The 72,089-nt window shown below is 34.8% G+C and overlaps 1 protein-coding gene across 1 annotated transcript; it reads right to left on the reverse strand.

Moving 5' to 3' along the window:
• Window positions 1-603: 603 nt before the first annotated feature.
• Window positions 604-20,399, reverse strand: LOC138697114 (protein IWS1 homolog). The gene is made up of 5 exons (XM_069822702.1): window positions 20,257-20,399; window positions 16,040-16,252; window positions 8,975-9,137; window positions 8,508-8,640; window positions 604-1,356 (listed from the first exon to the last, which is right to left on the reverse strand). The coding sequence occupies exons 1-5, from the start codon at window positions 20,392-20,394 to the stop codon at window positions 1,230-1,232; spliced, it is 774 nt and encodes a 257-aa protein (XP_069678803.1). The 5' UTR covers window positions 20,395-20,399; the 3' UTR covers window positions 604-1,229.
• Between the last annotated feature and the right edge of the window lie 51,690 nt (window positions 20,400-72,089).

Genomic DNA, 72,089 nt, shown 5'->3' on the forward strand with positions numbered 1-72,089 from the left:
CATTCATAGACAGCCAAATCAGTACCCGTACTGAAACTGAGTTACTGAAACAAAAGCTGATATGCTGTTGCAGTTCTGTATAGCCTGTCGCGTTCCCCTCCAAGGCGATTCACTCCCTCCAGGTAGGGGAATAGAAAGTGCATATCGCACAGAGACTACTGCACAATGTGCAGGGTTTTGACATGCCTGGTATAAGTGAAACAATGGAAGTTACAATTTAAATTATTATTGTGAAGAAAATTGTGGTGTTCGGGTAAAGGGGGATATAGTAATATGCGTTACAAGAGCGATATGTTGAAGTTTTCATGTTCGAGGAAAAGTTTGAAAAAGCGAAACGTAGTTGAGCTTTTTTAATTTCCGAGAATTGAAAGAAAACATACCACTCGCGTATCGTACATTATTTTGTGCGAAGATCGTTTATTACATAGCTGAAAGAGGAATTTCTAATTAGTTGCAATGAAATCTCCATCTTGGTTTCTTTCAATGACGGTAATTTTGGAAAACAAAAATATCTATCTTCAACATTGTTGCTTTAAAATGTTTTCTGTGTTTACTATACTCCAGCAGGCCGTGATATACGTCTGTCTCCCTCCCCCCCCCCAGTCTATAAATGCGAACTTAAAACAAACGTCTTCCTTAATGTTACATGCATCACGAAATGCAGTAACTTTAGTGGAGCTGTAGAGTTTACTTAATTTTTGCAAATATTTAAAAACAATAATTAACAGTGCAATTTAGGTGAAATTGCAGTGGTAAGTTTCCAATTTATAATTATTACTATATTGAACGTCTCTAAAAATAATATGTTAAAAGCCTAAAGCAGTAAAATGAATATGTCACTTAATCGATAGGAAGAGGGAAATTGTTATGTGTGTTCGGTTGTGAATACTGAATGTGGAATTTTAGACTTACCGCGGGTTGGTTTTGTGCGGAAACCAAGCAAATACTCGCGATCTCGCACAAAGCTATTTTCTTGTGCAGATGGAATTTTGTTCCCCAGATGAACACACAAGTTAAATTATAATGAGTGTGCAAAAATCAAAAGAATACTAGGAGTTGATGTGTTTTGTTTGTGTAGAAAATTATTTGCAATAAGGGTTCTAAGTTTAATTTTAATTTATCTCCAAACTCATTTTTATGACTTCATCTCCCTTTACCCAAACACCACAGAATTATTCCCGAATTTCTTACAAGAACCATCCTATTTAACACAACAGAGTTGCTGTCAATCATGACACACTTACTGTGCTAATGTCTATCTCATTTTCCCACTTGGGACGCACTAAGTAGTCCATATTAGCAGGTTCTGGTACACGTGCCCTAGCCACCCAACCTTTCTCTCCAGGACGGAGTGGTCTGAAACATGACAAACGACCTGTGTAGTCATTGAAACTAACTTTATAAAAGCTAAAATAGATGTCGCGAAAATTATGAATAGGGTCATTTTGGGAGATCTTGTCACTTTCAAGAAAAGTAGCCATTGCGAGCATTGTTCCTAGTGAAAAAAGTTGGAACTGCGTCGGCTGTGTTTGTAATCTCTGTGTAAGTGAATCTCGTGGCTTCAACTTGTGTTTTACATATATAATATATACCATCTTTAGTTTATTATACTTTGACTGGATGTGCGTGATATTATTAGTAGGTGACAAATTATTGTGTGTATATATATATTGCAGGTTAGTAAAGGCGCCAAAGTGATTACCCTCAAACAATTATCTTTATTTCTGGTGTACTGTGATCTTTTGAATGAAGGTGTATCTCGGGGAGATTTCGATACTGTGTTTTGGGAAAGTCTCGACATGTGTCGAGTTCTCGATGATTTCGCTTTTGGTCCTTCTTAGATGGCCTGGGGGACTGTCTATCAATTTTTCTTTCTTCTTAGGGGAGTTTGTAATACTTCATAGAGCTTTTAGTGCCACTTTGTCCGTCTATCAGCTTTTCTCTCTGTGTGTCTGCCTACATATATGAAACTACTCATCTTACATTCAACAATCTTAATTAAACTTTATATCTTAATTTTCATTGATATCGGACTAATAGGAACAGTCACAATTCTCTATACCAGACCTGCAGAACTGTAGCTCCTCAGAGCGACTCTATACTCCCCTTTCTTACCCAACCCACCAGTGCGGTCATGACGCCTAGTTACGGTCGGCTGCATCAACGCGGCGGCAGGTATACAATACGCTATCAAGAATTACAAATGAACAGATAATAAAATCCTTAATAACATACCTTTAGAAAGTAAAAGAAAAATGAACGAGGGAAATAAATAAATTAAAAGACAAGTAAAATAAATTTTAAAATGTATGTGTGAATATAATGTAAGAAGGTCTACCTATGTATATATCGTCCTATTACTAGTAAAGCCGATTAAATCCACTTTTTGTGTAAAATAAGTTAAGTACAGTCCCCGTCATGTCTTTCCGTGCTCTGTATTCTATTAAAATGAAATAAGTCCGAAATGCTGCTTGCAGGCAACAAGCCAACTACTTTATTTGAAGAATTTATTACCTATGATTTTTCGTGCATTAATAAAGTTTTAATTCTTGTTCTTACAAAACTTGTATTACTGGTCTCAACTGGTTTTACTAGTAATAGGACGATAAATAAATTGTATGTTGATAAGTGAGTGATACGAGTAGCTATATGATCGGATGTCAATGCTGTCATTCAACATTGTAACGCACTCCAGTCAAATAAATAAAACAGACAGACAGACAGACAGACAGACAGACATATACATACATACATTAGATTACATTACATTAACAGACAGATAGACAGACAGATGGATAGATGGATAGATGGACAGACAGACAGACAGACAGACAGACAGACAGACAGACAGACAGACAGACAGACAGACAGATAGATAAGCGTACTGCAGTTTAAAGAGAACTGGAACATGGCAAAATCTAAACCCGTGAAGAAATACTACTTCCAAAGGAAGTGGGAATATGATTATTTTGTTGTTGAAGACGAAACAATTGCTTGTTTACTGTGTCCCATCCAATTTAGTTCTACTCATTATTTCAATATTGAACATTTCAACAAGCCCCATATTAAGAATTATGGTATGCACAAACTTTCGGGTAAATGTATTATTGCGAAGTGTATATTGATTATTTATTTATATACTATTAAATTAAGGACGTCACTCGTTGTGTTCATTCTGAATTTACGTTAATAGTGACTTTCAAGGTTCATTACTTATATGCTATAAATTTATATTTCCGTAGGTGATGGATGATAGGAGAAAAGTTTTCGAAAATCTAAAGCAGGTTAAGTGCAAAGAAATTTCAAAGAAATTACCTACAGGAAATCTAGCATAATTGTAAGTCTTGAAACGAGATAACGCATTATAAAAACAATGAATTTATTACAACCCTTTTTGAAAATTATATGCCGCCACTGATGGACCTTTGATGGCGAGAGAACTCTACGCGGAAGTCGATCATCCCCAATAGAAGTGGAGTGAGGCTGACGTCATATGTCCCCTACTTATGGGTTTTGCAGGCCTGCTCTATACAAACATGAAAGCTCAGTTAGTTCGGCATATCCTTCGCCTTGATTCTAATGGCTGCATGGTTTAGGCCTAACAATTAATGACGTAAGAGAATTGACGACGTACTGCAGGAAAACATGTTTGAATGCGATCTAGCCTAAAATTGATGTGAAATTCACGTTGAAGAAGACATTACCACTCATCCAAGAACAAAACAGACACCATCTGCGCAAGGAAATTTAGGCTTATCCAATTCCTCATCTACGAGTACTGATACTTCCTTTGAAGAACTGTCCCAGTTCCGATGCTAACACTTTATCTGATGGTAAAAGAGAAAACTGCAAGGCTCAAACGCATTAACGTCTTAAAACAATAGGAAACAGCTGACGGAGACTAAATAGCAAGAAGAAGTTGTTTTCCCAAAAATGGAAGCCATCTAATGCTCGACGTGTATGGCGAGAAAGCTAGTTGATCAAACAATATGGATAATAAAAAAAACGTATTCTGCCGCGTATAGTGGGTATTACTACGATGACAATGTTATAAAACTTTGGTTTCAGCGTGTTGGAGAATACCAGAAAATGTTTCTCGAGGCATGTATGGAAAATAACACCTATCAAAAATTCACGTGACCAATGCGAGTAAGAGTATTATAAAATATTCAGGTGTATTGCAGGAGCTAAATTTGTGTTTTAAGTGTTTCCTATGTTTGTCATACTATGTCGAAATCTCCCTCATTATGGGAGAAGTCTACACTTCGCCATCGATTTGTATCTTTTAAATACAGACATATAAAATGATCACATTGGCACCAGATGCGTAAATGTATGGAAAACATATTCATACATATTAGGGGAAATATTTATAATAAAATTTCCGTAAATTTGTCCCAAAATTAACATTGTACCTTAATGTGTCGAGATGTACCTGAACGACCCTATATTAATATCACCATCCAAGAAAGAAGTGCAAAGAGAGATCCCCTGCCTGTCGTCATTCCTGCATATCATGAATCTCGTTTTACATCAGAAATGCCAGTATGGACTAACTCTATGATGTGCAATTCTGACTTGCCATTATGTAAAACCCTGATTCTGTTCAGCAGGATTTTCATTGCTACTGGACCTATCTTGCAATACACACCTATTTTTCACTAAATACAAATTTACAAAAAGCATAAACAGTCACAATGAACTCTAATGTGCACGGTAAAAAGATCGTAAGTAAAAAATTGTTTTGAGTTACGACCTCCATGTGAATAAAAAATGCATCTTCTTCAGATGGTGTAAAGGGAATATGTCTATTCTATTCCATAAAGCTTCAGATTTCCAGCCCATCACAATGATAGCGGTTTTCATTTAAAACTTTGCTTTTGTTCGACTCAAACGTGTAATGTATGACTTATGCCCTTTTTATTGCGCAGAATTGAACTAAAGTATAATATGAGTCACAGTATGAATAAATTGCAAGTTAAAAAAGATGGCAGCAGATGAATTTGTAGAATCCGTATAATAGAGTGGAATGTTTAATTGGTTGGCGGTTGTGTGATCAAATCATCGTAGGTCACTTAATACACAAACTGTTAATATGCATGCTGATATAAAATCGAGAGTTTACCATACTGCTATTCATATCTTACATCCAAACTACATAGAAGTTGACGATATAGATTTGTATGATAAATTAGTAGTAGGGGAGAGTTGGGTAGTATTGAACATCGGGTAATATCGGACAGTGAGTTTCTTTCATCTACAACCAGATGATAGTAATAATAACCATTTTGCCTAGTTCCTTTTAAAATTTTTAACAAAAATTCAATAAAATATAAATATTTTATCGTGCAATTCGGTATAATCTGAAATATTATATAAATTATTTTCTTTATTTTATTTTATTTTTTATGTTAAAATTAATGACATGGTTACGTTTCTGTGATGTTGCATACAGTTACGTAACCACGTCATTCAGGTACTACCATCTGTGGTAGATGAAAGAAACGCACTATCCGATATTACCCGATGTCCGATACGACCCAACTCTCCCCTATGTGTATGTGTATGTATTTATTCACACTGCAAACGGGTATATACCCGGTGGCAGTGGTAACTATTTACACTCAATAATGGCAATTAATAATAAACACAACTAATAAAAACATTAATAATTAATAATAATAATAATAATAATAATAATAATAATAATAATAATAATAATAATAATAATAATAATAATAATAATAATGAGCATCCTAAATTAAATGAAGCACGATCACTTAAAATAACATTTAAAATAAATCTAATTTGTATCTTAACCCACGAGTGTGATAGGTTCATACCTGCACAAGTACCTTTCGGCACTACACTTATTTCGCTGTCAACTCATTCACTGCACTAGTAGTATTTTATTTCACGATACTTAGAACTGCGGGTGCAGTGTTAGCAGAATAAATACAGCATTTGCTCCCCACAACAGGGCCACGGACCTGCATTCATATCCCCATGACCCCTTAATTACTCTAAATTAATTAATAAATTACATCTATCATAAACTCATATATCAATCGACTTCCTAACTAAAAGCCAAATTGGCTAGTCTCTTATATTGAGACAACTCATCCTGCCTAAGGTATTTCCGTGGTTTTCCTAAGGCGTTAAGATAAATGTCGGGATGAGCCCTAAGAGAAATGGGCCACGGACCTAATGCCCTTCCCCATGAATTCCCCCTTTTTTCTAACAAACGACGTAATGCCCTAGTTCAGAGACTATAAAATTACGAAATACGTGTGCTAGGTCACTCATGTGGTCGCGATGCGAAGGGACGGGGAGCCTTTCAATTTGCGGATTTGGTCTTCACCTGCCTTGTCGTTGGGCGGCGGACGGCGGGTTCTTCGCGACTACTCCTGCACTGCGAGGTGGCACGGTTCATTTCGGTATGCAGATTTACACCAGCCATTTCCTCCTCGTCCCGTCCCGTGATCACTTTGATCACATTTCCGTCCCCTCGCGTATGTGGTACCTAAGAGGTTACGTCCATTTTCGGTTTTCCCCTTCAAAAGTTTCTAGAGCTCCTTCAGTGGAGCAGTGTAACCCGGAGTGAGACTAGTGGCCAATAGGCTTGGAGCTCACATATTTAGTTTCTTGCAGTCCCGAACCCCTTGTAAGGACGCGTTTTGCGTACCTTTTAAATTTGTCATCCCAATTCTCCTCTTTCAATTCCATTCCATTCCACAATGGTAGCCTGGTAGGCACAGTGGAATTTATAATTGACAAAGATGATGATAGGTTTTTGCAGGGTGTCCCTGTTTCCCCTACCCACACTCAATCATTGCTCCATTAATCACTATCTAGTGGTATGTAGACTGTCTCTCATTGTGCACCAACGGCAACTTGCGGGAATATAGAGATCTACAGTTACAGTGCGTCACTCCTATAGAGGGATGCTTGAGTGATTGACGCAAATATCAAATTGAGAAGTGGGGAGGGGGAGAATTCAAATGCAGAGATCAAAATTCAACATATGTGAGAAATGCCTGATCCCTCTATGCAGGATAAGATTCTTATGTGTGTTGCAAATCTATGGGTATGACAAGGACTCAAAGGTTTACTTGCCTTCCAGAAAGACTCATATAGAGGGTTTTACTGTCCTTTCTGAGGCCTTGGACTATGATGTTATAGCGTGGGATATTTCACTGACATGTTTAATTAGAAATCAAATCCTTATTAATTAAAATATAGGCTACATAAAATAACTGTAACAGTATTAAAACACTTTTTAAATTAAAATGTATATATGTTGCTTATTCATGTTTCTGGACCATAGCTGTCTTTGTCAGTTACCGACACACATCGGCTCCAGACGTCAGCGAATACCAGCTGATTCACATTGTGACTACTCATGATAGGACAACTGTGGTCCAGAAACATGTCTAGTCAACATATATAAATTTTAATAAAATAAGTGTTATATATCTTGATTACACAAATTTTAATACTATATCTTATATCATTTCGGAAAACATATTAGTGTCTTTCACGTGTTAAATTTTATGTTACCTTATTAACATGTTTGGGCCTGTTATTGGCCATCTCCTTATGGTTGTTGCACTAACATACGAAAACAAAAACACACACAAGATTGCAACCTCATTCAAGAAATTAAATTACAACATCGTATACAGAACAAATAATACTCTACAAAAACATCTCAATACACAAACAACACAAACAAACAAATACAACCACACAGGCATATACAAACTTATATACAACTTCTACATAGGACAGACAGGCAGATCATTTCAAACACGTTACAAAGAACATATCACAGCCATAACAAAATTACAAAACACTTCCACATATGCAGAACACATCACAAATGCTAACCACACCTACAGAGACATCAACACAGACATGGAAATTCTGCACATCCAACCAAAAAGCCAGAAACTAAACACACTAGAACAATACGAAATATACAGACACATAAAAACATATCCAAATGAAATTCTCAACACACAACTCAATTTCAGAACACACACATTCTTTGACTCCACATTACACTACACAAACACACCCCCAAGGAAACAAAACAAAAGGCGCCAAGACCAGCAACAACCGTTCTGAAGATGAGGCCGAAACATGTTAATAAGGTAACAAAATTTAACACGTGAAAGACACTAATACGTTTTCCGAAGGAAAATAAGTGTATTAATACTGTTACAGTTATTTCATATAGGCTATGTTTTAATTACTTATGAGAAAACACTGTTGTGATTATAATTTAACATGTTTATCAAATCTTTATCTTTGCCTTAATTTATCCGATTACAAATAAGTAGTATTAAGTGTAACCAGTTAATTTATGAATTCAAGCTACTGTTTGTGTGATCTTTACTGTATAAATTGAACTTAATTTAAGCAGTATTTGTTTTAATTTATAGTTCCAATAGAGATAAGATATGACGTTAAAGCGACTTTAAATAAACAAATCAAAAACTTACTTTTCCCCTCTTTCGCCAGATGTCAGCGCTTTGTCAAAGGCTTGCTTATCCTGACGATCTTCTTCGTCCCTGGTGCTTTGCCTCTTAGGCATCTGTTTCGGATCACGCTCCCTCCTCTCCTCTTTATTTGTGGCTAAACAAAATTATAGTCGACTCAATAACAACGTTCTTCAAGATTTCAATCTTTACAAATATATATTCCTACCATATGAAAACTGAGTCATTCCATATCAAATCAACACACTGATTCTGACTGGCTTTCTGAGATTTTCATGAAACTTGCTATATCAAGTGACCTTACATAGTTATGAATGGAAATCGTAAGAAAAAATTTCTCTTTTTTTCTGCGTTCAAAAGGTATTAAGTATTAATTTTGATCATAAATTGCTCCGTCCTAAGTAACAGTAGTTATATATCTACACGTTTTAAATAATGTAATCCTTTCGATTCTAAACAAGTGCGCCTACCTTTGAAGTCAGCCGGTATATTGAATATGGGTCGAGCCCACTCATTCATAAGTTTGCGAGCACGCTCCTTGTTCTCCTTAGTTTCATCGGGGTGCTTATACAGGTACATCACTGCCTTTCCAATACCAGATTGCTTAAGATAATCTTGACTGATACCTGTGAACTAAAGACAGGAGCATAATATTGTTAAGTAGTGCTGTTCCACTGCAATGCGTTGGCTTGGTAATTTCTAAAAAGACCTGTTGCAAATTGCATCCATGGAAAGGAAAACTGACCAGCTGAGAAATGTCTTCACAGCAGCCATGCTGTACAGCTGTAATTTTTCATCATACTATCTCTATGATTCCACTTACTGTTTTCCGTCCCACGACTTTAGAACGAACCTAACCCTATTCTGCCGCTATCTGTGTCTAATTTAGATAATTCTATAACTCACGAAACTTCCATATATACGAATTGAACAACAAATAAGTCTTCAGATGCCCTCGCTCTTCACCAGGTATACATGCAGAAAGCACGTTGGCAAAGTCTTATTCTGGTAAAACGCTGGACTCCTGCTGCAACACAAATTGCTCTGATCTAAGACAACGAGTGCTTGTTAGTTCTAAGAAACAGCATTTACAGTATTTCATCCCCGCTTATTGTTTGATTTTTTTAAATTTGTATTTTCATGTGATAGTTTTATTCTATTATCGCTGTCGTAACATTTTGTTCAAGTATAGAACAATAAAATATATACATTACATGATAATATAATAATAAAAGACTATACATTATTTCGAAGTGACCATGCCACTCTTACTTTAACAGCTTTGACAGAGCTTGCCTGTATTGCATGATTCTGTCTGCACCCAGTGTTGTATTGGTTATTATACGTGTTTGAAACTTAATGAGAATGAAAAATGTTAATGAGCTATACTTTGTCTTTCGTTCAAAAGATCATAAAATTTATTTTAAAAATTCAGTAATTAAATTTACGTTACCCTTTTATACAAATTTCATTATTGTTTCTTTTAATATTACATTGTTAACATGTTTATAATATGAATGCTATACAATAATTCCAGTTGTGAAAAATAAAAAAATAAAAACTGAGTTACTTAGACTCCGTAAATTATTATTGAATTTATGATTATTTTATTTAACTACAACGTTTTAAATATTTTATCCATACTTCCATCCTTCACTCTTTAAAGGGTGGAATACACAGCCCTTTGATAACGTTAGTTGTATATATTATAATTGGCTATTATAAATTATTGTTATGGTCTATATATCCGTTTCAATCTTATAATATGCGAGTATTAACCCTAGAATGCTACAGTCATTGAGTAATACTAGGCGACATAATAGGCGAAAAGAGTTCTTTTGGGCTCTGTATTTCTTTCGGAATATAACTTTTATTTATTTCTTTGTAGTTTTACTTGTTTAGGTCTTTTTTTTTCGTTTCCAATTTTTATTTTCATGAAAATAAACTTACACGATATATATCTTATAATAACTTAGCTAAGCAAGTTGCAACATGCTGTCACGAAAGCAACTGACAGATGGAGGCATAGCTAGAAGAAGGGGCTCGTTTGGCGGGAAAACCAGTGAGGATCAATTGTTTACCCATTATACATAAAATTACGTACGATAGCATTCTAGGGTTAATTAGTGTATCCCTTCCCACTCGAATTTTAAGAAATCTCTGACAACAGAGGTTAATGATGTGTATATTGAATGACAGCCCTTTTCCAGCCACGTAATTTTCCCAAAAAGTATTCAGGAAACATAGAATAATTCTGAGCAGCATACGTTCAAATTGCAAAAATGTGATACTAGACCCTAATAAAAAATACCCACAGCCGGGGTTCGAGCACTTAACATTTTCTTAGTAGGCTGATGTGCTTTCCATTCAGTTATGAAGGAGATACAGACTTGTACATTGAAGATGATTGGTATAAGAGTCATTTTCGAGTTTTGCAGCAATTCCTGCCCATGGCAAAAATCACTACTATGTTTATATCTACTATATAAATTAAAATTTTAAATTATCAGTAGTACACAAAGAACAATAATTGGGACAACATTTCAATTGTGCTTCAAAGATGTAGATGTATATATATATATATATATATATATATATATATATATTAAACCGTGGCACTACAACCCGTGAAGGGCCTGGACCGACCGGCCGGCTGCTGGCCTCGCGTCCACATGCCGAAGCAGAGGTGGACGGTCATCCAACCAGAATGGAAGTATCGTGTGGTTAGCACGATGAGCCCCCCAGCCGTTATAGCTGGTATTCGCAATCGGATTTCGCTACCTATCGTAGCTCCCCAAGTGCATCACGATGCTGGGTGGGCACCGGTCCCATACACTGGTCGAAATTTCATGATAAAATTTCTTCCCCCATGAGGACTCGAACCAGCGCGCATTCCGTTCTAGGCAGGATGCCTTAGACCGCGACGCCACGGCGTCTTAAATCCTTTAAAATTCCCTTTTATGAGGTTCAGAAGATTGTAATGGAAATTCTGAAGGCCTCTCTTAAAATTTTACACTATCATCTATATATTAACTCGTAAATTTTTGTTTTAATGTAAAAATCTAAACCATATTTTGCCCGTTTCATTTCCCATTATCTTTTATGTTTGTTAATTCCAGATCCCAGTGGTCAACCTCACTTGAGGACGGATGATTTTAAATCTTAGTAGTAGTAGTATATATATATATACCTTGTCGTGGTGGAGGTGCTCAGTACCAATGATCCAGATGACCTCCGGGGGGAGTCTAGCTTTTTAACTAGCTCGCCTGCAGGTAAGAGGTGAGGGAAGCGAAGGTAACTCACATCGAGCAGTGACTGACCCATATTGGGCGACTGCCACCGATGGAAACGTCCCCAGCACAGGGTTAAGTGTGAAGACCTCAACGGATACTTGTATGCGGAAGAGGCACCTATTCTTCAGGGAATAAAGTGAAGACCCATCTCCGGGGATACAGGGAGAAAGTCCTCAACGGTCCTATTAGAGAGGAAGAGGCAACCCTCCACTTGGGGGTAATACAATTGGAGGATACGATGATTATCCTAAAGATGGCAGCCCCATCTATCATCTTACCCTGCGGGATGCTAGTAACATACCCAGGGGACATCTTCACTACTAAATGTCTCAGAAAGGATAACACGGCTGCTCATTTGTTGACGACTACGGCTAGGAAAAGGGATAACGCATTAGGAAGATCGGAAGTAATAAAGATTGGAACTTGGAACCCTAGAGGAATCACAAACAAAGAAACAGAACTGGAGAAAGAACTTGAGAATATGAAGGTAGATATTGCTGTTATACCAGAAACAAAAAAGAAACTTAAAGGTTCTTACGAGTTAGAAAGATATTTTATAATTTATCATGGAGTACCACAAGAAAAAAGAGCTTCAGCGGGAATAGCAATGTTGATTAAGAAAAACTGGAGAAATAGAATTGATAACTATGAATTTATAAATGAAAGAATTATAAAACTACGACTAAAAGTAGTACGAGGATACATCACAATAGTAGGGGTATATAGTCCAGAAGAAGGTAGGCCAGAAGAAGCTGCAGAATTCTATGAAGATCTCCAGACAGTAGTTAACAATATAAATCCCAACGATTATTTAGTAATAGCGGGAGACCTAAATGCACGAATTGGAAATAAACCCATACAGAACGTAATGGGTAAACACGGAGAAAGAACATTAAATAACAATGGAAAACTTTTAATCAATTTTGCAAATTTTAATAGCTTAAAAATAACAAATTCATTTTTCCCCCACAAAGATGTACACAAATACACTTGGAGTGCAAGAGGCTACAGGAGTATAATAGATTATACCCTAGTAAATACAAAATGCTCAAAATTAGTTCTAGACACAAGAGTTTTTAGAGGCTGTGACATAAACTCAGACCATTACTTACTAATTTCAAAATTAGCTATTCCATCTAGATGGAAAAGAAATATAAGTAGTACCAAAACATACAAAGAGATTCCGGAAATGTTTAAAATTCATTTATTACAAGAAGAATCAATTAGACAGTTATATAAAAATCGACTAAATTAAATTTAACAAAGTCGCCCATAAACAATAATATAAATCAGGAATGGACAGAAATAAAAGAAATAATAATACGAGCAGCAACAGAAGCGCTAGGAACAAGGAAGAAAAATTACAAACGAAGAGGACTAAAATATGGAATGAGGATATGGCAAACCTGACCAAAATGAAGAAAGATGCGTACATAAAATATCTTAATAAAAAAACCAACGACAATTTAATTGACTATAAACATAAATGTGCAATTGTCCGTAGAGAAGTTAGGAAAATAAAACGAAACTCCTGGGATAAATATATAAATGATATAGAATATGATATTCATGGCAGACAGGATAAAGCTTATAAAATTTTAACACATCTATGTAAGAAAGAAAGAGATAATCTACAACTAAATCTGATACCAGAAGAAACATGGCTACAATATTATCAGGATCTTTGGACAGAAAAGGAAGAAACAGAAGAAGAAATTTTAATACAAATAGATGAAAACGTAGATCCTATTACTTCTGATGAATTATTATTAGCCCTTAACAATTTTAAAAATAAAAAATCCCCAGGAACAGATAATATCAATAGTGAATTAATAAAATATGCTTCATTACCACTGAAATACAGAGTATTAGATTTGATGAACATATGTTGGAAATACGGACACATACCAGAAGAATGGAGAGTAGGGAAAATATGTCCAATATATAAGAAAGGAGATAAGAAAAATTGCTCTAATTATAGAGGAATAAGCATTTTGAATACATGCTATAAAATATATGCGTCAATATTAAAAGCTCGACTTAATATCATAATAGAAAACATGCTTTCAGAAAGTCAAAATGGATTTAGGAAAGGAAGATCTTGTGCCGATTGTATATTCTCCATAAATCAAATAATAGAGAAACATAGAGAACATAATCTACCAACATACATGATTTTTGTGGATTATGAAAAAGCATTTGACAATGTTTGCAGAAACAAACTATGGATCATAATGAAAGAGAAAGGTATTCCACAACATTTAATATCAGCAATTAAAAGTTTATACGTTCAAAATAAAATTGTAATTGGAACATCAATGGAAAGAAAGAATATAGCAGCAACAATAAATAAAGGAGTAAGACAAGGGTGTCCACTTTCACCGTCACTTTTTAATATTTATATTGACAAAATCGTAATGGATTGGCAGATGGATTTAAATGAACATTTAAAAATTTAAAAAAATATATTCGTAGGTACATTGCTCTTTGCGGACGACCAAGTTTTAATATCCAGTTCTGAAAATGGGGCACAGAGGGCTCTATTCCAATTAAATAATGTAAGTAAAAGTTTTAGTTTAAACATTTCAATTAATAAAACAAAAGTTTTAGCATTTAGAGGAGCAGATACATTAAGAGCCAAAATTGTCTTGGAAGGAAAAATTATTGAACAGATAAATTGTTTCAATTATCTTGGGTGCAACATTTCTTATATGAAGAATGAAGATATTCAAAACAAGATTAATAAATTCAGCTATGTATGCGGTATCATTAATAGATCCCTAAAAAGTACTAGGAAAGAAACAAAAATTAAATTTTATAAGGTAATGGCAGTGCCAATGTTGCTTTATGGGTCTGAATTTTGGATCCTGACTAAAAAAGAAGAAAGAAGAATAGAAGCAGCAGAGATGAAATTTCTAAGATCTGTAGCAGGTTACACCTTATTGGATAGGAAAAGAAGTGATGATATAAGGAGGGAACTAAGCATTTTTAAATTAATAGACAGAATAAAACAATATAGAAACGATTGGAAACAACATATACAAAGAATGGAAGTAGACCGCATACCAAAACTGATGATGAACTATAACCCAATAGGTAGAAGAAATGTTGGTAGACCGAAAACAAGATGGGCTCAACAGTGTTAAAAAAATGAGATCGGAACGAGCCTTATAAGGCTTAATCCATGATGCTGATGATGATGATGATGATATATATATATATATATATATATATATATGATTTCTTTAAGCTAGATGAAGTACTTGTAAATATAAATTGCCCACAACCACAAAATTGAAATATTATCGCTTTATAACTTCTCAGATAGTGGGAAGATTCAGATGCTCTTGTTTGAAAACTAACTCCTAATAAATTAGTACCAAACCTAGGCACTTTACATGCTCACTCTATGAAACTTAAACTTAGAAAGTAATTTTAAAATGCGTCATAGAATATTGATGTCCTTTGTGTTACCCAATATGTTTGTGATAATATATATATATATATATATATATATATATATATATATATTTGCTATTTGTTTCTGGACTCTACTGTAGAGTGTGCTGTTATCAGAGCATATTGCTTCCATACATATAGGTGAAAAGAAGAAGAATTGCTTTGCAGTGTGTAATTGTGCTTCAAGTGTTACATATATGAGTCGTTCAGAGCAAAAGTCAAAAATGGGTAATGAGGTTTAAAGTAAAAAGTCTGTATAACGTAACTTCAAGTTGATACAGGCATTTTTAAAATTATAAAAAATCTAAGCATAATCAAATGTCCCCTGAGTTATTGTCTTTTGTGTTACAATAAAATAGGAACCAAAATGACTGGGCAACACTAACCACATTAACATTTCAATTAAAAGCTTTGATTAGTATAAGAAGTGTGTGCAATAAACCAGTCCACTTAAAATGAAGTGTTTCAAGTATTCTGGGGAATTTATAATTTTCCATTTCTGATCCTTTCTATTGCTGCAAACTCAGAGAATGACGCATATACTAATTAATATTCTCTCTAATATATATATTTTTTAGATCAACAAGCATTTATACGTATACATATAGCTTCTGACCATTCTAAATCTTGATTTCTACGCACATCAGAATTAGTTTTAATTGTGTTAATGTAACTTATATTAGGGTTGAATTTATGCGGATAAGTGTACCATTTGGCGGTCAATTAAAAAGCACGGTCGGTATTTTTTCGTTTATTTCTTTGAGAGGTACAGGACTAACTTACCTCACAGAGCAATTTGAGGAGGTTGTCCCTGATCTTGAGGCTGGGCATGCTGCGGTCAGGCATGGGTGCTAACCAGACAGCCAGCACGGACAACACTCCGTGTTCAATAAACGTGTGCTTCAAGTTGTGCTTCCTCAGCTGAGATATCACTTTAGGGAGCATTGCAATCTTGTTTATAGCAGGTATCTGCAGCTCGTTCAGACATCGATCTTGCTGCAATAGAATAGCAACTATAGGCATACTGCTGGCACACAACAAATTTTATTAAATATTACTTGCAGAAATTACCTTCAAGAAGACTGAGTTTGCAAAACAAGATGGTACAGCAAAACAGAATACCACATTTATTTCATAGGAAAATGCTGCTACCTCTCAAATGAGGTATGTACTCCCTTTCTATACGCAAGTTCATCAATGGGCAGCCATTACTTTGTGAGAATTTCCTCGTGTGTGTGTGTGTGTGTTGTGTGAATCAGAATTTAGAAAACGCAGTGTTTCTTAAAATATTTCCTTCATTTTAAAATATTCATAACGAGACATTGAACTTCAACAGCCAATAGGCAAACTGCTTGAAATAATTCTACAGTTATTCGTCTTCAAAAATGAAGTTAAGTTAAATTCGATACCAATAGGCCTATCTTTCTTCGTAACTATCGATGTTTCATATTTTAAATTTAAACGCGTGGTCGGATAAAACGAGATACCACGCGGTTGGCCAATACGGGATAGTGTCTTGTTTTGGCAGAACAATTAATTACAACCGCATGTATCCTATTTGTGTCCAATGCCAAGAGTAGACTCACGAGGAGTATAGTGGTATAGAGCTAGAAGATTGTGATGAATTCATGTGCGATTTTTGTAAATTAACATTTCTTAATTTGAATAATTATAATATTTATAATAATTAATAGCAATATAATGTACAAATTGACAAGGAAATAATTTGTTTTGTTCATACTCATGTTTTGTGTGCAATTTTTGTAACTTATTCATTAATATCACAATAATTTCAATTGATTCTTATAGCTGTCCCGTTTTATCCAACCAATTAATTAATTAATTAATTAATTAATTAATTAATATAAGTCATATTCGAGTTTTGCAGCAATTCCTGCCCATGGCAAAAATCACTACTATGTTTATATCTACTATATAAATTAAAATTTTAAATTATCAGTAGGACACAAAGAACAATAATTGGGACAACATATTTTTTTATCCCAGGTAATCTTATTTGCACAACTTTCAATAAACATTATTTTCCTCTTAAGAATTGTGGCACAGAGCAAATTTCCAAATCACTTATTAAAGTACATTCCTTAAGAGACTCATAAATAATAATTGTTTCTTATTCCTCTCAGTAAACTCGAACAAATTAGCTATTCCGCGCTAAATATCTTCTTTTGGTCAACTCTCTCCTACCTATGTTATTTGACTGGTTGTTTTACAATGGTAAGTACTTAAGAACTAATTCACTCCATCTTTCTGATTAGTTTCAGCTTAATTAATACCCAATTTTTATGTTTTTTTATATCAGCAGCTACCATTATATTACATGCAGAAAGCTGAGGACTGTGTCGAAGTTGAATATCAAGACAGCCCAGTTTAAAGCTTGTCTGTGCATAAAGTAATCTCACGAGCAAGTCCATTATTCTGGTTCTGGCTGTTAGCCTACATCTATTATCAGGCAGTATCAACATCTAGGTTATTTAGCGTCTGAATGAAATGAAGGTGATAATGCCGATGAAATGAGTCCAGGGTCCAGCACCGAAAATTACCCAGCATTTGCTCGTATTGGGTTGAGGGAAAACCCAGGAAAAAACCTCAACCAGGTAACTTGCCTCGACCGGGATTCGAACCCGGGCCACCTGGTTTCGCGGCCAGACGCGCTGACCGTTACTCCACAGGTGTGGACCCTACCTCATTATCTCCTGGCTTAACTGCCTCATGAGTAATGCCTTTATTGGTGTTACTTATGGCTTATGAGGTTCCAACCAGTGTTCAGACTGGACATGATATTGTTTCTAGTTCATATTAAACGTTGAGCCTCAGCCATACATATTTTATCCCAGGTAATCTTATTTGCAGATGATACAAGCCCAGTCTACTATATACAGTCACGAAGCTTGAGTTTTGAGGGTGCTAGAAACAATAGACTGTGCCGGTACTATTTTGCATTGCCTGTAATGAGGCGATATTAGCGATCCTAGTGGTGAGCAACTATCTAATGTTTGCATATTTACTACGTATTGAGCTTCGCGACTGTATATACTAGACTGTGATACAAGTGTGATTATCGAAGTAAATAATATGATCACTTTATATAAACATTTCTAATACAGTGCTGAATGATTGTTGATTGATGTCGTGCAGATAAACTAGCATTTAATGTTGATTTAGTAGGCCTACATATAAATATATAATATCATAGTGCTCAGTTTTCCTACAATATTAGATTAAATGAACTTAAGAGAAAAAAATGAACGTGCAAGGATCCTTGTAGACTATATTAAAACAAAACAATTAAGATGGTTTGGCCATATGAAGAGAATGACAGAAGACAGATTGTCGAAGAAAGTGTCTGAATGGATTCCAACGGGAAAAAGGAAAAGGGAAAGAGCAAAATTGACATGGACGGAAGTAATAATTAGACCGATGAGAGAAAAGAGTTTGGAAGATGGGGCATGGGAGAATAGAGAGGAATGGAGAAAGGCTATAAAATCCTGAAAATGGATATAGAAAGATGACCTAGGACATTGTAAAACCTGATAATAATAATAATAATAATAATAATAATAATAATAATAATAATAATAATAATTGTTCTGAAAAATAAATTATAAGAAAACATCATTTATGGTTATTAAGTCAAAGCCTGATGTTCTCTTGGTTTACAAATTGTCAAAAGTCTGCTAATTTCTAAACATGACCAACTGGTTAAGTTATTTCTTCGCTGTTTTTATACATAGGTTTCTTATATTTAGAAATAAGAATTTCCATTTAATTTGCTGGATTGTTGCGTGTGTTCGGTCTATATGATCTAATAAGCCATGTGACTGGTTACAGAAACTTCTGAATATCCAATACGTTCACAATTTCAATGGTATATTGTATAACATCTCTCTCATTTTAAACCATTTTCTTTTCTGGCATTCAAAATGTGTAAAAGCGGGTTTCAACTGCATACTGTATTTACTTGTATTTCTACCTAACTAAAAACTCGTTTTAAGTAATAAATTCAGACGCCCTGGCAAAAATACCATATAAACCATGTTACTTATTCCTGCTTTTAAGAAAAATTCCAGCTTAAAGGAATACATCTGAATAGATTTGCGAATATGCAATCTATTTAATGAAAGTCCGAATATATTTCAAACGTGTTGATAATTTTTTTTTTCGAAGAAAATACGGGAGATTAAGGAATCGACAAAATTGACAAATTATTCCGTTCAGTTACTAAAAATACAACTTTATTCTACACTTCGCCAGCTAGGCTTAAATTAAGAGTATTTTGAGACACATTTCGTCTCGCGTAATAGCTGAAGTCAATTGCAGTTTGCAGCTCTGATTTGATTATATGTGTCGTGCTCCTGTTTCGAACATCTGTCCAATTATTGTTCATGAGATAAAACATCCTCTTTCTATGAGCATTACTACTTGATACGCTTAGAATAAAACTAGCCAGTTTTTCTAAATTTATAATATTGACATGGTTTGGTTTTAAACGAGTGAGCACCATTTCTGGCAAGCATTACTTTTTAAAAAAGACTGCACATTTCAATGCATTTCTTGAACAGCAAAAGTCATCATATAAATAATCATCATTCACGGCAGAATTAAATGTTTAGAATAACGATTTTTACATTATGAAAAATAAGGGAGAAAAATGCTCGAAGAGAAGAAAAATACGGGAGCCGGGAACTGTTGAAAATTAGAGGCAAGTAAGGGAGATCCCAGGAAATACGGGAGGGTTGGCAACCCTACACGAGTGTGACACTAGTAGCCGTACATTGCAATGAATCTCTGTTGAAAGTAAGCTCATAGAAATGTTATTGCGCATTTACATGTGAAAATTTTAAATTTCATTAGGACACTTAAAAATAAGTTGTTATAATTTTGTGAAAATATAAGTAAGTAAAATTGGAGATTTAAAAAATTTCGAGTGAAAGTCCCTAGCTAATAAAATTGTGTGCGCAAATGATCTCCTCTACAATCACCTGTGCAGCATGTCTCATGTCAGCCAGCAGGTGTACAATAATATCATCATTATCGTTTATTTGGATATATTTCCTCTTCCTTCTCTTTTTATTCAACATCTGCTTTTGTTTCAACAGCATAAGCTCGAAATCAGACATTTCGGCCAACACTCTATTGAAAAGAAAAAAAAAAAGTATAAGTTAAATACTGGAAAATATTTACACAAAGACATAAAATAATATCTTGAAATGTAGGACATGCCATGACTGGATTCACGACAGTAACTCCAATAATACGAGGCAAGACGTAATAAAATTCTACAGCAGAAACTTGAAACTAAGTATCAGCATGCCACTAGCAAGTTACTAGTGTTAAGTACAGAATATGCTAAAAAAGAAATCTGCGACACAACTATCACAAAGTTCTTTACACCAAATACTAATTACAAAGACCTTTAGCTGTACCAGAGTGGATCATGTACAGATCAGGAGTGCTATCTTAACAGCAGAGACAAGAAACATTTCCAACATTTAAGGTACAGCAATTCTATTGTAGTACGACAATTCTACGGTGTGTATCACATTATAGTGAACAACGTAAAAATTTATGATTGCTAAATTACATAGAATATGGCATACAAGATGTAATGTAAAAAAATTCGCTACACTTCAAGTTTGTACAATGTGTTCAATTTAAAAGAGAACCGAGCATTGAATAGTACATAACGTAACTGTGTGTATAGGCCTATATGTAGTAGTAACATTATATATACCTACATGAATACATTATAATTAGCAACCAAGCAACAATCAACTCTTTTCTTTTTAAATACAACGAGGAGCTTGCAGTTTCCTCCGACTGCTTTGAGTATGATTGAACTCTTCATTTTCAGAAAATGATCAAATATTCTACTTTTTAATTAATTTTATTGTCCAATCGAACTCAAGACCTTCAGTTCTACGTACTGAATGCTCTATTATTGAGCTACGCCGAGGCTCCCAAGTGTCGGAGCGAATTTTTCTTCGTTAATAATAAATAATAACTATAACGGAGAATTCTGTAGGCTTAAAAAATTAATATCATCTCAGATTTCCATATGCTCTATTTCAATGCTAGGTAACTCTTCACAGTTATCTTATTTTTCAATTAGCAGAAAAGTTATTATTGCAGAGAAAAATAAATATTGGAACGTTATTTCTTAAAAAATTATAAAAGTTAACCCAAGTGTTGTAGAAAAAATCCTGGCAAGCAATTACTTGACTATATAAGAAGTAAGAGTGAAAAAAAATGTAATTTAGTTATTTTCATTTATGTTTGTAAAAAAGAGTACATGAGTCAAATGAAAATTATTACAAAAATTACTAAAACCCACTCTTGTCCAAAATACTTGTTCAGTTTTAATGAAAATTATATATGCTTCACATGTGCCTCATATCCAAATATCATAATGCAATGGCACAAACTAAGGGATTCATGAAAGGTTTAGCGATGTAATGCAGACATAATAATAATAATAATAATAATAATAATAATAATAATAATAATAATAATAATAATAATAATAATAATTCACAATTCATTATATGCAACTGTTATGGTATAGAAAGAAGCTTGGCAGTTGTAAGCTGTAAATTTTAGGTCAAGTTAAGACGAATAATTCAGCAAAGTACAAGAAGCGATAATGAGAATAAAAATTAAGCTTAAAATACGACTTTCAGCATATTGTTGTTTTCTTCATACTTCGTAAGAAAGTACTGATCAGCACTGCAAAATCTGTCACTTTCCATTACATACAGTAAGTAAACGAAACTCATTTCCATGGTAACAACACACAATGTATTTGTTCCAACAATTATTCCATTCATTAACAATACTATTTGAAACCAATAGAATTGGCCATTCCTTATATTTGAGGCGTTCAGAAGTCAACATGATTAACTCCACTTTTGGTTATTTCAGAGTTTCCAAGTTGACAGTGTATTAAATTGACCATATTTTCAGTGGTCAATGTGATTATCTCCATACGTGAGTAAAAAAACCTACAGAATGCATTATTCTTCTTGACTACTTCACAGAATTAATTATGTGAACCGGTATTTAACTTTAACCCTGAATATTTCAAAATCTTTGGAAAAGGAGTTAACCATGTTGACTTCTGAACGCCTCATTTATGTCTCTCATTTCAAATGCCCGAATTTTCATTTTTATACGATGTATTCTGCCCAGCAGTGATGCATTATTGTCCACCAGGCAGAACGCTACATAAAACACTGTACTAAAGGAATACAGTGTCTTATTCTTTCTTGTAACTTTTGCAGATTTTATGACGGATGATATTATTTTATCCATTGTCTTTTACAAAGCCCTAAATTCAGATATTCATTTGCTTCTGAACTGGAGTTCTGGATAGCCCAGCCCATTATTGTGAGATGAAAAAACTTCTTATAATCCTATGTGGTAGTGGGATAGAACTCCATCTTACTGGAAAATTATATTGTCATCTAGCTGGGGAATAAGGAAGTCTGTCATCGTGATACTCAATATATAATTACAGTAATATTACCATTAATTCTGTTTTATGAACTAAATCCAAAAACTAATAATTTAGCAATAATATTACGCGAAAATACAATAACGTAAGATTCTTAAATGAAAAATGGTATTCAGCTAATAGCGCCACTGATGTTGGTATCCAAATGCGAGTGTTCAAAACCCCTTTATGACTTAGCTTTATTATGATCCACCTATATGGTGTTAACAACAGAATCTTAATACAATACCCTCAACAATGTGAAATGAGAAACATCATCCCGTTTTCTGCTCTCTTGACTTACTGGTTTCTCAGGCTACGTTGGAACACTTCAATATAATCCACATATTCAAAATTAGGCCATCTTCATGCATTTTTCTTCTCGTATAATTAAGCATTTAAGTCTACCAGCAGCAGATTCCAACAACCATATCAGAAGATATTAGGAAAACAATCACAATTTGCACGTAAAATAATATGGACTTAATTGGTCTCAACGTTTGGAGAGAATGGACAACAGAACAAAAGAACGCAGAGATCTAATAGGTCTAGAAAATGGTGGGAGTAGAATCGGAATAGGATAGTCATGCTGATGACGACAAACTATTTGATTTGAAACTGATTTCCTTGTTGGAAGTAGCTTACTGTACATTTTATAAAACTAATGCTGAACACTTGGTGGTGACTTTAATTGAAATTCTCCTTCACCAGTAAATTTAGCTATTTTGGTTAACACAGCACTAGTCCTTATGTGAAACACAAACCGTTCAATTTAAAAGAGGATCCGCCATATTATGTTACGGCATATGTTGGAAATGAAGTCCTTCCGTTTCAGTTTATTTGTCCACACGTTTCACCATGTTCCTAGCAACCTTACGGAGCACTCCGATGTCTGTACTCTGGATGGTATCAGTGATGTTCATCTTCAGCTCTTCCAAGGTGTGTGAATTGTTTTATATACAATTTAAATATCCCCACAAAAAGTAATCTAGACTGGTAAGATCTGGAGACCTTGGAGGTCATAGTCCTATAAATGTCACCAAAAACATCCTCAGCGTATTCATGGCTGCACCTGCTGTATGATAGGTCACACTGCCTTGCTGTATACAGGAGTCACATTCACCCACTTCCAGTAAAGCTATGGGCAGATCAACAATATCTTGGTGGCTTCAGCATTAAGACTGCTTCATAGAACAAGGCCCAATTATTCGTCATCTTGATATGGTAGGTTACACCAGACACCCATTTTCAGAGGACTCAGAAAGGACTCGACCACATTGTTAAGTTTAGGATTGTAAAGAAGAGCAATGTAGCACTATGGATTATAATATTTTTTTCGGGGCACTTCCTGATGGAATTTCCAAAAAAAAAAAAAAAAAAAGTTCGAAGCCTAACTTTCAAACATCAACAAATAACACTCTATTGGCTCATGTGGCCTGAGAGTCGAATCCAATAATAATTATATATTTTTTAAACTAGAAACAGAATGTTCTTTCCATTGCTGACCAATGTGACTCCAAAGCTATAATGTGGCTGCTATTTTCTACATTTTTTAATGTTCTCTTAAGTTCATATTTTGGTCAGTAGATGTCAATATTTATTTTTTACTACCATGTCATGGTCGACCAATGTTACCTGGAAGTCTGAACCATGTCTTGCAAAATAAAAATTAATCAAACAATTAAATTTTAGGCCACTATCAGCTAATACAGAGGCTTGATAACATTTTCTGATTTTAGAAAATAATCTGGGCTATTGAAAAATAAAATAAAAATAAAACAAAAGCAACCGGGGCGTGGTTGTGTCGGGGACACGGCTGTGGGTTTTACGTGATTGCCTTAGCGCACCAACTGAGCTACCAAGGAACTACACCCGACACCGTCTCAATTGTTCCCTTTATATCCACACAACTCAAGTGGACTGACAAGACACGAGAAACAACTTTGAGTACATACAACCCCTGTGTGACTTGAATTGTGGTTTTCTGTTAAGGTACCTTATTATGCAAATCTGGCTTTCAGGTATAGCTCCCTGTGAAGCAGACTTGAATAATTTCGAGGGAAAAACCACAATTCAAATCACACAGAGTTTGCATGTACTCGAAGTTGGGTTTCTGGTGTCTTGTCAGCCCACTTGAGGTGTGTGGATATAAAGGGAACAATTGAGACGGTGTCGGGTGTAGTTCCTGGGTAGCTCAGTTGGTAGAGCGTTGGTGCGCTAAGCGAAAGGTCCCGGGATCGATATCCGGTTGCGAAACAATTTTTCCCTTGAAATTATTGAAGTCTGCTCCAAGGGAGCTATATACCTGAAAGCCAGATTTGCTTAAATCGACAGATCTAGATGAGATGTTTAGTTTGGTACAGAGTACGAATTTAATGTTTTCTCCAGGGGACGAGAGGGACATTTTACTCTCACTGTCCAAGCTTTTCAGCATCTTCCTTATACCAAGCGGGATAGTTTAAATACCCCAGTAAATTTTTGTATAAGCAGATGCATAAACAATTTTCATAAAACAAGTGGTATCATATTACCTCTATCTATCTGTCGGTCGGTCGGTCGGTCGGTCGGTCCGTCCGTCCGTCCGTCCATCCATCCATCTATCTATCTATCTATCTATCTATCTATCTATCTATCTATCTATCTATCTATCTATCTATCTATCTATCTATCTATCTATCTATCTATCTATCTATCTATCTATCTATCTATCTATCTGCCTGTCTGTCTGTCTATCTGTTTACCTGTCCGACTGTCTGTTCGTCTGTCCTTCAGTCCGTCCATCGCTCTGTCAATCCGTCCGTTCGTCCGTGTGTCCGTCCGTCCGCCCCTCTGTTCATCTGCCTGTCTGTCCGTTCGTCAATCTGTCGGTAGGCCTGCAACATAAAAACAACTAAACGAATAATATGACAAATTTCCGAGAAGAGGAAGAAAACATACCATACCTTACCAAGCGGGATAATCTGATTACACCAGGCAGTTCTTAAACAATATTAGGCCTACTAACTGAAATAGAGAACTGTAAGTATACAGTGCATTGTTATAATGTGAGAAGCTTATTTAACAAAACCTCAAAGCCACAATTGCCTGTTGTACGCATATTGATTTTATACACTAATTTTATAGCTGGGGTAGCCAGAATAACCCGCTTGGTGTTGCGAGGGTTAAAATATATAAAAAATCAGTATTCATTATTCGCTCTTCGTTCTTACCTATGCAGTTTTTCCCCACCCGGTAAAACTGTAAAACTAAAGATGTCTGTTGCTGCCTTTAAAATGAAAATTTAAATTACAACTGCTAAACAATAGTTTGCTAGCTCATTGTAGATTAAAAATAACGTTCATAATAATTAGCACTCGTATTGTAGTTGCGCTCTACTTATAAATTCGGTAGGCTTATACATACAAAAAAGAAACGAAAATAGTTGTCATTTATTGCATCAGAAGTACGAAAACTATAAATTAGGCACCAAAAGGGGGTAAAAATGTTGTCTTTGGCAGGGCCAAATTGATACCATTTCAGCAGGGGACACTAAATTCAGCAGGGGGGATGACCCCAAGCAACCCCCCCCCCCCCCAGCAATTCGCACCCTGGACTTTGGTACCAAAATCTAACCACCAGCACATTTGAGTCGCGAGCAATGGAAACGTGAAATTGAGACCAAGGCATGTAATTACTTTAATTTCGCTCAAGAAATTGGGCGTGGCTAGACATTATTTCTTAACTAAATTTCTATTCTTTAACTTGCAAAATGTAATTCAATGGACTTTCTGAGATCTGTGGACAGCAATACACCCCGAGACTTCATAAAGCATTTTCGTTGAACGCTGAATACAGGGCATATAATTTCACGCAGTTTAACTTGGTTAGATTTAAACTAAATACGCAGTATTTAACATTTGTGCGGAAAATAAGACCGAAAAATAAATATCAATGAAATGTAATAATAATAATAATAATAATAATGATAATAATAATAATAATAATAATAATAATAATAATAATAATAATAATAATAATGTGAACTATAGAAAGTGTGTTTTTAAAAATAACAGGGCATGTAATGCATGCGTAATATAATCCATGGCGCTACAGCCCGTGAAGTGCCTAGACCGACCAGGCGGCTGCTGGCCTCACGGCCACATGCCGAAGCAGAGGTGAACGATCATCCAACTAGAATGGATGTATCGTGTGGTTAGCGCGATGATCCCCCCAGCCGTTATAGCTGGCATTCGCAACCGGATTTCGCTACCTATCGTAGCTCCCCAAGTGCATCACGATGCAGGGTGGGCACCGGTCCCATACACTGGCCGAAATTTCATGAGAAAATTTCTTCCCCCATGAGGACTCGAACCAGCGCGCATTCCGTAACGCGAGTCCTAGGCGGAATGCTTTAGACCGCGACGCCACGGCGCGAGACAATGCATGCGTAGCATGCTCTAAATATTTGCCACGGTGGCGAGCTATACTGCCCGGATATTTTTTCCCATTCCCATAATGGCTGCCAGTCGCTGCAGGCTCCCACCTACGCTAGACACGGTGCCAACTCAAGGTCATGCTCGCATCATAGTTGTATACCCAATCGACCGAGAACACATGTCATTAGTCACGAAGTTATAGTGCTGGAATGGATCACCCTGTGAACGTTACATTTCCGTTTCTGTCCTAGTATCTCATGTGTCGGTCCGATTTTAAAGACTATTCACGTCAACAAAATTGATTTTTGACCATTTTCACTGAAATCTCTTAAGTTTTCACTTAACTAAGGCCTACCAATGACAAAATTTGAATTTTTGCTGCAGGATCTTCTAAGATATCATGAATTTATACGACCTATCCAGCAGTGATGAATCACTGACTGGCAGACTGGGTTTGAAACCAGTGAAATACCATGTATAAAATTTTAACCGCTACTATCTTTTTCCAATAAATCTAATTTCTGTATTTGGCCTATATGAAGATCAGGCAATTTTTTTAGTTGTTAATCAATAAATAATACAACCCTGCAGTGTAAAAACTGACATGTCTGCTATATATAGAACATATTCAGAATGAGCAATACTCACTCTTTGCCTCTGTTGATTCCAGTGTCTGAATCACTGTTAGACATTTCAGACACAACAGCACGTCCTTCTGCATCTTCTCGCTAGTTCTCTCCCTCCTGACGCCAGCAATAAAGATTCTGCCTGAAATAGAGGAACTGTCTGCTGGTTTTGAACTATACTACATTGAAATACTAATGTTTAGGTCATCAAAATCCGAGACCTAATCACAATTTATTATTTTCATAAATTTTGCACATCCTAACAAGAGTTCAGACGATAAAGAATCAGCAGTAAAATTTTTCTAGAGGTATCTATAATACTTTCTGAGATAAAGGTACTTAAAATGATTAATTTAACATTTGTTATAGGCACCGTGTATGGGTCTGGAAATCGTACTGGTGGCGCCGCGCAGTGTCTCAATTCGTAATTAACTACAGGCTAGCATTCATTCACTAGTCATGTGTGATATAGAAATTACATGCGGCTTTCTGCTATAAAAAGCTGTAATATTAGTAAAAATAGGTTCGTTCATTCATAGTGTTCTGACCAAGGGCAGGTCTTTCACTGCAAACCCAGAATTCTACAGTCTTTAATTATTTAATAGACGCAGTCGAAAGTTCAGTAGGCCCTACTACTAGAGGAGTGTAAAAATGTAACTACAGAGTTCCTGAAATATCAGTGTAGTCGTTCGGCATTTAAATTAGATTTCAGACCATTGAATGAGGGAGGAATAATCGTATTACGAAAACAATGATATATGTATGATGTCATGACATGTGTAATATTTATATGTGTATAATATCTCTATAAATTACGTATTATAATGTGTTTTCTAAAAGTAGTCATTTTTATGTTATGTTTTATTTAACGACGCTCGAAACTGCCGAGTAGTTTCGACTTCTTAAGCTGTTAATCTGTTATCATGCAGATACGGTGAAGTAACAACAATGATCACTTTATCGGAGAGGTTTGTTTTTATTCCGGGAAAACCTGACTTCATCACCACCTTCTAATAGAGTAAATCAGACGTCTCAATAGGGCCTTCTCAGAGCACTTCCTCCTCTTTCTCTTTTTCAATGTAAGAGTGGAACAAGATGCAGCACCAGTCCGTGTATCTCCGGATGACGTCATTGACCGCGACGTTTGAATAGACATCTGCAACCGCTACAATGTAACAGTCAGTCATTGTGTCCATCTCCGAGGAAAGAATGTTCTTATTACCGCAAATGTATGAAGAAATAAAAACTTTCATAGGGAAAGCGAAATTGTGGGAGACGCAAGTTTCAGTGGGTAACTGTTACCACTTTATTAAACTAAAACTGTTACCTGATTTGAATCAAGACCAGTGTAACAAATATAAAGATGTACTGAAGGACTTGACAAAAGAATTTGAGACCAGATTTAAGATTTGAATAGTTCTAATTTAAAATAATTGCTTGTGAATTTCTAAGATGCTTAGGTTATTTTTAATTATTGAAAACGTTACGAAATATATTATTTAACTATTATTGTAATTAATATATTAATATTAGCGTAATGTAAGAATACTTACTTTAATAACCAACAAGTTTAATTGTAATTTTATTATTATTATTTAATTGAATTTTATTTTATTAAATAGTCCACATCTGTGGAGTAACGGTCAGCGCGTCTGGCCGCGAAACCAGGTGGCCCGGGTTCGAATCCCGGTTGGGGCAAGTTACCTGGTTGAGGTTTTTTCCGGGGTTTTCCCTCAACCCAATACGAGCAAATGCTGGGTAACTTTCGGCGCTGGACCCCGGACTCATTTCACAGGCATTATCACCTTCATATCATTCAGACGCTAAATAACCTAGATGTTGATACAGCGTCGTAAAATAACCCAATAAAAATATTTTATTAAATATAGTATAAACTCAAAAAAAGAACGATACCAAAAACCTTTACTAGAGATGAAATATTGTTATTGTTTGGTCAACTGTCCGAAGACAGGTCTGAACCTCACAAGTGATACCAACAAGGCACCACTTATGAGTCAACTAGGCCAGGAGATAATGGAGTAAGGTGGCCAGTTCCTTGTGCTTAAATAATTACGTAACATATATGGTTCTTCATACTTCAGATGTCTTCTTTTTACTCATTGATAGTATATAATTAGAAAATAAATGTATTATTATTATTATTATTATTATTATTATTATTATTACTTACTGGCTTTTAAGGAACCCGGAGGTTCATTGCCGCCCTCACGTAAGCCCGCCATTGGTCCCTATCCTGAACAAGATTAATCCATTCTCTATCATCATATCCCACCTCCCTCAAATCCATTTTAATATTATCCTCCCACCTACGTCTCGGTCTCCCTAAAGGTCTTTTTCCCTCCGGCCTCCCAACTAACACTCTATATGCATTTCTGGATTCGCCCATACGTGCTACATGCCCTGCCCATCTCAAACGTCTGGATTTAATGTTCCTAATTATGTCTGGTGAAGAATACAATGAGTCCAGTTTTGTGTTGTGTAACTTTCTCCATTCTCCTGTAACTTCATCCCTCTTAGCCCCAATTATTGTTACTGCAAACTACTTAAGAAATTCCTTCCGAAAACAACTGTCTATTGTGACAGTACAACTCAAAAGTGCAGCTTTGTGGCATTTCTCCCACGACAGTTACAACTTAGCTCGCTCATGCGTGTGACATTAATCAGCGATCGGCTATCTTCGGGTACTGCGCTTATCTCTTCAGCTATGTTATCTAGACTTGCTCTCTATAACAACTTTTATGCGTTGGCCTTGAGACGCCTGGAGTAAATAATCCGCAATCAGCTGTTATGAATGTGTCACTCGATCTGCCACCGTAGCATTTAGATTTGAAGGCCACCATTTGTTCCACGTTACGTGGCTGTTCCACTTTAACTTCAGTACAATCAGTTGTCACTCTGCATCTTGGGTAGTCTACTTTCTTTGCAATATTGCGGGTATTGTTTCCTGAATACTTTTTCTGCTAGGCCAAAACACAAAACTACAGTAACAAACAGCATTAAAGTGGTGGTAAAAATACATCATAATTATAGCTGTACGATGACCTCCGAACATCACCGTCATAGCAGAATACGGCAATCCAGTTTTCAATTTAATGTGAAAATATGAGTAGACTATTTTCTTCACTAATCTTACTATATGATTGTGTTTCAATTGGCAGCAATTTTAACAATATATTCAAAACCACAAATGTCACTCCCATTAAGTCTGGTAGATCTGTCTCATCTCTTTTTGAAGAATAATCTTGGAAACCTTGCATTTCATTAAACATATCATCTGTTCCTGAACTCTTGTCATAACATTTTTCTTATGTGACTTCAGTTCGGGATGTAATGGAATAGACACTTGAGTAGAGAATTCTCACAATTCAATTGTGAAAGAAAAACCAAAATCACTAAGAATGGTTTCATTTACTTCCTAAGGCTGACTACTTCATTTTTCGAAATAACACTTGTTGAGCATTCACCTTCCGTAATACTTAAATGTTCATCTTTTCTCCTTCTTTTTGCGTCTCTTTCATATCTTTTCTAAGCTAGTTGAGATGAAGCAACTTTTTCTTGTAATCTTGTGGAAAAATACTGGGAACGATATGCTGGTTTTGGAAGTGTCCTGATCTCGTTCCCAATAAAATGAATACTGCAAATTCTTGTTGTGGGTGTTGGTTCCCAAGGTGAACCATCAGCACTTGAAGTCAAGAATTAAATATCGATATGAATACATTTAAAAATAAATATATATTATTGTTTCTAATAGTATACATAATATATATGTAAAGAACTCGGTAATTATGTACTACGTTTTTTTAATATAATAGCACATACAGCAATGAAATTTAAATTATAAATTCCCGTCATTGTTGACGTAATGGTTATTTATAAACATAATATAACATATAGATTCTATTTTTTACATTAGTATATAATAATACTATGATTATTTACAAGCAGTGTAGCTTACTTACTTTCGTCTGCGTAGACTACTGCTTGGATCCACAATTAACATTGTTCTGCTTCAATTTTCTGTTTTGGGAATGAATATTCCTATAAGCATTACTGCACCAAAAGACACGGCAATTTGTGTTACCTTTCCGCTTTTTAGGATTATCCATATTTCTAATCATTTAACCTGAGACGTTAAAGTACATTCATACGTTTCAAGCATAACTCTATCGCTGCTGTCCTACAGTTAGTAACAACTGTCGCCGCCAGAGGAGCTTGCACGGTGCCTATATACAGAGCAGTGTATATTAGAGAGTACCGCATTCTCGGCGGCGGCAGCCATATTTACTCCTTGCTCGGCACAGAAGCATAAGCAGTAATGCTAGAAGGAAGGCCATTAAAGGCGATATCATACATGTTGTTGTGGTTTATTGAATACAGGAGACTAGGATTAATAAACATTATTGTCATAGTGAAATGACTAATTAGAGATAACACTTTATTATTTATGTTATATCCATTTCAATAGGGATAACATCAGCAATTTTCTATGCAGTTCTTGTACCAACACTTCGACTGCCACCATTTAGCAGATTGTTGTAGTTCATTTGCTATAACAGACAATTTTCTTAACAATAAATACATTCTAGTAATAAAATACAGTGATAAGACTTTTTCAAAAATATTATGACAAGTTGGGAACGTATGAGTTGAAGTGTTAATGGTTAAAGACTTCAAATCCTTTAGCGTGAACTCATTTTCTACCAACGTTATACATTTTTCTACGTTTAGAATTATATCAATCACAGATTTACAAGGGTATACAAGTGACATTTCCTTGGCGACTTGAGAGTTACTAATGTGCTGATAAAATTTATAGATTCATCCCTGTTATCAGTAATTACTATTAGAGATGAAAAACAGTTTTCACAAAAACTATATGCCTAAAACTTATTTTGTTTTATTTTGAACAAAACTGATCCCAACAAGTAGTAAAGAGCTTGCTGTTCACTCAAGTCAATATTTCTGTTTTCAGTTAAATTACATTTTAGCCTATATCAATTTCCTTTTGCTCACATTCATCTTCACTAGACCTTTCTGTTTCGGGATCACTCACATCTGTACCTAGAAACTCAACTAATCGTTCAGAATCGCAAACTGCGTAATTTCCATGCTACGTATATGAGAAGAACTGAGAAATCGTAATGCAGTTTTGAATTCTTTTCCAATCCTGCGTGGATATATCTAGCATAAGATATTTGAAGTTCCCTTTATTATGACAACTTAACCTACTTGAGAATCAAGAACTGTTTTTGTTACCAGTATTATACCAGTTTGGAATGGTTTCCAACGTCCGCTTTTGCCCACCTTGATATTTTCAATTATAAATATTATGTCATTACTTACTTACGGCTGTTAAGGAACTCGGAAGTTCATTGCCGCCCTCACATAAGCTCTACATCAGTCCCTATCCTGTGCAAGATTAATCCAGTCTCTATCGTCATAACCCACCTCCCTAAAATCCATTTTAATATTATACTCCCATCTACGTCTCGGTCTTCCCAAAGATCTTTTCCCCTCCGGCTTCCCACTAACATTCTATATGCATTTCTAGATTCGCCCATACGTGCTATATGCCCTGCCCATCTCAAACGTCTGGATTTAATGTTCCTAATTATGTCAGGTGAAGAATACAATGCGTGAAGTTCTTCGTTGTGTAACTTTCTCCATTCTCCTGCAACTTCGTTCCTCTTAGCCCCAAATATTTTCCTAATTACCTTATTCTCAAACAACCTTATCCTCTGTTCCTCTCTCAAAGTGAGAGTCCAAGTTTCACAACCATACAGAACAGCCGGTAATATAACTGGTTTACAAATTCTAACTTTGATTTTTTGATAGCAGACTAGATGACAAAATCTTCTCAACCGAATAATAACAGACATTTCTCATATTTATTCTGAGTTTAATTTCCTCCCCAATGTCATTTATATTTGTTACTGATGCTCCAAAGTTATTTGAATTTTTCTACCTCTTCGAAGAATAAATTTCTAATTTTTATATTGTATTTCCATTTCGAATAATATTCTGGTCACGAGATATATACCTTGTCTTTTCAGGATTTACTTCCTTGCTTCAAGTAAAATTCCCGTGTTTTCCCTAATAGTTTGTGGATTTTCTCTAACATATTCATGTCATCAGCATATACAAGAAGCAGTAACCCGTTCAATTCCAAATCCTCTCTGCTATCCTGAACTTTCCTAATGACATATTCTAGAGCGAAGTGAAAATGTAAAGGTGATAGTGCATCTTCTTGCTTTAGCTCGCAGTGCAAATACTGTATTATGTCGTTGAGAAATTAATCACTGAAGTATATTCCTCCTCTTGTTTGTGACTTAATGCTAATGTTGTACATCGACAATTGACTACACATTGATTAACTGCACAACAACACGGCATTCTTAAAGATAACAATGAAATATCACACTAGAAACCTCTGTTCCTATGCAAGTCTTGCGTTGTACAGTCTCTTCGCAGGAGTAAATATGGCCGGCGGCCATATTTACTCCTGCGGAGACTCAGTACACCGTAAGACTTGCGTGGGAACACAGGTTTCTAGTGTGATTTTCCATCGTTATCATGAAGAATGCCATGTTGTTTTGCAGTTAATCAATGTGTAATCAATTGCTGTTGTACTGAATTAGCATTACAGCTTATTGTCTATGCGGGTGACATAAATATATTAGGAGAAAATACACAAACTATTAGGGAAAACACGGGAACTTTACTGAAGCAAGTAAAGCGATAGGTTTGGAAGTAAATCCCGAAAAGACAAAGTATATGATTATGTCTCGTGACCAGAATATTATATGAAATGGAAATATAAAAATTAGAAATTTATCCTTCAAAGAGGTAGAAAAATTAATATATCTTGGAGCAACAGTAACAAATATAAATGACACTCGGGAGGAAATTAAACGCAGAATAAATATGGGAAATGCCTGTTATTATTCGGCTGAGAAGATTTTGTCATCTTGTCTGCTATAAAAAAAATCTGAAAATTGGAATTTATAAAACAGTTATATTACCGGGTGTTATGTATGGTTGTGAAACTTGAACGCTCACTTTGAGGAACAGAGATTAAGAGTGCTTGAGAATAAGGTTCTTAGGAAAATATTTGTGGCTAAGAGGGATGAAGTTACAGGAGAATGGAGAAAGTTACACAACGCAGAACTGCACGCATTGTATTCTTCACCTGACGTAATTAGGAAGAGTAAATCCAGACGTTTGAGATGACCAGGGCATGTAGCACGTATGGACGAATCCAGAAATCCATATAGAGTATTGTTGGGAAGCCGGAGGGAAAAAGACCTTTCGGGAAGTTTGCGATTCTGAACAATTAGTTGAGTTTCTAGGTATAGATGTAAGTAAACCCGAAACAGAAAGGTCTAGTGAAGATGAATCTGAGCAAAAGAAATTGATATAGGCTAAATTTTAATTTAACTGAAAATGGAAATACTGACTTGAGTGAACAACAAGCTCTTTACTATTTGTTGGGATCAGTATTGTTCAAAATAAAACAAAATAAGTTATATAATATTTGTGAAAACTGTATTTCATATCTAGTAACTGATAACAGGGATAAATATATAAATTTTATTAGCATATTAGTGACTCTCAAGTCGTACATGGAAATGTCACGTATACCCTTATAAATTCGTGTTTGATATAATTCTAAATGCAGAAAAATGTGAAACGTTGGTAGAAAATGTATTGACACTAAAGGATTTGAAGTATTTATTCATTAACACTTCAACTCATAAGTTCTCAATTTGTTATAATATATTTGAAAAAGTCTTATCACTATTTTATAACTAGAATATATTTAGTGTTAAGAAAATTGTCTGTTATAGCAAATGCACGACAACAATTTGCTAAATATGGCGGTCGAAATGTTGGTGTGAGAATTGCATTAGAAAATTGTTGATGTTATCCCTATTGAAATGGACATAACATAAATAATAAAGTGTTATCTCCCATGAGTCATTTCGCTATGACAATAATGTTTGTTAATTCTTGTCTCCTGTGTTCAATAAACCACAGCAACATGTATGATATCGCCTTTAATCACCATTGTTCTAGCATTACTGCTTACGCTTCTGTGCCGAGCAAGGAGTAAATATGGCTGCCGCCGTCGAGAATGCGGTACTCTCTGATATACACTGCTCTGCCTATATAGAGCCTATGATATCACCTTAACTAATGCGAAAAAAATAATGTCACCATCTTTGTCTTACCTGATCTATTACGACGCAACTCCAACATCTGTCTATTTACTCCAAGGAGAAGGCACAAATGCACACACATTGTCTGTACATAAGGTCCTGCCTCACACTTCACCCAGAAGATGCCTGAAAAAGAAATTTGTTGGTTGGTGTCCAATGCTAAACAGTTCACAACTAAATTGAGGAGCTTTTTTGCATAACTCGATTCGTACCGTGCGTAGAGGATGGAGAAATCGTACAGTTTTTGCAAAACTCGAAAGATGCAAGTACATAGTTATAGCATAACTCGATAGATGACCGACTGTACGGAAGAAAATAACATAGCAACGAGATAAGGCTAAAAAATGCTATTAAATAATGCAAGAGGAGAATCCAAGCATCATCAAAATTTGTTTCGACATTGAACAAAATCAACCCTTACCAAAAATTACAGTCAGTGAAGTATTTTATTGCAGGCAGGTCTGATTTTACAAGCTCTGCATAATAATCCACGAGAAAACGCAGGAGAAGGAAGATATTTCATTCTACGCTTGAGTCGGCCTCGGTTGCGCAGTCGGTATAGCCCTGGCCTTCTGTGCTCAAGCTTACGAGTTCGATCTCGACCCATGTCGATGGCATGTAAGTGTGCTTAAATGCGACAGGCTCATGCCAGTAGATTTATTGGCTTGTAAAAGAACTCCTGCGGGAAAAGATTCCAGCACACCGGCGACGCTGATACAAACTCGGCAGTTGCGAGCGTCTTTAAATAAATCATAATTTAAAAACTGTTCTACACTTGGCTAGAAACTGAGTCAAACAGAGGATGCTTCTGCTTTATTGTATTTCCTTAATGAGCTAGAAAATAGGTTGTCAGATGTTGATCCCTCCACTATCCATTTATTCTCTGATTCGTGTTCAGGCGAAAACGAGAATAGCATTATAATGGAAATGCTTGAAAAGAGCAGAGTTTTCTCTTCGATCCGTCACTTCTTTCCAGTCCATGGTCATAGTTACATGACTCTGAATAGAGGTTTTGGAAGAATACTGTAGAGAAAGATCTCAGAAAACGAGAGAGCATTCTCTCACCTCAGGAATACCATCGATATACTGGAGAATCATGGCAAAGTTAAAATCCTAACAACTGATTGGGAAGCACTTGATTTGAAAACAAGTGCAAAGTGCTTAAAACTAAACTCCCATTCCAAATGACAGGTCAGTGTGTTATTTCCTACAACGAAGATCGATGCAACAATCGACGAAAAGTAACTGTGTCTGTTCAACAAACTTTCACAGCTCTACCTGTAGAGGTTTCAGTCCTAAAAGATGATTTCAAAATGCCGTATGCAACAAAGAAATATTTCAGGCGCCTCTATTACCGAAAGGTCACAATAGAAAAAAGTAGGCTAAGGCTGTTTCGAAACTCACGAAAATTTTCTAAGTATCCGATGAGGCAAAACTGTTCTACAAAGAGATTGAAGATGTGTAAGTAATATGTCTATGTTTCACACATTATATAAGAAAAATTAATTATAAAAGACGTGTAATTTGTTTTCATTATGTAACTTTTGATTTGCATCTATCTAGTTTTCCAAAAACTTTGAGTTTTTGAGGTAATAAATTTGGTTTTGTGACTAAAATTATTAAATGGCTTACAAGTTGTTCTAAAGATATCATGGAACAGAAACACATATCCTAATATTATATCTCCTTTCCACAACATGAACAGTGTATACAGTAAAACTCGTTTTCTGAGAAAAGTAGTTTTGTGCATCTATCGAGTTTAGCAAAAACGCTCCTCAAATTGTTGGATTGCACTATGTAGAGCATATATTGTTGACAGTTAGCAAGACATGTTCAAACTACACAGTTATAAATGAACAAAATAAAAAGGACAATCTCACGTAACATTATGTCTCGCATTTCATGAAAAACCCAATAATTACAAAATGAGTCACTAATAAAATTCCTGTCATGTTAGATAGGCTATGACACTCTTGCATTTAATAATATAACACGATAATATAATCAGTTTTACAATAAAAATAATCCTAATGTTTTCATGGCTCATAAAGTTGATATCACTGTAAGTGCATAAGCATATAGGAATCAAAAAGCAGCTATGGCCGTGCGTAGAATAATATTTTTACTTGATCAGCAAAATTACCGCCAGAGGTTCTTGCAATAGTTACCTATTTGGTCCGGGCTTCGACTCTGAGGAATATGATCACCTTATGTAATGCAAATAATATTTCACACGCACCAAATAATATCGAATTATTATACGGGCTATTCCATATGAAATCGGACAACGAAATACATGACATGTCAGAATTGTCTGAAAATTTGTATAGAGGTTTAGGTGTGTGGGAACTAGTAAATGTACAAATTTTGACTTTCTTTAGCAGATAAAATTATTTAAAATTTAGCGTATTTTGTATTTTTTTTCTTACTTTCAACGCGTGCTGCTACGCCTGGCTTCGAAATAAAAATTGAAGCCATGGCTAATTTTGTAGTGCACATTTAAGTATATTAATGGGGTAGAACGCATATATTTTATTGTTTATGGAAATTATGGATATATTGTTTTTTGAGATTTATAGCATGTCACCACCAAAAAAGTATGGATATAAAATACTATAATATTAGTTATTATTGAGACAAAAACCATACATTTTTTTTAGAAAAGTTATTTTAAATGAAAAGTCTTAAAATAAATATTTCATATCGCTATAAAAATACGCGCTCCCTGCAGCGTCATGCGGAGATGTGAGAGGAGCCAGAATATTATCAGCTGGTCTTGAAACAGCTGGTGTGTTGTCACAACACAAGGAATGAGACGAATACGTGACTCACCAGTCAATCTTCTGTGTGTATTATTACAAGATGACAGTGGTTATTCAATTCCTATGTTTGAGAGTTTTCCTTTATTGTGTTGCAGCAAAATAAAAAACCGCTATATTAAGATAAGATGGTGATTACGTATTGACTTAAAAGCAAGAATTATACCAATCATAACCATCAGTAAACAGTAACAGGTTAGTGTAGTGATTATGTAATATCTGTATAAAATTATTTTAGTATTCAGAGAAATACATCTTTCATTTCGAGTTGTATTCGAATGCGTGAACTACTCGCATGATGGAACTCACGAGCTAATAGCGTTCCCCAACTACGCGCACGCTCAGCTTACTGTGGGATGGAGCGCGCGGCGAAGATATCCACAATGAGAATTCTTTTCTTTATTTTATTTTCCACCCTTACCCAAAGAAAATTTTGGATATATGAACTGTGTTTTATTCTATATTAAGTCACCCATATTGTCGTATTTTTATTTTTTAGCTAGTTCGTCAAGGAAAAATGTAATATAAATAAATCTGCCTAGTCAAGCAAATAAGAATAAAAAAAATCCCTCCAAAGTCATTATATTACTCTCTGAGTCTGCTTTAAAAAGAGATGTCGTTGAAAATCCTACCACTAATTGTCTCTGAGCAATGTTCTTCCAAAACTAAGAATTTTAGGAAAGTACGATAAATTTGACGCTCTATAAAATGAAAAGTATTTTTTTTTAACGTTATGTTTTATTTAACGACGCTCGCAACTGCAGAGGTTATATCAGCGTCGTCATCGAATTTTGTCCCGCAGGAGTTCTTTTACATGCCAGTAAATCTACTGACATGAGCCTGTCGCATTTAAGCACATTTAAATGCCATCGATCTGGCCCGGGATCGAACCCGCAACCTTGGGCATAGAAGGCCAGCGCTATACCAACTCGCCAACCAGGTCGACAAAAAAAGTAATACTAGTTGGGGATATTTTAACCCACCGTTAGGCTTGTCCAGTGACGGTCTTTCAATGACAGAAGCACCTTTCTTTTTTTTTTAAATGTGAGGTCAAATTTTCTGAAATTTTGTCCGATTTCGTATGGAACAGCCCATACACAAAACTCGTACGAACTCCCGCGTCACGTGCACTACGTAATACAAGGACACAAGACATCGCTGACATGTGTCACTCTGATGCTCGTTTGTGTCACACCAACTGAACTACTAAACCACAGGACGACGAACGATCGTACTTTTTTTTTTTTTTTTTTTTTTAAACTGTGCTATCAGAAATTACGTGCTGAGGTGTTTCAGTCCCCATCACGCGAAAGATAAATCAAATAATTCATATCTTTCAATCATCACACAACACAGTTTTTTTCACTATGCTAATACTTTGTAAGTTGCCCATATTTAAACGTTAATCCAGAAAATCTGTGAAAATAAACAAACATTCAAAGTAAACTGACCTCACTAATGATTAGGATTTTAAACAGCATTTTCAACAATTAGATTAGAAATTCTGAATTTGATTCTTACAACAAACTAAAGGGGTTATTCCAACAAGCTTTAACGTATAACTGTAACTCATCTCAGGCATCACGATGCCTGCATGCCCGCTATAAGACACGTGATTTCTAAACTTCACAGGTGCACTGCGAATTATCACGTGACAAAGAACACACTCACATTATTAAAGGAAGTAACTATTCTTCCGTAAGGAAGTCTAACGTTTGAAGTTTTTCCCTAACATGTACATCAGTTTGTAGATATACCCTTCTGAGTTCTTTAATAAAGACAGGTAAAATTTTTGTTTTGTTTTTCAACATATAATACATAAATCCCATGGCAAGCCACAATATACTAAAATAATGAGGAGTCTGTGGTACGTCCAGGTCAAAAACGATCCGCAGATTTGTGTTCGGGTTCGTTGCCTTATGCACATTATTTAGCTGTTGCTGAACCCATAGCCAAATACCCCTTGTAAGATCTGAACATCTTGTTAGTCTGTGGCTAATTGTATCAATAGTCCCGCATTTATTACACTGTGGAGTTGGGACAATGTGGTACATGTATTTTCTCTCTTCCGTCATAATTATCCCATTAATTAGCGCATATGTCTCCCATTTCCAACTTGATGGTATATGTGGTATTTTAAAATATGACCAAATCTTCTTCCAGTTCTTATTAGGAAATTTACATTGCACACTCGGTAAACACCTCACTTGGTCTTGGAAGTAGTTGTAGATCAGTTTAGTTGTCATTTGTTCTGCTGCAATATTTGTGGCTTCCAAAAATTTGTTGGCGTCAGTGGTGAGTTTTGTCAAAGACCTAGTCATACTGGATGCATGCACCGAAGCAACATAGTTCGATATGCGCACTAGAGTGTCTATATTGTGATCAGTGCGTAGTATCTCTTTTATAAATAGAGCATCACATTAGTTTTTACATTAATTAACTGTAAACCTCCTTCCTTGGTCGACAATCTGCATTGAGGTCGTGCGATACGAAATACGAAACCTTTCCACAAATAGAATCCTAAAATCTTTTCAATTTGTTGAGCTGTATGAATGGGTATCGGAAGAACTTGGGCAAGGTACCATATTTTGGATAAAATAAACGTGTTTATATGCCACACTTTTTGAATAACATTCAAATTTCGACTGAGGTGTCTTTGGGTGAGTCTCATACTCTCTCGGTTCTGCATCATTGTTTATGTAAATAAAATAAATTAAAATGAAATTAGGTACATATATATTATCGTATGCATCTAAGGAAACACCAGAGCAATAAATAAAGGAGCTACCACAGTGTTTTCAGTAGCGTTAGATACAGTCGGTGTCAACCAGAAGCATTGAAAGGAAAAGCGAATGTTGTATCAGATACCTGGAATGTAGGAAAGAGTAATATGATTATACGTACTTGGAATGTGGAGAAGGATGAGAAAGAAGAAACGTCAAATTCCAGAACTGTGATAAATTGTGGTTGTGATAGCTGGAAATGTGACTGTAATTACTTAAAGTACTTTAGTCTTAACAAAAATATCACTAGACAGAGGTGGGGACTTTATTTTCATGAAACAATAATCAGATTTAAATTGTGGTAGTTGGATATGTGATTGTGTTGTATTACAATATGGTGTTAATAGAGTGCCACATGGATTTTATGAACCCCCATGTGAAAGAAGACGTGTGCAAGAGATCTTTAAATAATAATAGTATATTTTATATACTTTTTATTTACTCATAATAAACTTACAGTACTTGTGCATAAACTTGTTTTTATTTCAATACATCATCCTCATAAAACCAACTATTCTTTGGTATAGACAACTTGTTGCATTGGATCCACTTCTTTTTTATATTTAACGATAGCATTCAAAATTGTCGCTAATGCAACAGTTCGTTATTTTACTTTCTCTATCCATTTCTCAATCATGGTTAGCGCGGTGAAAGTAAAAGTCAACGCACACATGGACCTTGAACTCAATGCCATACTGAGAAATCTAAAGGAAGGTCATGGGTTATGTGGTACTCTCACACGTGTCTCTTTCACAGTCGAGTGGCTGGGATGTGAGCTTCAACATGATTCTGCAGTAGGCTAATGTAAGTTCATTACATCTAATCAGCAGTCATTAATCTGTTACATGTGTACTCGGAGTAATCAACAAAGACAGTGCAAAAAAACGAAATAATATTCCAGTGTTAATAGAAATCGGTTCGGCCATTATTGTGTGAAAAGGTAACAAACATCCCGATAGACAGACATGAAGTTAAATTGAAAAATAATCATTATATGGATACCGGTATTTAAACAAATTTTTGGAAATTGTGACCTTTCATTTCGATACAGTCTTCAGTTCTTTTGTGCATATTATCGCACTATAGACTATTGCATCTAATTCCAATTACCAGTTTCGTCCTTCGTACTAGTAACTCAGGTTGAAATAATTCCACTCTATAAAAGAGTACCTTACGTACTGTAAATTCAATCTTCACTTCTACCCGACTCATATAGATAAAATTAGTCCTTTGTAAAATAACTCTGCTCCAGTGAGCTCAAAAGTAATATACATCTAAGGAAACCATGAAAAAGTTCAGTCAGATTGGTTGGCCACAAACTTTGAACCCATGATCTCCCGGAAGCGAATCTCAAACTCTCTCGGTTGTGTATCATAATCTATTTATAATTCAATAATTTCCATTTAAAGACTTATATTTTAAGCCAACAGGGAGAATTTGATCCGCTTCTTTTTTATATTTAACTAAAATACCATATTAAATATAACGAGAATTATTGTGATGTAGTTTTCACATACTATCACTGAGCTTATTGTAACGTGAGATGACTGATAGAGTATTGCAACATTAAAAGACACACAGCTAATTGTATGTTTCAATGTTAGATTCACTTATAAGCAGGCTTCGAGACTTTGGACCCGATACAATAAGTTTACTTGCATGCACTATAGGTTGTTGACTCGCGGCAGGTAGATCCTTAATGAAACCTGGCATTAGTTTTATTGTATTAATTAATCATTAATGCTGATAGTATTTTCCATTTAATGAAACCTTGCATAATTATTGTATTGTAGTTTTAACAAATTGTATTAATTAATCATTAATAGTGATAGTATTTTCCATTTAATGAAACCTTGTATTAATTATTGTATTGTACTTTTAACAATCGATGTGATGACGTTACACAATTTATCTCCTTCGCGGGAGGAAACTAGTACTTCTTCTTTAAGTGCGTATATTTATTCAATGATCCATTTAATGAAACTTTGCATTAATTATTGTACTAATTATATCATATAACAATAGTGTTAAATGGATAATATTCCCTGTTTGTTGTGCAAGGCCACATTGAATAGATGGAGTCATTTTCGTAATGAGTTGTTTTTACAGCGACATGGGAAACGAATAGTATGGGCAAATTATGAGCGCAGGAACGTCATGTAATTACAACAATTAAATGAAAATAAGCCCACAATCTAGTTAAATGATTAAAAAAAAAAAAACTGAATGTGATGTACTGCGAACGCTCTACCAATTGAGCTACTCCCTCAATTATTAAATGAGCACACGAAACAGACATGTTAAACGGCATTCTTTGAATCTCTGGAACTGTTATCATGAAAGTCAACCTGTCTCATCCTTTTGCATAGATGGCTTGTGTTCATGTAACTAATTATAGATTTTGATTAATGTTTATCGTATTGGCAATTGAGGTGGTGATGAATCATGACATGTAAATTTCCAATTTGGCAGTTGTCTTTATGGTCGGCCACAGAATTTGAACCCGTGACCTCCTCAATGCGAGTCTCAAACTCTCTCGATTCTGCATCATTGTTTATGTAAATAAAATAAATTAAGATGAAATTAGGTACATAAATATTATTTTAAGAAACATGGGAAACGAATAGTATGGGTAAATTATGAGTGCAGGAACGTCATGTAATTACAACAATTAAATGAAAATAAGCCCACAATCTAGTTAAATGCTTAAAAAACTGAATGTGATGCACTGATTAATGTAATTAATGATGTGCACTTTGATAAGAATCATGGTTAGAGTTAGGCCTATGCGTCACATTATTAATAACGCTATCGTGATAATCACAACAATGAAATAATAACAGTAAAGTAACATTTGTTAGAGCATGAGCAACCGCGGATCATAAAAAAAATAATTAAAAAATGAATGTCACGTTCTTAAAAAAACTGAATGTGATGCACTGATTAATGTAATTAATGATGTGCACTTTGATAAGAATCATGCGTTAGATCTATGCATCACGACGTGTAATTATAAGTGTAAACACCATTTATTTTTGGAAAAGGATTTATTATCATTATTATTATTATTATTATTATTATTATTATTATTATTATTATTATTATTATTATTATTATTATTAAATTTTCTGCGGAAGGAGTAAGGTGAAAGATTTTACTGCCTTACTGAAACCTTTCCTCTGACTGTGGTTATGCGTCAATCTATCTTGAAAAGTCCAAGTCTTTTTATGTATATCCCTTTGTACTTTTAACAACTGATGTGAGAAATTACAGTCCGCTCCGCGAATGTCTGGAATCAGGTAAAAGATTTTTACTTCCGGCCATAGATAGAGTATACATCATGCTAATTTTATGTATTTATGCCTCTTTAAATACAGCAATCAGGTGACTGTTGAAGTGAGTTTTCTCCATTGTTATTATGTTACACATTTTATTCACTTCTAGTAATCATTCCCTGTTGGGAGTTAGCTCAAAAGATTTTATTTCCTGCCATAGATAGAGTATAAATCATGTTAACTTTATGTATTTATGCCTCTTTAAATACAGCAACCAGGTGAATGTTGAAGTGAGTTTTCTTCATTGTTATTATGCTGTACATTTTATTCACTTCTAGTAATCATAGGCAATTTTTGAAGTGAGAATTGAGTTTTCTCCACATATTTGAGTAATTTTATTTATTTCTACTCACCATTCCGCTATTTCATCTTTTTGAATTCGATTTGATGCATTGTTTTACTTCCACCAAGGTGATACACTTTCTCTTTCAACTACGGTGAACTGGTTGGGTGCTTCAGACAACCATGTCCAGTCAATGTCATATAGTCGAGGACTCACTTTCACTTCCACGTGCGGGATTCACCCCTCACACAGATGGCTAAACCGACTGCGTAATACATACTCGTACATATTTCACAACAGAAAATTATTTTCAACTGGCCAGGGAACAGGCGGTGGTCGAAAAAAAAATAATACAAGTGTCAAATAAGACCTATAGGAACATGTGTATTCAAAACATCCACGCATATCGAGTGATTTACCTTGGCACTTACGTAACAAGAGCTTTCACTTTCAACTTAATAAACAATGGACCTTGAACTTATGTAACACAGCTTCCACTTCATTTCAACATTCTCTCCATGCTCATTCGTCAATCGCTTTTCCACACCGCTCGCTTGCAAATACCCATTCACCAATCACAAACCAGCTCACCTTATCCCTCCTTTGCCCACGCCCACTTTCCCTATCCCTCTTTTGGCCACACCCCTTTCCCCTATCCCTCATTTGGCCACGCCCCCTTCCCCCACCCCTCCTTGGGCCACGCCCATGGGAGCCTGGGGAGCCTATGACGTCAACACACTTTCCTTACTACTCATAAAACTATTAACAAATTAACTAGCCCAGTAACAATAAACATTAAAGTTGATTACAGCTTGTTTCGCGAGTATCTCCATCCCGGCATGTAGGTAGCAGCACCATTGACGTTAGCACGTAAAACTGCTAGATGTTTCATTGTGAATGTTAAACCCATTCAAAAAGAATTAACACAATCGGTTTCAATTTGTAGGTTTTATTAGTGTATATACGAAAAAACGCATTTCTAGCCCGAGAAACGACGATTTTTCCACTTTTTACAATACACTAGCAAACGCATATATTTCTGGACGCGAACATGAATCTTTGGATAGAAATGCGTGTGTATATACGAATTTGACATTTTTCTCAGAAACCAGAGAGATCCGATGGGATTTGCAGATTTTATTCCTGATTATATAGCTTAAAATCTCGCAAAAAACAAAATTTTTAGAGATATTTTGTATGAGTGGAAAATCGAAACGAGTGATAAAATGCGGTTTCATTGAGAATGTTAAAGCCATTCAGAAAGTATTAGCACTACCGCTTGGAATTTGTAGGTTTTATTAATGTATATACGAAAAAACGCATTTCTAGTCAGAGAAACGACGATTTTTCCACTTATTCCAATACACAAGCAAACGCATATATTTCTGGACGCGAACAGGAATCTTTAGATAGAAATACGTGTGTACACATGAATTTGACATTTTTTTAAGAAACTTGAGAAATCCGATGGGATTTGTAGATTTTATTCTTGATTATATAGCCTAAAATCTCGCAAAAACCAAATTTTTACAGACATTATTATAGGAGTGCAAAATCGAAACGAGTGATAAAATGCTGTTTCATTGTGAATGTTAAACCCATTCAGAAAGAATTTGCACAATCGGTTTCAATTTGTAGGTTTTATTAATGTATATACGAAAAAACGCATTTCTAGGCCGAGAAACGACGATTTTTACACTTTTTACAATACACTAGCAAACGCATATTTTTCTGGACGCGAACATGAAACTTTGGATAGAAATGCGTGTGTACACACGAATTTGACATTTCTTTAAGAAACCAGAGAGATCCGATGGGATTTGTAGATTTTATTCATGATTATATAGCTTAAAATCTCGCAAAAACCAAATTTTTAGAGAAATTTTGTATGAGTGGAAAATCGAAACGAGCGATAAAATGCGGTTTCATTGTGAATGTTAAAGCCATTCGGAAAGAATTATCACAATCGCTTGGAATTTGTAGGTTTTATTAATGTAGGCTATATACGAAAAAACACATCTCTAGCCAGAGAAACGACAATTTTTTCCACTTATTACCATACACTAGCAAACGCATATATTTCTGAACGCGAACAAGAATCTTTGGATAGAAATACGTGTGTACACACGAATTTGACTAGAGAAATCCGATAGGATTTGTAGATTTTATTCATGATTATATAGCTCAAAATCTCGCAAAAACCAAATTTTTCGAGACACTTTATCTGAGTGGAAAATCGAAACGAGTGATAACATGTTGTTTCATTGTGAATGTTAAAGCCATTCAGAAAGAATTAGCACAATCGGTTTCAATTTGTAGGTTTTATTAATGTATATACGAAAAAACGCATTTGTAGCCCGAGAAACGACGATTTTTCCACTTATTACCATATACTAGCAAACGCATTTATTTTTGGACGTGAACATTAATCTTTGGATAGAAATACGTGTGTACACACGAATTTGATATTTTTAAAGAAACTAGAGAAATGTGATGGGATTTGTAGCTTTTATTAATGATTATATAGCCTAAAACCTCGCGAAAAACAAATTTTTAGAGAAATGTTATATGATTAGAAAATCGAAAAGGGTGATAAAATGCTGTTTCATTGTGAATGTTAAACCCATTCAGAAAGAATTAGCACAATCGGTTTCAATTTGTAGGTTTTATTAATGTATATACGAAAAAACGCATTTCTAGCCAGAGGAACCACGATTTTTCCACTTATTACCATACACTATCAAAGGCTAATGATTCTGGACGCGAACAAGAAACTTTGGTTAGAAATACGTGTGTACACAAGAATTTGACATTTTTTTAAGAAACTAGAGAAATGCGATGGGATTTGTAGATTTTATTCATGATTATATAGCTTAAAATCTCGCAAAATCCAAATTTATAGAGAAATTTTATCTGAGTGGAAAATCGAAACGAGTGATAAAATGCTGTTTCATTGTGAATGATAAAGCCATTCGGACAGAATTAGGACAATCGGTTTCAATTTGTAGGTTTTATTAATGTATATACGAAAAAACGCATTTCTAGGCCGAGAAACTACGATTTTTCCACTTTTTACCATACACTAGCAAACGCATATATTTCTGGACGCGAACATGAATCTTTGGATAGAAATACGTGTCTACACTCGAATTTGACTTTTTTTAAGAAACTAGAGAAATCCGGTGGGATTTGTGGATTTTATTCATGATTATATAGCTTAAAATCTGGCAAAAACCAAATTTTTAGAGAAATTTTATCTGAGTGGAAAATCGAAACGAGTGATAAAATGCTGTTTCATTGTGAATGTTGAACCCGTTCAGAAAGAATTAGCACAATCGGTTTCAATTTGTAGGTTTTATTAATATATATACGAAAAAACGCATTTCTAGCCCGAGAAACGACGATATATTCCTCTTTTTACAATACACTAGCAAACGCATATATTTTTGGACGCGAACATGAATCTTTGAATAGAAATGCGTGTGTACACACGAATTTGACATTTTTTAACCCTTCGTTACTCGCGTTAAATTTCGTAACGCCAGTACTCACCTGGATTACAATGGTAATCCACATTTGTTTTTGTTTGCAGACATGGTTTAAACATTGCAATTAGATTTAAATGTTAAGAAATATATTGTTTTCAGTTATTACAGTAATGAGAATGGATATGTTGCGCATAACGGAACGTAAATATTAATATTAATAATGAAACGTATTATAGTACACAAATTGCATTCAAGTGACATGTTTACATAATGTTTCCACACTGGACGTGTCTATGAGTCATAATTTATTGTTGCACCATAGTTATGAGTTAGTTCACTATCATCATTATTATGTAGGTTATCTAGAATTGTTGCTCATTCGCTGTTTGAAGGTCACCTGATCTCTTGATGTAAACTCTCCCACAGGAAACGCAAGTTCACTACTGCTGACCTTTGTTACGTCATATTTGATAACTAAATACCTCACTCAGGGGTGTAGCAATGAAAAAATTCAGGGATGTAACAATCATTCACACTTCACATATAATATTTTACAGATGTTTTTGCAGTACAGATTTAACGCACATGATAGCCTAATCTACATCTGATTCAATTATCTAAGTAGGCCTACGCATTTCTTCCATACAGTTCAAACTAATTACATGTTTAGTAAGTCAAAGAAAATAGAGGCCAGCGTCGTGAATTTCTGCTTACATCATAGGCTGAGCATAACTGTTCCAGGACATTCACAGCATATTTAGTTATATTATAAAATGGTATTATTTCATGTTTCTAGCTGCCTCCCGTTTCCTCATCCATTGCCTTATCATAATGCATGGTTGATAATGCTAACAGTGTTTTTTCTTTGGTACATACGAAATAATTGTGCAGCGTTCATTGAATCCAAACAATGTACTGTTAACTTGCCTGTCTTAGTAGTTGTGAAATGAGGAGGGATTTCTCTTTTGTTTTCTTTCTATGTTTCTACAAGTGTAATTTTGTCATTTTCTAGAAGATCTAAACACAGAGGTATGCTCATGAAACAGTTATCGGTGGTCACATTTCTTCCTGTTCCTTTGATGGGATGAACCAGCCTCTTCACCACTGCATGTGCACTGTTACTTCGGTGAAATGGACAGTCTGGTTGAATACCAGCATAAATTTCGAAGTTATGAGTGTAATATGTTTTCACATCCACCTTAGCAAAAATTTTGATCCAACATTTTGTTGGTTTAGTAGGTATATGCTCTTCATGGGACATCGTCCTCTGAATGCAACCAACTGCTCGTCTATAGTTACATATTCGCTTGGACTACAGCACTTTTGTGAGTTGTGAACAAATAACTCTAATACTTCACGTATAGCAGCCAATTCATAAATTTCTTTCCTTTCCTTTTGTCATAAATGTTATCAAAGAGTAGACATCGTAACAAAAATTAGAATCTATTGTAGGTCATTGTCAGGTAAATTGACTCTATTCCTGTGCCATTTTTATCCCATAGTTCTCTTACGTTCAGTCTTCCCGATTTCAAGGCGCCAGCAAAATACAAAATACCCAAGAGTGCCTCAATTTCTACGTCATTTGTTAATTTGCAATCTCTGTCACGTCCGTAATTACGCTTCATTTTTTCAATACAAATATTAGTACCCTTACAATTACATTGATTATTGTCTGATCAATAAAGCAGTCAAAACTCTCTGTGTGGGTCCGCGCAATTCTTGCAGCTCTTTTAGGGCTCGATAAATGAATCACTATATTTTGTGCTCGTCTTCTCCCTCGTTGAGCTACTGGTTCTTCCTGCCAAATTGTAGTCTTTTTTCTATCCGTATAGCAGTTTCCATCATTTATAGACATTAGTCTTTCATCATCACCACCACCACCACCACCACCACCATCATCATCATCATCATCATCATCATCATCATCATCATCATCATCATCATCATCATCATCATTGTCTTGTTCTGAATTAGAATCGTGAACTTCATTCTAAAGATCTCCCCTGTTGCTTTCATCATCACTTTCATTTTCAATGCCATCATCCATATCTTCATCCAGCCATTTGCAAATGTTGTTTGTAGTTTCCGTACCCATTGGAGCAAACTGCGAAGAGGATGGAACGATGCCACACATTTTTTCATAAACTTACTGCATTGCATCACTTATAACCATATTAAAAACTATTTCACTCACCTGAACAAAAAACTGACGTCAGTACTCGCGTGGATTACAATGGTAATCCACTCGGAAAAATTGTGCATCACTTTATAAAACTTCGTATAACTTTCCAAAGGGTTGCGACAAATACGTCTAAACACCAGTAATGCCTCACTTAGACTGTGACGAGAAATTGCATTGACGCTCAACTACGCAGTGCTGCAGGCAGTGACGTAATAGAGGATTAAATATCAGTGGATTACTATTGTAAATCACGCGAGTACTGAAGGGTTAAAGAGAACAGAGAGATCCGATGGGATTTGTAGATTTTATTCATGATTATATAGCTTAATTCTCGCAAAACCAAATTTTTAGAGAAATTTTGTAGATGTATGTATGTATGTATGTATGTATGTATGTATGTATGTATGTATGTATGTATGTATGTATGTATGTATGTATGTATGTATGTATGTATGGTTGTATGTATGTATGTATTTACACTGCAAGTGGGCAAGCACCCGGTGGCAGTGGTATATAGAACATTAACAATACACAATAAAATGATAAGCAATACACAATAAAATTTACAATACATAATACAATTTACAACACATATAGAATTTTATACACAATACAATAAGAATACACAATACAATTTAACACAATAATAATAAAACATAAAATAAAACACCTAATTTTATAACACAACCTACATAATTATGTATAGTTCCTACATAAGTTTCAATAGTCTTTCACTTTACTCTCATCTCATTCCCTGTATTGGCACTATGACGCATTTCACTGACACTTTAGCACACATTTCACTGACACTCTGTAACACATTTCACTGACACTATAGAACACATTTCATTGACGCTATAAATTGTCACTGATCGGAACTGTTCACTGCACTGTAAAACCATAACTTCACTGACTCACCTCGCTTCACTGATACAATAGTTGAAATAAGTCAAATAATTGCATCCTTATGCATACTTATAAACAGAACTACATTTAAACTAAACATTTCTAGTCTAAGGCCCTCTTACACGCTATTTTTAAATAATTTACAATTCAAACCAAGGAAGTAAACTCGTCAGGCTAGATAAATACATGTCACCTTAAAAAATTAAATGTTGAATGTCACCTTAATTTTAATTTGCACTTTATACACAACTTTTTAAGTTATTCTTGAATCTCCTTAAGGAAGGACAGCCCTCAAAGACCGCTGCAGGTAGGTCATTCCAATCATTTATAGTTCTATTTAAAAATGAGAATTTACCTACATCCGTTTTCTGTTTCCTACATTTGATTTTAAAATCATGATCGTTCCTACCATGGTACGTTGGCTTTTCTAACCGAGCCGTTATGTCTACCCATGCTTTCTGACCTAGATGTGCTCTATACAATGATGTTATTCTAGTTTTCCTACGTCTGTTTTCCAAAGTTTCCCATTTAAGTTCTTTTATCGTATCGTTCCCATCTTCTCTTTTACCTTTAACAAATTTAGCTGCCCTATACTGGATTCTTTCTAAGGAATTTATCTGATATATTCTATAGGGATCCCAACACGTAGTTCCGTATTCCATTAACGGTCGCACTAACGTTAGATATGCTATTTCCCTCGATTTGGGGCTAGCCTTTCTCAAGATTCTCATAATAAAGTGAAGTGCCCTCCATGCTTTGCCTGTAACATTATCAACATGCTCTCCCCAAGAAAGTTTGGAGTTTAAATACACTCCTAGGTATTTACAACATTGTTCTTGCGGAATTACAACACCACTGAATTCGTAATTAAGACTAGTTTCCTCTCGGGTTTTATAAAATGTTATAGATTTACTTTTAGAACCATTTATTTTCATCCTATGCTTTAACGCCCAGTTATAAATGTTATTCAAGTCTGTTTGAATAGCATCTACATCTGAATTATTTGTAATCTTTCTATAGATAATGCAGTCGTCTGCAAATAGCCTCACATTTGATGTAATATCCTGGCATAGGTCATTTACGTATATTATAAAGAGTAATGGACCCAGAACGCTGCCCTGTGGCACCCCTGAACTTATATTTCCAATTTCCGATATTTCATGACCTACTCTAACTCTCTGGGTTCTACCTTTTAAGAATTCTTGGATCCATAGCACCACTCTTTTATCTATTCCTAGCCTACTTAACTTATCTATTAATATGTCATGTGGCACCAAATCAAATGCTTTCGAAAAATCAATCACAACTGCATCGATTCTTCCGCCTCTATCTACCTCTTCAGCTAGATCCTGAACCAGCGACGTAATTTGACTATCACATGAGAAGCCTTCCCTAAAACCATGCTGGCGGTTGTAAAACCAGTCTTTCGCATTTAGAACATGACGAATATAATCCGATATCAAATGCTCCATGACTTTACATACGACAGATGTAAGGCTAATCGGTCTGTAGTTTCCGACATCTAATTTATTTCCACCTTTATGTATGGGTACCACTATAGCTGATTTCCAGTCACATGGAATAGCTGCATTGTTTATGGGAACATGAAATATACGCATTAAGTATGGAATTATGGCCTCGGAACCTAATTTAAGAATCTCTGTAGCAATACTATCTGGTCCTCGAGACTTCCGATTTTTTAATTTCGTTATTCTCTCTCTAACCCCTTTGGAAGTTATTTTGAAAGTCGAATTTGGTTTACATTCACGGTCTGTGACACAACCACTCCTATCAGCGGGATTATTATTATTATTTTTATTTTTATTATTATTATTATTATTATTATTATTATTATTATTATTATTATTATTATTATTATTATTATTATTATTATTGAAAACCGAAATGAAATAGGGATTTAATAAGTCGGCCTTTTCTTTGTCATCATTTATACTTTCTCCGTTCTGATTTCGTAAAAGCACTAATCTTCATTTTTTCCTTTTCTCCTGCCTACATAATTATAAAACTGTCTCCAATTGTTACTTTCATCTTCTTTTAAAATAGTTTTTAGAAAATTTTCCTGAGCTAACCTTTTTTCACACTCAAGTTTCTTAATTAATTCGACATATTTTTCCCAATGCTCATGGCTTCGTTTACGTTTACTAAATGCGCGCCTTGTCTTTTTCTTTAAGTAGCGAATATAATTAGTGTAATATTCTGGGTCCGGATTTTTCTTAATTATTTTAGAAGGTACACATTTTACTAATGCCTCGAAAATTATACACTTAAATTTATGCCACACATTTTCCATATTTCCTTCAGTCCTTAGAAAGTCATCATGCTTTTGTCGTAGAAACCTTTGTAATTCATGGACATCGGTTTTGTTAAAATTCCAGACAGACAGTGGACTTGACCTCGGATTTACTGTGTTTTCCCAGAAGATTTATAATAAGACGCTATTGTGATCACTTATTTTATGAAGACTTTCAGAGTTGACAAAGAGAGAGACAGGTCTTACAGTGCATGAGGGTTAAGTTGGCGTGATTTCTACTATCCTTGTCTGCGGTCCTTGTCTATCGACTGTCAACAGATGTAAGGGGGGAAAGGTTTTCTTTTGTAGAATTCTTGGAATTCCCTTCCCTCCTTCTCCCTTGGCCCTTCTAGAACACACTTTTGCAAACCCAATTAGTGGGTCTCTCAGTGGCGTCTTGGCGTTGTTCGAGTTCATTTATTCAGTAGTGTTTTGTGAATAGTGAATAGTGAAGTAAGTGTGTGTCTCGTTGTGTCAATATAATATAATATAATATAATATAATATAATATAATATAATATAATATAATATAATATAATATAATATAATATACAATAATTCACAATTTAAACAAAATGTTTTCGGAATTGCATGGTTTCCCTGTTATCTTAAACATTGTAATGTGTGTTGTGCTCTTGTTTTTAATAATCATGGTATTCAATATGGGAAAACGCGGGAAAGCCTTGAAGTCGGACAGTATGAACATGGTTATTAATGTACACAAATTCTTTACTGAAGAATATGAGGCACTGAAACGCGGAAAGCAAACAATATCTGTGTCGAGTGTTATCGAAAGAACTGCTGCAGCGACAGGTATATCGTCTCGTAGTGTTAGCAGGATTTTAAAAAAACAAAGGGAGGCACTAGAAAGTGGAAGTGTTCTGCGAACTCCAGGAAAGAAACGCCCAAACAGGACCCCTCAGAAAACTGCAATTGACTCATTTTCTGCCGCCGCTATAAGACGAGTAATTTATTCTTTGTATCGGACTGATTTTTTGCCTAGTTTGAAGGATATAAATGACGCATTAATTAAGGAAAGCTTATTCACTGGAAGCATATGGAGTTTGAGAGAAATTCTTAAAAAAATGAAATTTAGGTATGTTAAAAATACTCAAGGCAGAAAATTTTGAATGGAAAGGTCAGATGTTATTTTAAAGAGATTTAAATTCTTAAGAAAAATGAAAGAATTACGCGCCACTGGACGCGCCGTTGTTTATCTAGACGAAACTTGGGTTAATGTGAACCATACGAAAAGCAAAGTTTGGAAAAGCGATGATCACGAAATTGACTTCCCACTTCAAACCCCAATAGGAAAAGGTCAACGGTTTATTATTTTACACGCCGGATGTTCGACAGGTTTCATTCCAAACGCGCTTCTAACTTTCAAATCTAAATCAACTAAAGACTACCACGAGGAGATGGACAGCACTGTATTTAAGAACTGGTTCATTAATCAATTATTACCAAACATTCCTCTCAATAGCATCATTGTAATGGACAATGCCCCCTATCATTCAACAGAAGTCAATAAGGCACCAATTTCATCAACACCGAAATCTGAAATGCAGTCCTGGCTTCGTAACAATAACATTGAATTTGATTTACGATCCACGAAACCTGTATTATATGAACTTGTAAAAACTAAAAAAGATAATTTCAAAACATACGAAATCGACCAAATTGCGACAATGCACTCCCATACTGTAATGAGACAGCCACCATACCATTGTGATTTAAACGCGATCGAATTAATATGGGGGCAGGTTAAAAATGACGTTGCGAAGCGTAATATTTCGTTCAAAAGTAAAGATGTGAAATTGTTGTTTGAGAGCGCTCTTGCAAAAGTGACGGAAGATAATTGGAGAAAGGCCTGTGAACACGTGGAAAAAGTCGAACAATTTTATTGGGAGAAGGACGGACTAGTAGACGAAATTAGCGATCGATTCGTAATAAATTTGGACGACACGGACACGGACGAGGAACTTTCTGGCGGAGAGGAGTCAGAATTTGAAGAGGAAGAGAGTGCCGCCGCTGCTAACTCCTGGTCGCTGGAAGGAGTGTCGACCATACCGCCGTCACCATAAATGAGGGTAGAGAGAGATGGTGAGTATTCTTTCTCTTTCTAAAAGGGACTAGACAAGTAAATCCTCATGGACTGTAGTAAGTAAACATCTAAGAGGGCATTGTCACGCGTCGGACCATTTACTACCTGCGTGAAATCTTTACGCCAGATCAATTCATTAACAAGGGTCTGTGCTAGAGTCGGGCAGACTGCCTCATATTATCGCCTGTTCTCGGTTGCATAATCTCCACAGTCTCGCTTAGTGCGCGCGTACCGAATGTAGCCAAATGACTCATTGATAGAGAACACGAGATTCTCTTGCTCCCGAGATTACCGATACTAGGTCACTCCCGACAGTCTCGGAGGTCTAGACGGGACTGTAGTACTGATAAGCAAGCGATATCGCTCGGGCCGTGCTCCTATAGGAAGCATTGGCTTATACATTTCCCGGTTCTTTAAATATATATCATGTCGTAGCTCCTATAATATTTGATCAATCGCGCTGTAATTTTTTGGATTGATAGCTCAATGTCTAAGGAAAACGTAGGAAAAAAAATCGAACTGAAAATATTTTTTGGAAAGTGAGAAAAAAAATATTAACTTCGATGGAGATTGATGTGTTCAGAATAGACATTTGCAACTTCACCTTTGTAGGCTGATAACTTTTTTGTTTTTCACGTTAGATGGGGGGTCAAAGCGAGAGAAATGTTGAGAAAGGATGGAAATTACTTTTAAAAGCGATGGCCACTCAAAATTTTTACCGGTTCTCGAATAATGGCGAGTTAACCTGTTAGCGCAGGACTCATGACTCAAACGTTTGTTCCGTAAAATTTGTACGGAACCCTTCAACGCATGAAAACTCGTTATTGTACGGATAGTATTAATTGATATTTTAATAAAGATAGTTGAAAATGAGGCTATATAGTCCAAGATGGTTTACACTTTATAGTAATTAGGCTATCTTTTATAGCAACTAAATAAAAAAATTGTTTGTAACACAATGATATGAAACATGAAAATATTAAAAGCTGGTTCACAATAAACCGAGAACGGAAACGGCAACGAGAACTAGAACGGAAATATTTTTAAAATAAATGTATTTAAAGGTAAGCATTCACAATTAACTATTCTGAATGCTCACATTTAAATACTGTACATTTATTTTAACATTATTTCCGTTCTCGTTTCCGTTCCCGGTTTATTGTGAACCAACCTATACTATAGAAAACTACACTTTCTATTGGTGCACGTTATAAATTATTGTTACAGAACAATCATTATTGTATTCTAGCCATGTTACAATATAAAATTATATAGGCCTATATGATTTACAATAATTATCCTATGTTATAGGAACGACAATAACAAATTAAGAATTAATCAGATTTCTAATACTTGTACCTAATGATAACTTACAAGACAGTAATAAATAATAACCATCATAATAATCTTGATAATCATAATCTTAATCATCCTAATGATTACGATAATGATGATAACAGTAATACTACTAATAATAATGATATAATGATGATGATGATAATAATAATAATAATAATAATAATAATAATAATAATAATCGCTGTAGAGTAACGGTTGGCACACCTGACTGTGAAACGATCGGCTTCCGGTTCGAATCTTGGTTGGGTCAAGTTAAGACTGGTTCACAATAAACCGAGAACGGAAACGACAACGATAACGGAAATATTGTTAAAATAAATACATTTAAATGTGAGCATTCACAATTAACTTTCACGTTCCCGTTTCCGGGCTCCGGCAATCTTCTCGTTAATTGTAAATGTTCACATTTAAATACATTTATTTTAATACTAGCTGTACCCGTGCGCTCCGCTGCACTTATTAGAAATAAATATAAAGTAATTACATAATTAAAATAGGACGTTTGATCCAGGGAACATTCGTGTTTGATAGAAGAATAAATCGTTTAATATGTTACTTAATTTAAATTGTATTTAAATAATTAAAATGCTATCATTTTGGTCCAGAGACCACTCATTTGGTGCAAATAAAACTCGTTTAACATTTTTCTAAATTAGTCTTGAATGCATCCTTTAATAAATCACTCCAAATTAATAGAGTTGATTGTGTAAAAATGTAAGAATTCACGATCTCCTATGCACTACTGCCATAGAACGAATAAATTTGTTTTTCTTCCTACTAAAAAATTTAATAGTTTGCACATAGCAGGTACGGAACAACGACGCTATAATCTGAGGCGGCGGTGGAAATGTATTGTATTGTTATTTTAAAACTCTTTTATATCCTTAATTATCAGACCTATCAAAATTTTGCCTGGAATAAAACTTATCGACAATCATTTTTGAAGAACCTTCTGTTATGTAACATTTTTCACAAAAATCAATAATAAGCGAGATATTTCGGTTTATTTAATTCAGGCCGCCTTATAACCCCCCCCCCCTTTTAAATAAAGTATTTTGAATGCTACATAGCCTAAAATCTAAGTTATAACGAACTTAATTTATATTACAATTTTCACTGAAATCCGTTCAGCCATTATCGCCTGAAAAGGTAACAAACATACATACAGACAGACAGACAGACTTAAATATCAGTCCTATCAAAATTTTGCCTGGAATAAAACTTATCGGAAATCGTTTTTAAAGAAATTTTTGTTGTGTAACATTTTTCACAAAAATCAATAATAAGCGAGATATTTCGGTTTATTTAATTCAGGCCTCCTTATAACCCCCCTTTTAAATAAAGTATTTTGAATGCCATATAGCCTAAAATCTACGTTACAACGAACTTAATTTATGTTCCAATTTTCATCGAAATCCGTTCAAGTATTATCGCGTGAAAAGGTAACAAACATCCAGACAGACAGACAGACATACAAACAAAAATTTCAATTCAAAAAAGTTATTTTCGGTTTCAGGATGATTAATTAATTATATATGTTAACACCAATTATTTTTGGAAAAGCGAAAATTACCAGAAAAATTTCGCTTACAGATTTATTATTAGTATAGATTATTTCTCGTTGTCGTTTCCGTTCCCGGTTTATTGTGAACCAGCCTTTACCTGGCTGAGATTTCTCGCCTCTACCCATTGAGAGCAAATGCTGTTTAACTTTCGGCGCTGGACCCTGGACTCATTTCGCTGGCATTATCATCTCATTCAGACGCTAGATAGCTATAGCAGTTGATAAAGCGACGTAAAGTAACTAATTTAATAATAATAATAATAATAATAATAATAATAATAATAATAATAATAACCCTCTTTTATTCTCTGTTGTTATGATAAAGCAAATATAAATGACACTCAGGAGGAAACGCAGAATAAATATGGGGGGAAATGCCTGTTATTATTCGGTTGAGAAGCTTTTGTCACCCAGCCTGCTCTCAAAAAACTTGAAAGTTAGAATTTATAAAACAGTTATATTACCGGTTGTTCTGTATGGTTGTGAAATTTGGACTCTCACTCTGAGGAACAGAGGTTAAGGGCGTTCGAGAATAGGATTCTTAGGAAGATATTTGGGGCTAAGAGGGATGGAGAATGGAGGAAGTTGCACAACGCAGAACTGCACGCATTGTACTATCACCTGACATAATTAGGAATATTAAATTCAGAGGTTTGAAATGGGCAGAACATCTAGCATGTATGGGCGAATCCAGAAATGGATATAGAGTGTTAGTTGGATGGCCGGAGGGAAAGGACGTTTGGAGAGGCAGAGACGTAGATGGGAAGATAATATAAAAATGGATATGATGGTAGAGACTGAATTAATCTTGCTCAGGATAGAGACCGATGGCGGGCTTATGTGAGAGCGGCAATGAACCTCCGGGTTCCTTAAAATGCATTTGTAAGTAATTATGATCAATTTGTGAAAGGATCTACTCTGTTTCGTAATTCTGTCCTTCCTCTTGCAAAAGTGTTTCCATTTCACATGCAGCATTTTATCAGTTGGGAAACAAAAATATCTTTTGTCAGAGTCTTTGGTCCTTTATAATAATATAAATAAGTATTAATTATTTTATTTCGTCCTTACACAGCACAATAATTACCCATGCTGATGAAGATGCCGTTGCATAACAACGAAACATCCAGATGTGAACGCGCAATATAATAATACAGTCGTGTGTTATCCATTACTATAGCGTATACAAAACAATATCGAATGATTAAATATGCAATGTCAACGAAATGCTGATAGCGAGAAAGTATATCATAGCTCCAACCATAACTTGTTATTGTTTTAGACTAGCTTAGGATTAGGTAACGACTGAAAGTGCTGCATTATTTTGCGTCTCCAGAAAGGCAATAAGTAGTTCATTAAAATAGTGTGCCTTCTGTAAGAATGTCGACAATCATAATGTGCTGTATTATTGCATACCACACTGCTGTGCCTTCTTAAATTACTTTATGAACATTAATATTTCAGAAAGAGTCACGAATTTCAGTGATGAGCGGCGATTAAGCCGGCAGTCAGTGTACGCATTTCGTAACGATAAGTCGGCCGTGCGATAACAGGCCGGGACCCGGTATTCCTCGTTCCCGAGAGTGCCAATCTCGAGAATACGATTCTCGGAACTGGCGTTATCGGCCAGCCAGTCTCGCCTACGAGACGAGCGGGAGTAAGAGGCTGTTTGCCCGACTCTAGTCTGTGCATCTGAATTTGTACCTGATATCCCGTTCCAGTTAATTTTCGGGAGGTTTAGATCCCCAGCAATTACTACGTTTCGGTCTTCTGATACTGTATTAAGATATTCATTTAGTTTGTGCAAAGTTAAAATGTTTAATTCACTGGGTGGTCTGTAACATGCTATTACATCTAAGGTTTCCCGCCCATTTCTTATCTGAACATTCAATATTTCAACTTTCTCATGTATCCACAGAAGATTGCTACTTATTTCTATCTCAGTACAAACGAAATCTCCCCCTCCCTTTTCACTTCTATCCTTTCTGAAGACTCTATAATCCGACCTGAAAATTTTCGAGTCATTTATGCCTTCCCTAAGCCATGATTCCGTCCCAATTATTACATCTGGATTATAAACATCGACCAAGTTCCAAAACGGAATAAGTTTATTTCTAATACTTCGGCAATTAACCTGCAGTAGTCTTAGTAGGCCTGTCCTTAATTGAACATTCTGAATCCCAGTGGCACCTCGCCGTCACTGCAGGTCTACGCTGCCCGCGAATAGCTCTACGACCGCACCGCTCGCTGATAGTCCCTCGAACCCTCCGCCCGCTGGTAGACACGCACCGCCGCTGACCACCGGTAGTCCCACGCCCCCGCTGTCGGCTGTGTAGGTTTTATTAATGTATATACCAAGAAAACGCATTTCTGGCCCGAGAAACGACGGTTTTTCCACTTTTTACAATACACCAGGAAAAGCATATATTTCTGGACGCGAACAAGAATCTTTGGATAGAAATACGTGTGTACACATGAATTTGACTAGAGAAATCCGATAGGATTTGTAGATTTTATTCACGATTATATAGCTCAAAATCTCGCAAAAACCAAATTTTTAGAGAAATTTTATCTGAGTGGAAAATCGAAACGAGTGATACCATGTTGTTTCATTGTGAATGTTAAAGCAATTCAGAAAGAATTAGCAAAATCGGTTGGAATTTTTGAATTTTATTAATGTATATAAGAAAAAACGCATTTGTAGCCAGAGAAACGACGATTTTTCCACTTATTACCATACACTAGCAAACGCATATATTTCTGGACGCGAACATGAATCTTTGGATAGAAATAAGTGTCTACACACGAATTTGACATTTTTTTAAAGAAACTAGAGAAATACGATGGGATTTGCAGATTTTATTCATGATTATTTAGCCTAAAATCTCGCAAAAACCAAATTTTTAGAGAAGTTTTATATGAGAAGAAAATCGAAACAAGTGATAAAATGCTGTTTCATTGTGAATGTGAAACCCATTCAGAAAGAATTAGCACAATCGGTTTCAATTTGTTGGTTTTATAAGTGTATATACGAAAAAACGCATTTGTAGGCCGAGAATCTACGATTTTTCCACTTTCTACAATACACTAGCAAACGCATATATTTCTGGACGCGAACATTAATCTTTGGATAGAAATACGTGTCTACACACGAATTTGACATTTTTTTAAGAAACTAGAGAAATCCGATGGGATTTGTAGATTTTATTCATGATTATATAGCTTAAAATCTCGCAAAAACCAAAATTGTAGAGAAATTTTTTATGAGTGGAAAATAGAAACGAGTGATAAAATGCGGTTTCATTGTAATCTTAAAGCCATTCAAAAATAATTAGCACAATCGGTTTCAATTTGTAGGTTTTATTAATGTATATACGAAAAAACGCGTTTCTAGTCAGAGAAACGACGATTTTTCCACTTAATACCATACACTAGCAAACGCAGATATTTCTGGAAGCGCACATGAATCTTTGGATAGAAATACGTGTGTACACATGAATTTGACATTTTTAAAGAAACTAGAGAAATCTGATGGGATTTGTAGATTTTAATCCTGATTATATAGCCTACAATCTCGCAAAAACCAAATTTTTAGAGAAATTATGTAAGAGTGGAAAATCGAAACGAGCGATAAAATGCGGTTTCATTGTGAATGTTATAACCATTCAGAAAGAATTAGCACAATCGCTTGGAATTTGTTTGTTTTATTAATGTATATACGAAAAACCGCATTTCTAGGGAGAGAAACGACGATTTTTCCACTTATTACCATACACTAGCAAACGCACATATTTGAGGACGCGAACAAAAAATTTGAATAGAAATACGTGTCTACACACGAGTTTAACACTTTTTTTTAAGAAATTAGAGAAATCCGGTGGGATTTGTAGATTTTATTCATGATTATATAGCTTAAAATCTCGCAAAAACCAAATTATTAGAGAAGTTTTATCTGAGTGGAAAATCGAAAACAGTGATAAAATGCTGTTTCATTGTGAATGTTGAACCCGTTCAGAAAGAATTAGCACAATCGGTTTCAATTTGTAGGTTTTATTAATATATATATACGAAAAAACGCATTTCTAGCACGAGAAACGACGATATATTCCACTTTTTACAATACACTAGCACACGCACATATGTATGGACGCGAACATGAACCTTTGGATAGAAATGCGTGTGTACACACGAATTTGACATTTTTTTAAGAGAACAGAGAGATTCGATGGGATTTGTAGATTTTATTCATGATTATATAGCTTAATTCTCGCAAAAACCAAACTCTTAGAGAAATGTTGTAGGAGTGGAAAATCGAAACGAGTGATAAAATACGGTTTCATTTTGAATGTTAAAGCCACTCAGAAAGAATTAGCACAATCGCTTGGAATGTGTAGGTTTTATTAATTTACACGAAGAAAACGCAGTTCTGGCCCGAGAAACGACGGTTTTTCCACTTTTTACAATACACTAGGAAACGCATATATTTCTGGACGCGAACAAGAATCTTTGGATAGAAATACGTGTGTACACACGAATTTGACTAGAGAAATGCGATAGGATTTGTTGATTTTATTCATGATAATATAGCTTAAAATCTCGCAAAAACCAATTTTTTTAGAAAATTTTATCTGAGTGGAAAATCGAAACGAGTGACAACATGTTCTTTCATTGTGAATGTTAAAGCCATTCAGAAAGAATTAGCACAATCTGTTGGAAATTGTGAATTTTATTAATGTATATGCGAAAAAAGCATTTCTAGCCTCAGAAACGACGATTTTTCCACTTATTACCATACACAAGCAAACGCATATATTTCTGGACGCGAACATGAATCTTCGGATAGAAATACGTGTCTACACACGAATTTGATATTTTTTAAGAAACTAGAGAGGTCCGATGGGATTTGTATATTTTATTCAAGATTATATAGCCTAAAATCTCGCAAAATCCAAATTTTTACAGAAATTTTATAGGAGTGGAAAATCGAAAGGAGTGACAAAATGCTGTTTCATTGTGAATGTTAAACTCATTCAGAAAGAATTTGCACAATCGGATTCAATTTGTAGGTTTTATTAATGTATATACGAAAAAACGCATTTCTAGGCCGAGAAACGACGATTTTTCCACTTTTTACAATAATCTAGCAAACGCATATTTTTCTGGACGCGAACATGAAACTTTGGATAGAAATGCGTGTGTACACACGAATTTGACATTTTTTTTAAGAAACCAGAGATATCCGATCGGATTCGTAGATTTTATTCATGATTATATTGCTTATAATCTCGCAAAAACCAAATTTTTAGAGAAATATTGTATGAGTGGAAAATCGAAACGAGCGATAAAATCTGGTTTCATTGTGAATGTTAGAGCCATTCAGAAAGAATTAGCACAATCGCTTGGAATTTGTATGTTTTTTTAATGTATATACGAAAAACGCATTTCTATCCCGAGAAACGACGATTGATTCCACTTTTCACAATACACTAGCAAACGTATATAATTCTGGACGTGAACAAGAATCGTTGGATAGAAATGCGTACGTACATACGAATTTGACATTTTTTAAAGAAACCAGAGAGATCCGATGGGATTTGTAGATTTTAATCATGATTATATAGCTTAAAACCTCGCAAAAATCAATTTTTTATAGACATTTTATCTGAGTGGAAAATCGAAACGAGTGACAACATGTTGTTTCATTGTGAATGTTAAAGCCATTCAGAAAGAATTAGCACAATCGGTTGGAATTTGTGAATTTTATTAATGTATATGCGAAAAAACGCATTTCTAGCCCCAGAAACTACGATTTTTCCACTTATTACCATACACAAGCAAACGCATATTATTCTGGACGCGAACATGATTCTTTGGATAGAAATACGTGTGTGCACACGAATTTGATGTTTTTTTAAAGAAACTAGAGAAATTCGATGGGATTTGTAGATTTTATTCATGATTATATGGCCTAAAATCTCGCAGAAACCAAATTTTTACAGAAATTTTATAGGAGTGGAAAATCGAAACGAGTGACAAAATGCTGTTTCATTGTGAATGTTGAACCCATTCAGAAAGAATTAGAACAATCTGTTTCAAATTGTAGGTTTTATTAACGTATATACGAAAAAACGCATTTCTAGGCCGAGAAACGACGATTTTTCCACTTTTTACAATACACTAGCAAACGCATATTTTTCTGGACGCGAACATGAAACTTTGGATAGAAATGAGTGTGTCACACGAATTTGACATTTTTTTAAGAAACCAGAGAGATCCGATGGGATTTGTAGATTTTATTCATGATTATATAGCTTAAAATCTCGCAAAAACCAAATTTTTAGAGAAATATTGTACGAGTGGAAAATCGAAACGAGCGATAAAATGTGGTTTCATTGTGAATGTTAAAGCCATTCAGAAAGAATTAGCACAATGGCTTGGAATTTGTAGGTTTTATTAATGTATATACGAAAAAACGCATTTCTAGACAGAGAAACGACAATTTTTCAACTTATTACCATACACTAGGAAACGCATATATTTCTGGACGCGAACAAGAATCTTTGGATAGAAATATGTCGGTACACACGAATTTGACGTTTCTTTAAGAAGCTAGAGAAATCCGATGGGATTTGTAGATTTTATTCATGATTATATAGCTTAAAATCTCGCAAAAACCAAATTTTTGGAGAAATTTTATCTGAGTGTTAAATCGAAACGAGTGATAAAATACTGTTTCATTTTGAATGTTAAAGCCATTCAGAAAGAATTAGCACAATAGGTTTCAATTTGTAGGTTTTATTAATGCCAATACGAAAAAACGCATTTCTAGCCCCAGAAACGACGATTTTTCCACTTATTACCATAAACTAGCAAACGCAGATATTTCTGGACGCGAACATGAATCTTTGGATAGAAATACGTGTGTACACACGAATTTGACATTTTTTTAAGAAACTAGAGAGATCCGATGGGATATGTAGATTTTATTCATGATTATATGGCCTAAAATCTCGCAGAAACCAAATTTTTACAGAAATTTTATATGAGTGGAAAATCGAAACGAGTGATAAAATGCTGTATCATTGTGAATGTTAAACCCATTCAGAAAGAATTAGCACAATCGGTTTCAATTTGTAGGTTTTATTAATGTATATATGAAAAAACCCATTTCTAGCACGAGAAACGACGATTTTTCCACTTTTTGCAACACACTAGCAGACGCATATATTTCTGGACGCGAACATGAAACTTCGGATTGAATTGCGGGTGTACATATCAATTTGACCTTTTTTTTAAGAAAACAGAGAAATGCGAATGGATTTGTAGATTTTAAAATCTCGCAAAAACCAAATTTTTAGAGAATTTTGTAGGAGTGGAATATCGAAACGAGTGATAAAATGTGGTTTCATTGTGAATGTTAAAGCCATTCAGAAAGAATGAGCACAATGGCTTGGAATTTGTAGGTTTTATTAATGTACATACGAAAAAACGCATTTCTAGACAGAGAAACGACAATTTTTCCACTTATTACCATACACTAGGAAACGCATATATTTCTGGACGCGATCAAGAACCTTTGGATTGAAATACGTGTGTACACACGAATTTGACATTTTTTTAAAAAAAACTAGAGAAATCGGATGGGATTTGTAGAGTTTATTCCTGATTATATAGCTTAATTCTCGCAAAAACCAAACTCTTAGAGAAATGTTGTAGGAGTGGAAAATCGAAACGAGTGATAAAATACGGTTTCATTTTGAATGTTAAAGCCACTCAGAAAGAATTAGCACAATCGCTTGGAATGTGTAGGTTTTATTAATTTACACGAAGAAAACGCAGTTCTGGCCCGAGAAACGACGGTTTTTCCACTTTTTACAATACACTAGGAAACGCATATATTTCTGGACGCGAACAAGAATCTTTGGATAGAAATACGTGTGTACACACGAATTTGACTAGAGAAATGCGATAGGATTTGTTGATTTTATTCATGATAATATAGCTTAAAATCTCGCAAAAACCAATTTTTTTAGAAAATTTTATCTGAGTGGAAAATCGAAACGAGTGACAACATGTTCTTTCATTGTGAATGTTAAAGCCATTCAGAAAGAATTAGCACAATCTGTTGGAAATTGTGAATTTTATTAATGTATATGCGAAAAAAGCATTTCTAGCCTCAGAAACGACGATTTTTCCACTTATTACCATACACAAGCAAACGCATATATTTCTGGACGCGAACATGAATCTTCGGATAGAAATACGTGTCTACACACGAATTTGATATTTTTTAAGAAACTAGAGAGGTCCGATGGGATTTGTATATTTTATTCAAGATTATATAGCCTAAAATCTCGCAAAATCCAAATTTTTACAGAAATTTTATAGGAGTGGAAAATCGAAAGGAGTGACAAAATGCTGTTTCATTGTGAATGTTAAACTCATTCAGAAAGAATTTGCACAATCGGATTCAATTTGTAGGTTTTATTAATGTATATACGAAAAAACGCATTTCTAGGCCGAGAAACGACGATTTTTCCACTTTTTACAATAATCTAGCAAACGCATATTTTTCTGGACGCGAACATGAAACTTTGGATAGAAATGCGTGTGTACACACGAATTTGACATTTTTTTTAAGAAACCAGAGATATCCGATCGGATTCGTAGATTTTATTCATGATTATATTGCTTATAATCTCGCAAAAACCAAATTTTTAGAGAAATATTGTATGAGTGGAAAATCGAAACGAGCGATAAAATCTGGTTTCATTGTGAATGTTAGAGCCATTCAGAAAGAATTAGCACAATCGCTTGGAATTTGTATGTTTTTTTAATGTATATACGAAAAACGCATTTCTATCCCGAGAAACGACGATTGATTCCACTTTTCACAATACACTAGCAAACGTATATAATTCTGGACGTGAACAAGAATCGTTGGATAGAAATGCGTACGTACATACGAATTTGACATTTTTTAAAGAAACCAGAGAGATCCGATGGGATTTGTAGATTTTAATCATGATTATATAGCTTAAAACCTCGCAAAAATCAATTTTTTATAGACATTTTATCTGAGTGGAAAATCGAAACGAGTGACAACATGTTGTTTCATTGTGAATGTTAAAGCCATTCAGAAAGAATTAGCACAATCGGTTGGAATTTGTGAATTTTATTAATGTATATGCGAAAAAACGCATTTCTAGCCCCAGAAACTACGATTTTTCCACTTATTACCATACACAAGCAAACGCATATTATTCTGGACGCGAACATGATTCTTTGGATAGAAATACGTGTGTGCACACGAATTTGATGTTTTTTTAAAGAAACTAGAGAAATCCGATGGGATTTGTAGATTTTATTCATGATTATATGGCCTAAAATCTCGCAGAAACCAAATTTTTACAGAAATTTTATAGGAGTGGAAAATCGAAACGAGTGACAAAATGCTGTTTCATTGTGAATGTTGAACCCATTCAGAAAGAATTAGAACAATCTGTTTCAAATTGTAGGTTTTATTAACGTATATACGAAAAAACGCATTTCTAGGCCGAGAAACGACGATTTTTCCACTTTTTACAATACACTAGCAAACGCATATTTTTCTGGACGCGAACATGAAACTTTGGATAGAAATGAGTGTGTCACACGAATTTGACATTTTTTTAAGAAACCAGAGAGATCCGATGGGATTTGTAGATTTTATTCATGATTATATAGCTTAAAATCTCGCAAAAACCAAATTTTTAGAGAAATATTGTACGAGTGGAAAATCGAAACGAGCGATAAAATGTGGTTTCATTGTGAATGTTAAAGCCATTCAGAAAGAATTAGCACAATGGCTTGGAATTTGTAGGTTTTATTAATGTATATACGAAAAAACGCATTTCTAGACAGAGAAACGACAATTTTTCAACTTATTACCATACACTAGGAAACGCATATATTTCTGGACGCGAACAAGAATCTTTGGATAGAAATATGTCGGTACACACGAATTTGACGTTTCTTTAAGAAGCTAGAGAAATCCGATGGGATTTGTAGATTTTATTCATGATTATATAGCTTAAAATCTCGCAAAAACCAAATTTTTGGAGAAATTTTATCTGAGTGTTAAATCGAAACGAGTGATAAAATACTGTTTCATTTTGAATGTTAAAGCCATTCAGAAAGAATTAGCACAATAGGTTTCAATTTGTAGGTTTTATTAATGCCAATACGAAAAAACGCATTTCTAGCCCCAGAAACGACGATTTTTCCACTTATTACCATAAACTAGCAAACGCAGATATTTCTGGACGCGAACATGAATCTTTGGATAGAAATACGTGTGTACACACGAATTTGACATTTTTTTAAGAAACTAGAGAGATCCGATGGGATATGTAGATTTTATTCATGATTATATGGCCTAAAATCTCGCAGAAACCAAATTTTTACAGAAATTTTATATGAGTGGAAAATCGAAACGAGTGATAAAATGCTGTATCATTGTGAATGTTAAACCCATTCAGAAAGAATTAGCACAATCGGTTTCAATTTGTAGGTTTTATTAATGTATATATGAAAAAACCCATTTCTAGCACGAGAAACGACGATTTTTCCACTTTTTGCAACACACTAGCAGACGCATATATTTCTGGACGCGAACATGAAACTTCGGATTGAATTGCGGGTGTACATATCAATTTGACCTTTTTTTTAAGAAAACAGAGAAATGCGAATGGATTTGTAGATTTTAAAATCTCGCAAAAACCAAATTTTTAGAGAATTTTGTAGGAGTGGAATATCGAAACGAGTGATAAAATGTGGTTTCATTGTGAATGTTAAAGCCATTCAGAAAGAATGAGCACAATGGCTTGGAATTTGTAGGTTTTATTAATGTACATACGAAAAAACGCATTTCTAGACAGAGAAACGACAATTTTTCCACTTATTACCATACACTAGGAAACGCATATATTTCTGGACGCGATCAAGAACCTTTGGATTGAAATACGTGTGTACACACGAATTTGACATTTTTTTAAAAAAAACTAGAGAAATCGGATGGGATTTGTAGAGTTTATTCCTGATTATATATCTTAAAATCTCGCAAAAACCAAATTTTTAGAGAAATTTTGTCAGAGTGGAAAATTGAAACGAGTGATAAAATAATAATAATAATAATAATAATAATAATAATAATAATAATAATAATTATAATGATTTATTTAACCTGGCAGAGTTAAGGCCATACGGCCTTCTCTAACACTCAACCAGGAGTAAAGACTGCGTTACAAAAACACTACAAATTTACAAATTACACTACAATTTTACGCACAAAATTGAATAAGATAATAATAATAATAAAAAATAAACAACAAATAAGAACAAATTCGACATAATATATAACATACAGAAAGAAAGAAAAAAGCATAATAATATGTGAACAGCAGGTCAAAATAAATGAGGCATACAAAAAAAAGACAATTATTCATAATAATAATAATAATAATAATAATAATAATAATAATAATAATAAAAAAATAAGAATAGTAATAATGATGATGATAATAATAATAATAATAATAATAATAATAATAATAATAATAATAATAATAATAATAATAGTAGTAATAAAATAGTGCAGTACAAAGTATACAGTGAATACAATATTTCTAAGTACACACAATAAGGAAAATTAAGATTATATATAGCTCAACTTATCACATTAGAGATATAACATTATCGGAAAATATGAAAACAAAAATATAAAATAAGTTGAATATCATTAGAACATAAAAAAAATGTGAAAACGTGGAAACATGCAATACAACACTTGTCATAATAGTAAGTTAGTTTGGCAACTCGTCATAAGATAATTTTCTAACTTTGATTTGAAAGAATTCAATGTTCGGCAGCCCTTGACTTCAGGCGGCAGAGAGTTCCAGTGACGAGAGGTAGCAACAGTGAAGGATGAGGAATACAGAGACGTTGCGTGAAGTGGAATTTCTAGCGTGTTATCGCGTTGTGATCGAGTATTAATATTATGATAGCGAGAGAGAGTATGAAATCGAACGAATAAATAATAGGGGGATGAAGAGTGCATAATTCGATATAAGAGAGAAAGCGAGTGCAGATTTCTCCTCTCATGTAACCTAAGCCATGATAACTTCTTGAAAGAAGGTGAGATATGATCATAGTATCGAACATTACAAATGAAGCGGACGCACGCGTTATGAACACGCTGTAGTTTCTGAGCGGAATCAATCCTGAGATCACTGAACAAAACGTCGCAATAATCGAAGTGAGGTAGAATGAGTGTCTGTACCAGCGTCTGTTTTAATTTAGATGGATAATGATACAATCTTTTTAGTGAATGGAGAATAGAGAATGCCTTCTTACATGTATATTTAATATGCGTATCCCAATTGAGATTAGATTCGAAATGTACTCCGAGATTTTTGACGGTAGAGATAAACGGGATGATTGTTTTATTCAGTTTCACAGGCGGAATATTGCGGTCTCATTGTGAATGTTAAACCCATTCAGAAAGAATTATCACAATCGGTTGGAATTTGTAGGTTTTATTAATGTATATCCGAAAAAAAACGCATTTCTAGCCCGAGAAACAGCTATTTTTCCACTTATTACCATACACAAGCAAACGCAAATATTTCTGGAGCCGAACATGAATCTCTGGATAGAAATACATGTCTACACACGAAATTGAAATTTTTTTAAGAAACTAGAGAAATCCGATGGGATTTGTAGATTTTATTCAAGATTATATGGCCTAAAATCTCGCAAAAACCAAAATTTTTAGAGAAATTTTATATGAGTGTAAAATCGAAACGAGTGATAAAATGCTGTTCCATTGTGAATTTTAAACCTATTGAGAAGGAATTAGCACAATCGGTTTC

The sequence above is a fragment of the Periplaneta americana genome, chromosome 3 (assembly GCF_040183065.1).
Source record: "Periplaneta americana isolate PAMFEO1 chromosome 3, P.americana_PAMFEO1_priV1, whole genome shotgun sequence".
Classification (NCBI taxonomy): Eukaryota; Metazoa; Arthropoda; class Insecta; order Blattodea; family Blattidae; genus Periplaneta; species Periplaneta americana.

Bases quoted from the DNA above. Each gene is read 5' to 3' on its own strand.
- LOC138697114 (XM_069822702.1), bottom strand. From the start codon at position 20,394: ATGTCTGATTTCGAGCTTATGCTGTTGAAACAAAAGCAGATGTTGAAT. The intron at 9,138-16,039 runs GTAAGTTAGTCC...TCCTGTCTTTAG, and splicing joins TCCTCAAATTGCTCTGTGAG to TTCACAGGTATCAGTCAAGA. The intron at 1,357-8,507 runs GTAAGTTTTTGA...GTCATGTTTCAG, and splicing joins TCTGGCGAAAGAGGGGAAAA to ACCACTCCGTCCTGGAGAGA.